This window comes from Triticum aestivum, chromosome 7A (genome assembly GCF_018294505.1).
Source record: "Triticum aestivum cultivar Chinese Spring chromosome 7A, IWGSC CS RefSeq v2.1, whole genome shotgun sequence".
Taxonomy (NCBI): domain Eukaryota; kingdom Viridiplantae; phylum Streptophyta; class Magnoliopsida; order Poales; family Poaceae; genus Triticum; species Triticum aestivum.
In genome coordinates, this window is record NC_057812.1 from 416,390,163 (window position 1) to 416,462,251 (window position 72,089).

A 72,089-nucleotide genomic window follows, 5' to 3' on the forward strand; every position below is an offset into this window, starting at 1 on the left:
AGCTTGCTGAAAAGTTGAGTTTTTACATTAGTAGTACCAGAACTGGAGATATTAAGGAGGCAGCAAAACCAAACAAAATAGCTTTGGTCTATATACATAACTTATTCTGGTGAACCCATGTAAAATATTAGTTGTATTGTACTGCAAAGTACATAATAAAACCAGGTTCCAAACATATGACCATGTACCATGGCTAATGTATTGTCTATTTCTTCACATTGTATTGACAGCTAAGGATAAAGAGACAACATTTATAGTACGGTAAGCATAGTATGACATCATTCATATCACAAAACAGCTGAGAACAGACAAACATGCAATTGTAACATAGTGTGAGCAAGTCCAGCACAGAACTAGACTACAGGTCAAGATCAAAGGAGCACCACTCCTCTCTTTTAAACCTTGTAAGGTGCAATGATACGCTAAGAGAATTGTGTACAAAATTGAAAAGAGTAATGGACATTGGATGCAAATCATCAGTTCAAGGCACGAGTCAGGGTAAGTAGTTGTTAAAAGGCATGAGGATTAAGGACTTACAGTAGCGGCTTTGACTGGTGTAATCATGCCCTTCGTCTTGCTGGTGTGACAGTCCTTGAAGATTTCCACAACATTTTTTTCAGGTACTTTTTGGTCCATGCGGGCTTTCCTCTACATTTGGAACAAGTCAATATAGATTTGATAATATGGTACAACGAAAAGAGTGAAACACCAGCTAATTACAAGAGCCTCGCAGTGTGCAATATAGCTACAAGATCCTGTCGTTTGATGGAATTTCACTTTAGTACAGTTGGCCTTGTTCTTTGAATAGTTCACCTAAAAGAAGATAGATTTGTGTGTGTGTGTGTGTGTGTGTATAATGTACCCGATACTTCGGATCAGACCACTGTTTAACAATGCCTCTCCAGTCTTCATCCAATATATTTTCCATTGGAGATGTTTGGGCAAGTTCACTGTTAGCCTTGCCTTCAAAGTGAGTTTTCCTCAAGTTATACCGATACTGTCGCAGAGCAGACTTGAAAACATGGGTGCAAGCTTGTCTAGTTGGATCATCTTGGCTATGCAACTTGAACCTCATTTGTTGAAAATTATGGGATTCTCATTATCAACAACCTAAAAAGTATGGGACAGAGTAAGACGATATTACTAGTTTCCATACATAACCATACTTACAAATAAATGGTCGAGGAAGGTGTTGAACTGGGTTTCGTCTTTGTCATTCCTGTACTGAATCCATGTTGGGAGGATACATACATGACACCTAATGGCAACCACTGTCTCTGATACTAACTTGGCTAACTCTGTAGCATCACGTGGCCTTTTTAAACCTGCCTCAAAACGGATCCCCATTCTTCCTCCTCTAGATTTAGTTAACCTATCGAGCATTATCCCGGATGTTTGTTTCCTCTTGCGCCTAGGTGCTAGTCCAACAACGAACATAGGAAGTGTTAGTGTACATCAAACTGTGAGACTACATATAAAGAAGCATGCAACTGTAACTTGACTCAAGAAACAACCTTCTTCCTGTTGAAGCTCACAAAGTTCATCTGATCTTGCCAACTCATCTTGTGTCAAGAGTGCTTCGGAAGTAGTGTCGGGTGGCAAGGGAGCTTGGGAACATGCTGCTAGCTGAGTTGACCAACGAGTAAATTGTGCAACTGGTGGTACGATGGAAGGTGTTGCGACAACTAGGGCTATCTCCGCTTGTTTAGTGCCAGCTATTTGTTTCTGTTTGGCTTGTTCCGCACCTCGTGTAGCACGGGATACCCTGTTTGTACAATTTTCCGCTAGACTTTGACTTTCTATTGCACCATCAGTACTAGCAGAATCTGCAGAATTCTTCCGCTTCCCTTACCCTGTCAATCTGCGTTGCTTCCTCTTTCTCTATGCCATGTTAAGTCAAGCCGACAAGAAAAATGAATAACAATTTAGTTCTTCAGAACAAATTGATGCGTGATACAGACGAACTGAACTTTGATGTTAGACAACCACATGATAGGAGGATGTAAGATGTACGAAAATTAGGACAGCATGAGATAACCAGAACTATGATGTGTAAACTAAGCAGAAGACATTTCACTAAATTAGAAGCAATGCAATGGAAGGTAGACACCATATGAAAGATGCTAAAAATATTGCGCTGCCAAGTTAACAGTGTCTCATCATAAATGGCATTTAAACAAATGTGAAGCAGTACAAGAAATAAATCATATGCAAGATGCAAACAATAGCACACTACCAAGTTAAAGGCCTCTTGTCATTAGTACCATTGCATATTCACAGATTATGATGTGTAAACTAAGGAGAAGGCATTTCAACAAATTAGAAGCAATGAAAGCTAGACACCATATGAAAGATGCAATGAATATCACTCTACCAAGTTAAAACTGTCTCTTCATAAGTGCCATTTCAACAAATTAGAAGTAGTACAAGCTAGAAAAGAATGTGAGATGTAACCTATATCACACTCCCAAGTCAAACATGTCTTATGATAAGTGATTGTTGCAGGTTACACAACAGTAGTACTTTGATGTAAGAACATGGTGTGATAGACAGATATTGTATGTTCTAGAAACAGGAACACGTGTCTTGTTCAAAAGTGTAATGTGTAAAGTAAGAAGATGGAATTCAACATAATTAGAAGCAATACAAGCTAGACATCATACATAACATGCAACCACATATAGTAGTGCCAAGTTAGAGGGAGCACCTGTGATGGTGCACTAGCTAGGGGAGACGTGCTCATCATCGACACATCTACGTTGAGTGTATATGCATGTGTTGTCTTGGAAATCATCTTGGGGGATGGAGGAGTAGATCTGTAGAGGCTCTCAGTTTCGAAGGAGCACCTTTATCTGCTGCCTTGCTAACTTCCTTCCGCTTTATTGATTTTGAATTGTCAAGTAAAACCGACAAGAAAAAGTAATAAAATTCACTCTTTAGAACTCATTCATGCATGATACTGACAATCACTACTTTGATGTAAGGCAAACACATGATACTAGGACGGAATAATACGAAAAACAGGACAGCATGGCATATTCACAACTGTTTGTGTAAACTAAGAAGAAACCATTTCAACAAATAAGAAGCAATGAAAGCTGGACACCACATGAAAGATGCAACCAATATGACTCTGCCAAGGTAAAAGCGTCCCATCATAAATGGCATTTCAACAAATTAGAAGCAGCACATGCTATATATCATATGAAAGATGTAACTAATATCACACTGCATATACTAAAGGTGTCTCGTCATATTGATTGATGCGGGATACAAAAAAACTATAGTTTTATGTAAGGACATGCTTAATAGACAGATGTACTATGTACTAAAAAATGGAAGCCATGTCACATTAACAAGTATAATTTATAAACTAAGCAGAATAGGACATGCAATTTAACCAGATTGGAAGAAGTACAATCTGGACACCATATGCAACATGCAACCACATATCACGCTACCAAGTTAGAGCAAGCACCTGCAATGCTAGTGTGGGGGAAATGCGGTAATCAACTATAGAGCTACGTTCACTATCTTCATCTAGCGTTGCTGTTTCTTGAGAATCATGTGGGGAGGCTGACGCTACAATCTTTAAATGAGGATCTTTTCTCATAGTAGTCCACTGGCCTGACTGCCTCATCATAAGTGATTGATGAGGGATACACAAAAACATTAATTTGATGTAAGAGCATGGTTAATAGACAGATGTACTAGTATGTACCAAAAACAGGAAGGCATGTCATATTCAAAGGTATAGTGTGTAAGCTAAGAAGATGCATTCTATCCAAATTGGAAGCAATACAAGCTAGACATCCGGTTGGAGTGACCAGCATGATCATCTAGGACCTGAGAGCCTGGTGGGAGGCGGGCTGCTTCGCCACCATCGTGGCTTTTTAGTTGGCTTCCAGGTGATGCGTATCTGTGCTGGGCTTGTCACTGGGTCGGCCAGTGCCCTGACTACATATTTGACTTCTGGTGCTCCCGGGATGGTGGTTCATGTAAAAAATATCTTTCCTTATCTTAATAAAGACCAACTTTGGCCTTTCGAATACAAGCTAGACACCATATGCAACATGCAACCACATATGACACCGCGAAGTTAAAGCAAGCACCTGGGATGGTTGTGTGTGACAATTGAGATCATCAACTGCAGAGCTATGTTTACTGTCTGCATCTGCTGACACTACACCCTTTATAACTCTGAAACGTGTCTGGCCTAGCCGCGTACCATGCTGGAGTGACTTCTCTCTTTTCTTTTCTTCTTATGTGAACACAGAGTCTGAAATACCCTTGCATAAAAACACAATAGTGAGAGTATGGGTGAAGTGTGTGTAGAACTAGTGCACTGTAAAAGTAGCAGATAGCAGGTGGCTGGAAAATAAATGATAGGAGGCATATGAAAGCTCTACAATAGTGCATGGAAAAGAAAATTTGATTCTACTCCGTCTCATTTTGTAATATATGAGCACAGGAAATGCAGGTACTCCTACAACACACTACCACATGTGGTCCTATCAAGATAAAAGTTGACTGAAAATAAATAGGTCAGTCAATTTTTTTATGAACCGTCCGATCTATAAGGAACGGGTAGATGGCCTTCGTCTACCTCCTGCCAGTCACTGTTGATGATCTTTCTCGAACCGCCAGCGACCACCGGCCCAGACCCCTGCCTCCACTGCCTCACCCTCCCCTCGACATCACACCACCACCGTGCTTGGCAGCGCCCCTAGGCCACCCCTTTAATCCCGGCCGACCTCCAGATCGGGCGGCAGCAGCTCTAGGCCCCACACGCCCCTAAGATAAACACTGAGGCGCTGCTTCCCCGACGTAATAGGCGGACTAGCGCCTGTTACACCGGGGAATGCTTCCGTTAATTCGGAATCAACCGACCAGGAATTGAAATCCAGGATATGACGGACCTCTAGCTAAGGTGAAATAGTATATGAGGAGAAACCTTGTCCAACGCGAGTTACTAGGAACATCTAGTATCAAGAATAAGCTGTCAACTAGTGTCTTCTGTGGGATGAATACCGGTTGCCAGTATGGTCGCCTCCATATGTCGCGCCAATCTTCTTCTTTTTGCTGGGGAAACCGATGTTTTGGAGGAGGGTGCAGGCTTGGACGAACCCAAGGCCAAATTGTTAACTGTGTTGTCGTGGCCGTATGTCGGCGGAGGGGAAGCAGATCTAAGGTGGCGAAGCACGGCATAGCAGGAACAGCTCTAGTGCGGTGGATAGTGGCGAAGTTGGAGCGGCAACGTGAGGCGCAGGACGGCGTGGTTGAACTGGCTCAGGTATAGACGACTCGGCCTCGGCTTCAACTACTAGCCTTGGAGGGTGTTTCGGTGGATGACGACGTCAGGGTATCGGCTCCAGCGTGATGGGGGAGGGCGGCGGTTGATGGGTGGGATGGGGTGGCGGACGGAGGACGCTGGGGTTTTGTGACTGGTGGAGAGGTAGTTTTGGCGCCCACGGAGTACGAATGGGGAATCAGACGGGGGGGAGCTAAGGGAGAACCATGTTTCGGTCTAGGACGCGCTTGTTTTTGGATTTTTTGAATAGATGGGACACGCTTGTTTGAAAGTTGGGGAAATTACAAACTTTACCCCCCTCTTAAATTTCGGACCTATTGCGGGTCGGGGGTAGGATGGTAATCCCACACTACTGGAATCCAGATCTTTGCCGTCAGCCAGCTCTTTGCCGTCGGCTACCAAACAACAAAGAAGTTCTTTGCCATCGGCTTAAATATAGCTGACGGCAAAGAATGAGAGGACGGCAAAGAAGGCGTTTGCCGTCAGCCTTCTCTTTGCCGTCTGCTAGCTGACGGCATAGAGTCTTTGCCGTCTACTAGCAGACGGCAAAGATGGTGGGTGGTGGACTGTAAGAACGACCGAATGGTCAGTTTCTTTGCCATCTGCTAGCGGATGGCAAAGTTTCTTTGCCGTCAGCTAGCGAACGACAAAGAAACTGGCTGTTTTAACGTCTGTTTCCCCTGGCCCCACCTCACCTCACCCTCCCCTCGCTCTCTCCCAGCCCACACCTCACCCACGCCGCCGCCCCCACCCCGACCCCCCGAACCCGCCGCCGCCCCGACCCCCAACCTCCTGCCCCCGCGCCGCCATCCCCACCCCGACCTCCCGCCCCCGTTGTAGCCCCGACCCCGCCGACCCCCCGACCCTGCCGCCCGAGCTCCACCCTGCCCCGTCACCGCCTCCTCCTCGCCTCGCCCGTTGCCAACTCGCCCCTCCTTCGCCCCCGCACCTCGCCCCTCCTTCACGCCCTCTGGCTCGCCTCTCCGACACCGTCGCCTATTCCTTGTCGCCCGAGTCCCGTCGTCGACAACCGCCCCCTGAGCTCCGGCCTCTCCAACGCCGCACCAGACCCTGACGCCGCCACCGTCGACCCCCCGGCCCGGCCCCTCCCCCGACCCCGGCCGTCCCCAACACCGAGGTGCTCCACCCCTCCCTCTTCCCCCCCTCTTCTCTCTCTCTCTGTGTGTGTGTGTGTTTAGGTTTAGGTTTAGGTTTAGGTTCAATGATGTTGTGCAATGATGCTGAAACCCATGAGTGAAGAAACTGTGCAAGTAAATTGTTGTGCAATGATGTTGTATTTTCAAGAACTGATGCAGATTTTGTGGGAAGTATTTGAAAATGATTCTGAGCACCTTCAAATGTTTGGAGTCCAATAGAATGTTCACCACAGATGGTTTTTCTAGCTCCATTTGGGCAGCAATTTTAACAGTCCTCACTAAATGTACTATCCTCGATTTTATTTCTAGTAACTGTTTCAGATTTCTATAGTCATGTGGTGTGTACAAGTGCGACAACTAGCTCTGTTGTCCTTGAGAAATTGTAATCAGTTCACTCATGGCACTAGTCTTTATAACTGGAATTCCTTCAGAAGAAGTCGAGCAATCCGGATTGTTGCAGTTTGGGAAACCTGAACTAAGCACTGCCCATTAGCCTGATGCATTGACACCCTGGGATAATAAAACTACAAGAGCGCTGAGCACAAACTCACTCACTGTCCAAGAGGTCCTAGTCAGGAGGAACTCACACCGTATCACTTCACTGTCTGGTCTGCAAGTAGGAACATCGATAGGCTTTGGCATTTCCATTTGTATCCATGGCACCCAAGTTGACGCTAACCTAACTCGGCATTTTTAGGTTTGACCAATCGGACTCCCAGAGTGGAAGCCAAAGGCGCTTTTAGGATCCTATCATTTTTAGGATTTTAGATGGTAGGGTTATTTCTTGTAAGTTGTTGTTTTATGTTAAGTTGTGTCCTGGTGGTCCATGTAAGTGCATCTAGTGCCCCTTAGTGATTTTGGTGTATTGAAGACTTATAGGTTAAGGGACTGATGCATTTGTGAATGTACACAGGTCTATAAGTCTATGAGGAGTTTGATATTTATAGAGAAAGTCGACCCCTAAAAATGAAGTTCTTCGATTGAAGACTTTGGATTTCTGAAGACTTACTGAAGGCTTTGAAAGTGAAGAAATTGGTATGATCTTGAAGACTTGGTATTCATTCGAGGAACATGAAGCATGAAGACTTTTGTTTTCGTAGTTTCATTTTCTCTTTCTTGAGTCACAGGAAACGCCGTACTGTTAAAGGGAGTTGAGGAAATACTAAGGAAAAATTTCCAAGTGATGCTCAACTCAAATGCTACAACTACCAATCCCTTCGAGTGAAGCCATTGGAAATCTCATACAACTCAGTCAATTTCTTCAATGACAAAGACGAAGTTCTTCTGGTCTCTGAGGAATTTGTTCTGAGTGAGGAGTTAGGAATTCGCCAATGCAGATTGCCTACACAGTGAGGAACATGATAGCCCTGAGGAATTTGATACTCAAAATTCCGACCGTTGTTGTGCTATGTGCCAGCTGTACCAAAATATCTACCCACCTAACGGTCATATCATTAAAGGGCATTTATGTCTTATCATGTTGGGCTGCTCCCTAGGCAATAAATAGCCGCCCCCTACAACCACTAGCTGGTTAGCTGCTCCGAGAGAAACTGACACTTGTCATTTGAGAGCATCCCATCCTCCAAGGACTTTGAGTGAAAATCATCAAGTGAGGAAAACACAAACCCAAATACCTACAAACCCAAAGTGATTGAGCATCATTGAAGAGATTGATCCTTCGTGGATCCGATGCTTGTTAACTTTGAAGACTATGCATCTTCCAGACGGTTAGGCGTCATGGTCTAGAGCATCCAGGAGGAAATTGTGGATCGCCGAGTGACCGAGTCTATGAAGGTTTGGAAGTCACCTGAAGACTTACCACGAGTGATTGGGCGAGGTCTGTGTGACCTTAGCTCAAGGGGAATACGGTGAGGACTAACTGTCCTGAGATGCGTGTTCAGGACTGGGTGTCCTCAGGTTTAAATACCTAGCCGCCCGAACCAGACGTACAACTGTCACAGCAGTTGGAACTAGTCTACCAAATCATTGTCTTCACTGAGCTAACTGGTTCCATTTTGTCAACCCTTCCATTTCCTCATTTCTGTGTTGTGTGCTTGTTCATATCTGTTTGAAGACTTTGACTAAAGACTTTATCTATTTCCTCAGCTCAATTTCTTCAGTCTGTTTGTCTTCATTTTGTTTATCCTATGTTTACACTTTCTCTACTCTATGCTTGTTTTCATTTCATCATGAAGACCATGCTCATGCTCTGTTATGTTTACTTCTGAGTACTTATTCCGCTGCAAGTAGTTCTTCTCTTAGAAATTTCCTCACCCTAAAATTCCTCAGTGAAGAATTCATAAAAATCGCCTATTCACCCCCTCTAGTCGATATAACACACTTTCAATTGGTATCAGAGCAAGGTACTCCCTTGTTCTGTGGGATTTTGGTTTAACCGCCTGGAGTTTTAGTTATGTCGACCACAGGAATGAAGACTGTGACATGCCCCATCTTTGACGGTCATGATTATCCCAAGTGGAAGGCCATGATGATGAAGCGCCTCACGGCGATGAACATCGAACTCTGGACCGTCACCGAAATTGGTCTTCTTGACCTATGCAAGATGGCGGAGGCTGATGGTATTCGCAAGTACATGCTACTCCACCTCATGGCGAAGGACATCATCTGCTCCAGCTTGTCACAAAACCAGTTCAGGAATGTTATGCATCTCAGCCATGCGAAACTCATCTGGGACCGACTCTCTAAGGTCTATGAAAGTCATCGATCTCACCATGAACCCTGGTTCAAGGACTTCATGGAATCGCGCAAGCCTATGACTTTCAATCCAGAATCATCATCCTCTGCACCATGACTTATGGCAAAAGGTGCCAAGGTAACTAAATGCTGCTTATCTGAGTCCAGTGATGATGAATCTGGTGATGAATTTGGACCCAGTTATGTCAAACTTGCTTCTCTTGCCACTAAACAACAAAGAGCTTTGGAAAAGTTCAAAACATGCTAAATGAGAGCGATGATATGTTGGGTGAAGAAATGGATCATTCCAAAGCTTTGGCTGAAAGTCTTCAGGGACTCCAGTCCAAGTTTGATAATCTTCAAGGTCATCATAACACTCTCCTATCTGATCATGCGAAGCTTTCTTATGAATTTCTTCAAAGAAAGCAAGATCTTGAGCAGTTAAGAGTGAGTTATGAAGATCTTCAGAAGGAGCGTGATTCATTACTTGCTCAACAAATCAGTGCTACTTAGGAAGAGTTTGTTCCTCCATGTTTGAAGGGCATTGAACATGAAACTACTAATTCTTCACATGAATGCTCAAATACTTCCATTGCTGCAAATTCTTCAATTGCCTCCGCTATCACTAATTCCTCATCCGAGGACATTGCTAGTATCACTGATAATGTAGGGCTGAAGGAATTGTATATGATAGGCATGTCCAAAAGCCTCAAAGGGAATAAGACTCTTTGTGATGTGCTTAAAAAGCAGATCCTCAACAGGAACCCTAGGAAAGAGGGTATTGACTTTGAGAGGAAACATAATGCTGATGGGACCTACTGGAAACCTGAGTAGTATCCCAGAACCTCATGGGTTGCTACAAAGGGACCTTTAGTGGATCCATCTACTTTATCTGGCTTTACATGTGAATCTTCATATTCTTCTGATGAGTCATTTGACTCCAATTTTAAACTGTTCAAAAATCAGAATGGTGAAGAATTTGCTAGATATGTTGGCACTAACTGCAGGAATGGTCCTCCTATGAAGAAAATCTGGGTTCCCAAAAGGTGCCTTGAAAATCTTCAGGTGAATGTCATCATGACCCCACCTGTGAAGAATAGGAACCCCAGATCAAATTCTTCATATGGATCCAAGTCCTCATATAGACCAAATTCCTCAAAAGGATCAAAGTCCTCATATGAACATCATCATGCTAACCCATTTGTTTCGCAGGGAAGATCTAGGGATTACGGATATGTGCATTATTCTTCAAATCATTATGTTCATAAGTCCTCGAAGAATTTCTCTCCTTACTCTTATGCTTATCCTAATCCCTCATATGTGAAACAAAGTGGATTGGCATCTATGCCACCTTTCTCTTATGGAGCTCGCAGAATGATGAATTCTTTGCCACCCCTTCAGATGTGGGTGGTGAAGAAAAAGAACTAATCTCTTATGTAGGGTCAGGTCTCTAGACGAACTTAATCATCTGAAGAATTTGCCGGAGACCTGAATATGCTTGAAAGGACACAAGCTCATCATGAAGAAATGAATTCTCATTTCTCACGTCCTCATAGTGTTCTATCTGTTCTATTGCTTGATGAATTTGATCTGATGAAATTGATATCATATTCTTTAATGATGAAGTATATGAGTTCGTAAGTTCCACTAATTCATCTACAGGATGATCAACCCAAAGCCATTGAGTGGGTCCTCGATAGTGGATGTACAAATCACATGACTGGTGATAGGAGCTTATTGATGGATTCTGCTTTATCTCCATCACATTGAAGCATATCACCTACGCTGACAAAGGCAAAAGCAAGGTATTGGGTCTAGGTAAGGTTGCAATCTCAAAGGATCGACACATGGACAAAGTCATGCTTGTCGAAGTCCTTAGGGTTCAACCTCATGCCCGTCTCAATGCTTTGTGATCTTGATATGGTTGTTGTCTTTGGCAAGTATCATTGTGTTGTGATCATGGAAGCTGACAATTCCAAAGTCTTCGAAGGCTTTGGGAGAGGAGATTTGTATATTGTTGATTTCTCTACATGACCACAACCTGCTACATGTCTACTTGCAAAAGCTTTAGAAGGCTGGCTATGGCATCGACGACTTGGTCATGCTGGCATGAGGAAACTACACACGCTCGCGAAGAAGCATGTCATTGGCATTGAGAATGTCAAATTCCTCAAGGATCACTTATGCGGAGCCTGTGAAGCTGGAAAGATAACCAAGGCCAAGCATCCAGCGAAGACTATCTTGACTACTACTCGACCATTTGAATTTCTTCACATGGATCTCTTTGGCCCTACTCACTATGCCACATTTACTAATGCTACATCCTTATATGGCTTTGTCATTGTTGATGATTATTCTTGATATACATGGGTGCATATCATCACTTACAAAACTGAAGTGCAGGAAGTTTTCAAACGATTTTCCTCGAGGGCTTCAACCAACTTTGGTGTAAAGATCAAGCACATCAGAAGTGATAATGGAACTGAGTTCAAGAACACTGGTCTTGATGACTATCTTGATGAACTTGGTATTACTCATGAGTTATCTACTCCTTATACTCCTTAGCAAAATGGCATCGTGGAGCGCAAGAACAAGACTCTTGTTGAGATGGCCTGCACTATGCTTGATGAGTACAAGACGCCTCCTTGCTTCTGGCCTGAGGAAATTGATACTGCGTGCCACATCATCAACAGGGTATATCTTCACAAATTCTTCAAGAAAACTGCATATGAACTTCTCACTGACAAGAAACCCAATGTGAGTTATTTCAAAGTCTTCGGTGCTAAATGCTGGATTAGAGATCCTCATCACAGTTCTAAATTTGCACCGAAAGCACATGAAGGTTTTATGCTTGGTTATGGTAAGGACTCGCACACCTACAGAGTCTTCAACACCTATCACCACAAAGTTGTTGAAACAGTAGATGTGCGGTTCGATGAGACTAATGGCTCGCAAAGAGAGCACCTACCTCCCGTGACAGATGAAATACCTCCTGAGGAATCTACTAAGTTCAAGGGTACTGAGGATGCCATTCAAACCGAAGAATCTACTGAAGAAGTCATTCCAGAACATGAAGAACGTCATGCTGATGCACCTGAGGAAAATGGTGCCAAAGAAAATGCTGATCAAATTCCTCAATGACAACCCGCTCATCCTCGCGTTGCAAATGAAGTGCAAATTGAGAAAATCATCAGCGCCATCAACATTCTAGGTCCTCTAACACGCTCAAGAGCTTCACATTTATCTAACTTTTGTGGGCACTTTGCTTTCGTCTCTATCACAGAGCCCACTAAGGTAGATGAAGCATTTCTGGAGCCTGAGTGGATTCACGCTATGCAAGAGGAATTACATCAATTCGAGCTCAACAACATCTGGGAACTGGTCAAACGTCCAGATCCTCACAAGCACAATATCATTGTCACAAAGTGGATCTATGCAACAAGCAAGATAAAAATGGCCTTGTGGTGGGGAATAAGGCATGACTGTAGCGCAAGGCTACACATAGGTTGCAGGAATTGACTTTGATGAAACTTTTACACCCGTTGCTAGATTTGAAGCTATTCACATAGTACTTGCTTATGCTAACCATCATGATATCATCCTATATAAAATGGATGTCAAAAGTGCATTCCTCAATGGTAAGCTTGAGGAAGAAGTACATGTTGCTCAACCCCAGGTTTTGAAGATACAAAGCATCCTGACAAAGTCTTCAGACTCAATGGCCTCAAGAATGCCCCTCAGGCATGGTATGATACTTTGAAGGAATTCCTCATGAAGAAAGGCTTCAAATCCGGTTCACTTGACCCAACTCTTTTCACTAAATCTTATGATGGTGAATTGTTTGTGTGCCAATTTTATGTTGATGATAACATTTTCGGTTGTACTAACCAACGTTACAGTGATGAATTTTCCTATATGATGAGTGAAGAATATCAAATGTCTATGATGGGAGAATTGAAATTCTACTTAGGTCTTCAGATTCGTCAACAACACAATGGCATATTCATATCTCAGGAGAAATACTTCAAAGATGTACTGAGGAAATCCGGCATGCAAGATTGCAAAGGAGTTAAAATCCCTATGCCCACAAATGGCCATCTATGTATATATGAAAATGGTATTGACCTCGATCAAATGGAATACCGCTCCATGATTGGTTCTTTATTGTACTTATGTGCATCTAGGCCAGATATTATGCTTAGTATTTGCATGTGTGCCCGATTTCAAGCTACACCGAAGGAATCACACCATAAGGCTGTGAAGCATATTCTTTGATATCTAGCTCACACACCAACACTTGGATTATGGTACCCCAAGGGCTCGGCTTTTCATCTCATTGGATTTTCAGACTCTGACTATGCTGGTGATTGTGTGGACCGCAAGTCAACATCTGACACATGCCATTTCCTCAGACGATCCTTGGTTTGTTGGTCCTTGAAGAAACAGAACTCGTATCACTGTCTACTGCTGAAGTTGAGTACATTGCTGCTGGTTCTTGTTGTGCTCAACTGCTATGGATGAAGCAAACTCTCAAGGACTACGGCATCAACGTGAAGAATGTGCCACTCTACAGTGACAATGAGAGTGCCATCAAGATTGCTCATAACCCAGTTCAACACTCGAAGACAAAGCACATTCAGATTCGTCATCATTTTCTTCGTGATCATGTGCTGAAGGGCGACATCTCTATTGAGCATGAGAAGACTGAAGAACAGCTAGCCGATATCTTCACTGAGCCCTTGGATGAGAAGAGATTTAGCAAGTTGCAGTGTGAGCTAAATATCTTAGAATCTTCAAATGTTCTTTGAAAAGGACACTCATCCTAATACTTACGCAAAATTGATGACTTAGGTGTGCAACACATGAAGAAACGTTTTTGTTCAATCAATGAAGACTAACACTCTAAGTGTGATGAAATTAACGAAGAATTTGATTCTCAGAACCCTACGACAATTGTACGCGGTGTTTGAAATCATCATTCTTATATGGTGGGTCACGCCACCACCAAAAGTTGAAAATCTTCAATTTGAGTTTTTTTCTCAGTTTTGAAATTCCTAAGTTGTTCTTCAACTTTGCAATGTCTTCACCATTTCCGTCGTTTTTCTTCATTGGCTATATATATAAGTTTATGTCCTCTACAGCATTCACTTATTGCTATTACTTCATGTTGCTTGTTCTACTAAGTGAATGTGATCGGACCCTTCCCCCTCTATGCTAAACTCAACATAGTCTATTCACAAATTCTTCATGTGCGTTCTATTTTAAACTCGTTCAAAATCTTCACTGTGTCCTTGTGAGCTGAAGAATTTGCGAACGAAACTTCAAAACGTATTTGGTCTAAATTTTCGTCTTTGCCGCTCAGACTGTTCTGCATTCTGTGAAATGTTTATATTTTCACCCATGATCTCACATGATTGCCACCTCTCAGTACATGGGTGACACATGTCACGCGAATGAGAAGGGTCAGGGGCACGTTCGTCCAATTTCCTCGGGCGAGCAGTTTTTCACTTCGGCTATAAATACCCCTCTCCCTTCCTCATTTCGTTTTTACTCCATCGACCTCACTCCCTCACTCGACCTCTCAAACCCTAGCGCCGCCGCTACTTCCATCGTCGCCGGTGAGGAAGAGCTTCACTGCATCGACCTCGTCGCCGCCGTACTCACGCCGGCCGCGGATTTCTTCACTCCGCCGCCGCCGTAGCTGTCTTCCTCTACCAAGTTAGGGCATGGAAGATCTGAACTGACGAGCTTCACATCTACACTTCCCAGTTCGTCATGTTCTTCGTCCAGGGTAATTAAAAGTTACTTTTACTGCCCTCTTTGATTCAAATGTTGTCTACAAAATCTTCAAAAGGTGTTTATTCTTCAAATCTTCACACATTGGACACCTCCCATAACATCTGTTCTTGATCTGTTTCCCTAAGCAACATTTTTCTTCAGGATTCCTCAATTGTGTGGACTTTTTTCAATCTATACAACTCTGGAACCTAAGTCAAAGAACGCTTAGTGAAATTCTTCAAGACTCAACTGGTCAAATTCCTCAAGCTTGTTCTTATTGCAAAACCTTCTGAGAACGCATATGACCTCTCCAAATTCCTCGCAACTATACTCTATTCACAGGTACACATGTCCACTGCTGAATCACTAGGATCTCATCAACTTAACTCATTTGCGGCGTTCCATGAAGAAAAGTTGCACACCTCTTTAGAGAATTACATTGCTCAAATTCCTCAGCTGAAGAAAATGGCTGACGGTAAGAAGCCACAGAAGGGAGGAAAGAGGCCCGAGGTCAATACTGCTTTCGAGATTCCTGATGACATATGCAAGGATTATTGCACTCCTGATGACGCCAAATTTGGCAAGGAGGACAAAAATCAACGCAAGGTGCGCATACAAAGGATAGAGAGGAGATGGGCACGGGAATGGAGGGAATATCGCTATGTCACTCCAAAATATATGAAGAAATTCGCTCTTCACCCACCATGCCCAAGACCTCCATTGGCACCTGGCCAAGAAGCTAATCCCACTAGCCTCAAGTGCGGTGAGGACTATCCTGATGAATGGGCCAAGCGTCAAGCTAAGTTGGCTAGAGTAGCAAAACAAGCAGTGAGGAAATTCAATGAAGACTCTGCTGCTGCTGCTGCCACTGCTGAGGCCTGTGCTCGCAAGCTGAAGAATTCCATGCCTAAGAAGCCCGCACATAAGCCCAGTGCTGCTTCTTCTTCAATGTCCTCACGGCCAAGCTCCTCTGCAATGCCCTCACGACCAACTTCTACTAAGCCCTCACAGCAAATTCCTCAAGCCGCACCAGCTCCTTCAAAATCCTCAGCTCCTCCTTCCAAGTCCTCAGCACTTGCGCATCTCACCTCGTGCCAAAGGACAACATGCATCTATATTGCTTCAGGAGCCTCTGCAAGTTCATCAGCTCCTCTGCACTCTTCAACTGGCCCCACTCTGCTGAAGACCAAGGCCACTGCAGGACGAGGCACTAGACCAAGTCCTCAAAAGAAGCAGGTCACCTTCCAATTACCGTCCGATGACAATGAAGCTGATGATGAAGAACTCGCTGAAATCATCAAAGATAGGCAGCACAGGGCCCCTAGACCCAAAGGTAGCAATGTGCCATTGATACTGGATCCAAAGTTGATCCTAGATTTCATCGACCTATGGCACAAGGACCCCAACACACCTCTACCTGAGCTGAACCTCACTCCTGGTCAAAGTCATGTGCTGACTCACTTCATTGACGAAGAAAAATGGAAATTTGAACAGGGAAGGAAGGTGAAGAAAGCACAGTACAAGAAAGAGCGCTTTCTGAATCAAAACGTTCTGAAGCTTTCGCCTGAAGAACTTGTTGCTCTTCAATCTGAGATCAAGCAACTAAGTGATGAATTTGATCGCTACTCTGCTGATTGGCTTGGTGCCAAAGTTAGATTTGTCAAGATAACTGAGAATTTCACTTCCAATATTGCAGCCCCAACGCAACAAGAAAATCCTTAGGTAGCCCCAACCGCTGATGAAAATCAGGTTGCTGAAGATACTCACAGTACCAGGGCTGATGACTGCATTCCGGCCACTGAAGAAATTGCCAGGGCACCCACTAGTGTTGCGCCTGAAGAAAATGAAGAAGTTAGGGCAACTGCATCAGTTGTGCCTGAAGTTATTGAACCAAATTCCATTGCTCCTCCTGCACCTACCCCAACTCCAATCCTTCCATCTGCATCAGATGTGAAGAAGAGCAAGGCTGCAGAGCGTGCAACTGTGAAGAAAAGGAAGGCATCAACTGCATCAGATTCTTCAGCTCCGAAGAAGATGAAGCCACTGACTAGCTCTTTTGACAATCCAATTGATGTTGTTCCTGTCTCATCCATGCCATCAAAGGACCTTGTTCCTTTTGATTAAGAATATGAGATCCCAAGTGGATCTGATGATGGCATTCCTTCTGCTACTTCCTCAGAGCAGTTGGATGAAGAAATTGAAGCGGATGCAATCCCTTCAACCCCAATACTCTCATCGCCCATGCCTCAGTTCACTGTTGAAAAGGCCAGCGTTGAGGAAATGAATGAAGAAGAAGATGTGGACATTGGGTGCATAACTGCAGTGTTGAACGATGACTTTTGGGAAAGTCAGCACCCCAATTCTCCTTTATTCACACCCCTTCAACAAATTCCTCTGTCCCCTGTAACCATTGAAGTTCAAATGGGATCTGAAGAACCTCATGCCACACTGTCTGTCCATGAAGAGATTGCGGCCACTAGTGCTGAAGAAAATGTTAATGAAGAATTGAAGACTCAGGCTGTCATTGAAAAAGAAGCTGAAATTCCTCAGCCAGTGGGTCCTGAGATTGCGATTCCTGAGGTGGTGATGCAATTGACCGATACCCCTCAGCCCAAGCCAAATGATCCCTTCTCGAAGAAGCAGAAATTCAAGGCTGATGACTTCTTCGGTGAGTATAAGTGCATCTAGTGCCACACCTAGTTGGTTTTGGAGTATTGACGACAAACCTGGTTGAGGGACTAATGTGTTTGTGAGAATTGCAGGATAACACAGGTAGTAGTCCCTCATTGATTCGGTTTACCTACCGGAGATGACCCCTAAAAATGTATGAAGACATTAAAGACAAAGGTGGTATGTGAAGATATTCACATTGAAGACTATGACAAGAGAAGACATCGCGTGAAGACTATGGAGCGTGAAGACTTAGTTGTTTCCTTGTTTCCTTTTCTTCTTTGTTGAGTCATAGGAACCATCGTACTGTTAGGTGGGGTCCCAGTGAACAAAGTCAGAGTGATTGAAGTGGTGCTTAACCAAAATCCTATGTCTTCGAGCGAAGACAATGAGAGAAAATCTTATGCAGAGCTGGATGAGTCAGCTTTAGTTGTAGCCCAAGTAAAGTTGCCGCGTGTGTTTGAAATCTGACCGTTGGAACACGTGTCAGTTCCTTAGTGACACAGGGTCATTTTCGACAAATCAGGTCGGGTTGCCTAGTGGCTACAAATAGCCCACCCCCTACACCATATATTGGTGGCTGCTCAGAGTTAGTGCATGGCTTTTGTCATTTGAGAGCAACCCACCTCAAAGCCTTTGAGAGAGAAATCCTTGCGAGGACAAATCCCTAAACACCAAGATCCAAAGAGTGTTAGGCATCACTGAAGTCTTCCTGTCTATGTAATCTGAAGACTTCTTACACTTGAGTACTGTGAATCCTCCAGCCGGTTAGGTGTCGCGTTTTGAGCATCCAAGAGTCATTGTGGATCACCGGTGAACGAAGTATGTGAAGGTTTGGAAGTCTACCTTGAAGACTTACATTAGTGATTGGGTGAGGACTGGTTGTCCTTAGCTCAAGGGGAATAAGGTGAAGACGCGGTCTTCTGAGTTAAATCCCAGCCTCCCTAACGAGACGTACAGTTGTCACAGCAACTAGAACTGGTCCAACAAATATTGTCCTCTTCACTAAGCAACTGGTTCTATCCTTCCCATATCTTTATTTACAGTTGGTCCTTGTGAAGTCATTGCATGTTTGCATTATCTGTTTGTCTTCACTATGTGACTGTTTGTTCTGATTGGCTTCATACTAACTTCCATCCTGATCTGTACTGCCTAGCTGCTATTAGTCTTCGTGCTTTCACTTCATTGAATACTTGACTATGGCTTACCTAGTGTAGTCCACCTTCCGTTGCATGTTTATAGGTTCATTTCTATCGTCTGTCTTCGAAACTTCCATGTTTTGAAGACTTCCATAAAAATTGCCTACTCACCCACCTCTAGTCGATAACTAGCACTTTCAATTGGTATCAGAGCAAGGTACTCCCTTGTTCTATGTGATTCGGTTTAACCACGTGGAGTTTTAGCTATGTCGACTGCAAGGATAATCAAAGTCTCCGTTGCATGCCCCGTCTTCGATGGAACTAAATATCCCTACCGGAAGAATAAGATGCGTATGCATCTTGAAGCCATTGATGTCGACCTCTGGTATGTCGTCAAGAATGGCGTTCCCAAGACTGGTGAAGGTGTCACCCCTGTTGATGTCAAGAAGTTCATTTAACTGGATTCTACTGCCAAGAACATCATCTGTGGTCATCTGACCAAAGGACAGTATGGCCGTGTGAGTGCTCTGGAAACATCGAAGCTATTCTGGGACTGGCTCTCCAAGATCAACGAAGCCGTATCAACCCAGAGAGATCAAAGGATCAGTGTCCTTCACAACCTCTTCAACCTCTTCAAGAGAAACGACAATGAGAATGTTCATCTCACGTTTGATCGCCTCACTGACATCACAAATGAGCTTCAAGCTCTCGACGCTACTGAGATTACCAAGCATGAAATCATCAAGACGCTCCTGAGATCACTTGACAGCTTGTTTGACACCCTAGCCCTGATGATTCAAGAATGCCCTGACTTCAAGACACTCGATCCGTCTAACATACTTGAAAGGCTCAACACACATGAGTTTCAGCTTTCTGAGAAAAGAGATATCTACGGTCCCAACTATGGCCGAACTCGCGCCTTGAAGGCAAAAACTGTTTCCTCATCTGCAGTTCTGATGATCCTGAAGATATTGGAAAGGAGCTTGCTATGCTAGTGAAGAAGTTCCAGAAGTTCACTAGGAAGAAAGGCTTCAAAAAGTCTTCACGATCCAGCTCAAGGAATGAGGAAGCTTCTACTCATGACTACAACAAGAGAACATGCCACAAGTGCAAGAAACCTGGTCACTACATATCCGAGTGTCCGCAGTGGGACAATGAGAACAACAAGAAGAAGAAGAGAAAGGAATATGATTCTGACGACAAGAAGAAGAAATACACACAAGTCTTCTTCCAAGTATTCCTCAAAGTCTTCATCACACAAGAAGAGCTCATCTGGCAAGGCTCGTGCGTTTGTTGGCAAGGAAATGGATTCAGAGGAGGAGTCTGCGTTTGAGGAGGCAGAGGTGGAATCTGAGGAGGAGTCCAACTCTAGCATTGCAAGTCTGGCTACAGCCTACGTTGCCAAGTCCATCTCAACACTGAAGACAATGACTTCGTCACCAACACTGATGCTAATGACAAGGACAACTCCGCTCCCACCTATTGCTTCATGGCACGCGGTGCCAAGGTAAACTCATGCAATGCTCACTATCAAACATCTAGTGAAGATGACTCTGATTGTGATACCAAACCCAGCTACAAAACACTTGCTAAAATTGCAACTGAACAACACATGGATAAAGTGATGCTTGTTGAATCCCTTGGTTTCAACTTAATGTCTGTCTCAATGCTTTACGATTTGAACATGATTGTGATATTTGGAAACTATCGTTGCCTTGTTCTAATGGAATCTGACAAGTCTCTAGTCTTTGAAGGGTATCGGAAAGATGATTTGTACATGGTAGATTTCTCAGCAGGACCATAGCTTGCCGTATGTCTTCTTGCAAAAGCTTCAGAGTGCTGGCTCTGGCATCGGAGGCTAGGGCATTCTGGCATGAGGACCTTGCATACTCTCGCAAAGAAGAAGCACATCATAGGCATCGAGGGCGTCGAGTTCAAGAAGGATCACTTATGCGATGCCTGTGAAGCTGGAAAGATGACAAGGGCCAAGCATCCCTCGAAGACAATCATGACAACAACTCAACCCTTCAAACTGCTACACATGGACCTCGTTGGTGCTACTCACTACTCTACTCTAACTACTACTGATTGTCTCTATGGCTTCATCATTGTTGATGATTATTCAAGATATACGTGGGTACACATGATCCTCTACAAGACTGAAGTGCATGATGTCTTCAGACGCATCGCCAATCGAGCCATGAACAACTATGGCGTCAAGATCAAGCACATCAGAAGTGACAATGGCACTGAATTCAAGAACACCGGCCTCGACACTTATCTTGATACATTGGGCATCACTCATGAGTTCTCAGCTCCGTACACGCCCCAGCAGAATGGCATCATAGAACGAAGAACAGAGCACTCATTGAGATGGCTCGGATGATGCTCGATGAATACAAGACACCAAGAAAGTTCTGCCCTGAAGCTATTGATACTGCATGCCATGTCATCAACCATGTTTATGTTCACAAGCTTCTGAAGAAGACATCCTATGAACTCCTCACTCGTAAGAAGCCAAATATCAGTTACTTCAGAGTATTTGGTGGTAGGTGTTGGATCAAGGATCCGCATCACACTTCAAAATTTGCACCGAAAGCACATGAAGGTTTTATGCTTGGTTACAGAAAGGATTCGCACTCCTACAGAGTCTTCAACCTCTTTCACTATAAAGTGGTTGAAACTGTGGATGTGCGGTTCGATGACACTAACGGCTCGCAAAGAGAGCACCTGCCAAATGTGCTAGATGAAATTCCACCTAGTGAATCCATCAAGCTTATGGGAACTAGAGAAATCATACCGTCTAAAGTACAGCCTAAAGAGGAACTTATCATTTCTGCACCTAATCAGCCTGAAGACAACGCTCAGCCTGAAGACAATCATTCAAATGATGACAATGATCAGCAAGAGCAAAATCTTCATCCTGTTCATCCTCGTGTTGCAAATGAAGTACAAATTGAGAAGATAATTGATAGCATCAATGCACCTGATCCACTCACTTGTTCAAGGGCAACACAACTACCAAACTTCTGTGGGAACTTTGCATTTGTCTCAATATCTGAACCCAAAAAAGTTTATGAAGCCTTCATGGAACCTGCATGGATTCAAGATATGCAAGAAGAGCTTCAATAGTTCGAGGTGAATAATGTATGGGAACTGGTCAAGCGTCCTGATCCTCGTAAACACAATATCATAGGAACTAAATGGATATATCGCAACAAGCAAGATGAGCATGGTCAAGTTTTCAGAAACAAGGCTCGCCTCGTTGCTCAAGGATACACTCAAGTTGAAGGAATTGACTTCGATGAAACATTTGCTCCTGTGGCTAGGCTTGAAGCTATTCGCATACTGCTAGCCTATGCAAATCACATAACATCTTTCTGTATCAAATGGATGTGAAGAGTGCCTTTCTCAATGGCAAGATTGAAGAAGAAGTGTATGTTGCACAACCGCCTGGTTTTGAAGATCCAAAACATCCTGATATGGTTTACAAGCTCAACAAGGCACTGTATGGCCTCAAACAAGCCCCTCGTGCTTGGTATGACACACTCAAAGACTTCCTGAAGAGCAAAGGCTTCAAACCTGGTTCCCTGGATCCCACACTCTTCACGAAGACATATGATGGTGAACTGTTTGTGTGCCAAATATATGTGGATGACATTATCTTTGGCTGCACTAATCAAAAATACAGTGATGAGTTTGGACACATGATGCAAGAGCAATATCAGATGTCCATGATGGGTGAGCTGAAGTTCTTCCTTGGTCTTCAAATACGGCAGCAACGCAACGACATCTTCATATCTCAAGAGAAATACCTCAAAGATTGCCTGAAGAAGTTTGGAATGCAAGACTGCAAAGGTTACACGACGCCAATGCCAACCAAGAGTCATCTGGGTCCTGACGCCAATGGTAAAGACTAAAGAGTTCAATCAAAAGGTATACCGCTCCCTGATTGGTTCTTCGCTTTATTTATGTGCATCTAGGCCAGATATCATGCTTAGTGTTTGCATGTGTGCCCGATTCCAAGCGGCACCAAAGGAATCGCATCACTTAGCTGTGAAGCGAATTCTTCGATATTTGGCTTACACCCCAACACTAGGATTATGGTATCCAAAGGGCTCAGAGTTTGATCTAGTTGGATTCTTGGATGCTGATTATGCTGGTGACAAGGTGGATCGCAAGTCTACATCAGGCACATGCCACTTTCTGGGACGATCACTTGTCTGTTGGTCTTCAAAGAAGTAGAACTATGTATCTCTCTCCACTTCTGAATCTGAATACATTGCTGCTGGATCTTGCTGCACTCAGCTTTTATGGATGAAGCAAGCACTCAAAGACTATGGCATCCATCTGAAGCAAGTACCACTCTACTTCGATAATGAAAGCGCCATCAAGATTGCCAACAACCCAGTTCAGCACTCGAAGACAAAGCACATTCAGATCCATCATCACTTTCTCAGAGATCATGTCAAGAAGGAAGATATTGATATCATTCACGTCAACACTAAAGAGCAACTGGCAGATATCTTCACAAAGCCCTTGGATGAGAAAAGGTTTTGCAAGTTTCGGTGTGAGCTAAATATCTTAGAATCCTCACATGTCCTGTGATCAGGCATACATCCTAACACTTATGCATGTTGATGACTTAGATCTGCAACACACTAAGTAACATATATCTTCAATTAATGAAGACTTACACTCTAAGTGTGAATACATTAACGTGGAATTTGACTTCGGAGCACCACGATAATTGTGCGCCATGGCTGGGTCTAATACTTCCTATACGGTGGGTAACGCCACCACCAAACTTTTGCTTGAAGTATTTTCTGTTGGTGTTACATTTGCAAAATTTTCGCGTTTGGTTTGTCTTCAATATTAACATGACTTCATGTTTATCTTCACTATATTGATTTGGTCTTATTCGGATATATTCATATATTAGCGTTCTATCCTCTACATCATTCACTTATTGCTATGTCTTCTTGTTTGAATCTTTTGACCTAAGTGAATGTGATCGGACCCTAACCTTTCTATGCTCTCGTCTCAAATCTATCAGTCCAAATCATATGCATTCTATTGAAACCGTCGAATGTCTTCTCTGCGTCCTTGTCAGCAGAAGACACATAGACACACATTTAATCTGATTTAAATGCTCTATCCTTTTTGCCTGAAACCCGGAGAAGCGGGAACGACCACCCGACAATCCAGCGTGCACGGGAACATGGAACAACTTCCAATGTGTTGCATGTTTGCCATGTGTCCTTCAGATGTGAATCGCCAGGGGCACCTGCGTAATAATGTTATGCCGTCCCTGTCCTTATAAATACACGCCTCACCCCAGTCATTATCTCCTCTTCCACTTCTCCTTCTCGCACAAACCCTAGCGCCACCGCTAGCCCTTGATGACGTCGGCGACGAAGTGCTTAGCTGCCGTGACCTCACCAACGCCATCCTCACGCCGACCGCGGACATCGTCTTCTCCGCCGTCGCCGTAGGTGTCCTCCATCGCCAAGTTAGGGCACGGAAGATCGAACTTCTCGGCCTCATCTTCTACTACGTCTAGCAGTTCCTCAAGTGGTAAATAAAAGCTCTTTTTATAGTCCTTTTGATCCGTTAGATTCATCCTTCTCAACCACTAGTGGTTTCTGTCCCAACAAATTGAATCTATCCTGTTCTGCATCTCATAACATGCCTAGTATGTTCACTTATGCTTCACAAAGTAGTTAGATTCCTCACTTGTACTTATTCTTGGATTCATACAAATCTGGAACCAACTCTCAACATATGAGTGAATGTCTTCGCAATATGAGGTCAATGTCTTCTAAATTGGTCTATCCTCAAAATCTTCTGAGAATGCATATGACCTCTTCCCCTTCCCTCACATCTCTAATGCTGTCACAGGTACATATCCTTGGGAGAATCCCTTGGTTCTCATAGTTTGCATTCATTTGCAGAGTTCTTACAACATCACATCAATTCTCCCGAAGCTAATTCCTGTCTGACCAGCAGAAGGAAGCCTTTGCAAGTTCAGAAGCCATTCAGTCTGAACTTCATGGCGACAGAAAAATCAGTCAGGAAGGGCAGCAGACAGCGCCGTGAAAACACTGCTAAGGACCTGCCATCGGATCTCTATGAGCTATACAAGTCAGATCCAGAAGAGACCTATGGAGAACGCAAGAAACGAATCCAATGGATTCGAAGACATTGGGCAGAGGAATGGTTCAAGTAGAAATTTGTCACTAACGAATATACTAAAAAGAATGCCATCAAGGGCCCCTAGGGAGATATTATATACAAAGGTCTTCAGCCTAGGTCAAAGTCCGAAGGTATTGCTCAAGGCTTCTACCCTTGCATGATCCGTGGACCTCAGCCTGCTAATGCTGACCAATCCTCTCTGTTATGGTGTCGTGAAGACAATCTCTTTAAGTGCAACTTCCAGTTTGCCAAAACTTCTGCCAAAGAGAACAAGAAGTCACTTGGGTTAGAGTTCAACCCCGGTCCCTCTGCTCCCCTTGCCGACGGCACACGCGATGCTGAACCCAATATTCTTGGGCCCTTGTACAACCTTGAAGGTCTCATCACTCACAATCAGGTTCAAGGGGCAGTCGTGGATCACTCTGCAGATGATGCTGATTCTGACGAAGCGCCTGCACCACTGAAGCCTGTGAAGCAAAAGAAACCAAAGGCTTCAAAGACCTCCTCTGCACCAAAAGTTTCGCAGGCGAAGCCTCTGGCCACTGCACCTCCTGAAGCAAGTGTGCAGTCTGAAGATCTCTCTTGCATCTCTGAGTCTGACAAGATGAAGAAGCCCATGCAACCAACTGGTCAAGCATTGACCCCTGCTGCCGTTCTTAGGAATGAGAACGAAGCCATTGATCTGTCTAGTGACGACGATCTTGGCGATGATGCTCTTGAGCTGCTTATAAAGACCATGCAGGAGGCGGAAATCTTCAATGATCTTCTCCTCTTTAATGTGGAGATCCTGTACAAGTTCATTGATGAGTGGTTCGACAGCCCATACCTCAGTTTTGATGATCTTCAACTCCCAATTGGCCTCAGCGTCTCCTTCCATGGAGCCATTGCTCCTGAGCTGGCTCTTGCACAGAGAATTGTTGAGCTGAAGCACAAGATTGACTATGAAAAGGCTCAGTTCAAGAAGCACATGGCCAAGCTCAACATGGCAGACGTCCAAAACTTCAAGGTCATGCTGCATGAGCTCAAGGAGGCGTTCCACAAGAAACGTGAAGAAGCTAAAGGTTCTCGAGAGCACTTGAAACACCTGGCTGCCAAATGTGTTCGAGGCTACAATGAAGCTAAAAAGCGCAAGGCTCTGGGGCGACCTGGCACCGACCCCAGAATGGCTTCCAAGAAGAAGAAGCCTGCTGTGGCCCAACCTGAAGCATCAAGGTAGGAAGAACCTCACATTGTCTTCCCTGCCAGTATGACAGGCTCGAAGCCTAAGGTCCCCACAGTGGCTTCGAAGCTCAAGAAAACAAGGGCAGCTGAAGCCGAAGCCCGCAAGTGCAAGACCAAGCACACCACTAACGACGCTCCACCAACGAAAAAGAGAAAGACAAAGAAGAAAGATCGGGCTGGTCCCACAGAGCCCCTTGTTGTCGAGCCGATCTCAGTGGCTCGTCCTGCGTCTGAACATAGTGAGCGCCAGTTGATAGTTCATGAGCCTGCTTCCACAGAGGCTCCTGAAGCTGAAGACATTCTAGCTATTGACCCCATCGCAGCTGAAGACATTGGTCATCAAGACAATGTTGAAAATGATGAAGTCCTTCCTCAGATCGAACACAATGTGGTATCATCGCATGTTCTCACGAACAGTGAACTCATCAGCATTGGTCGTCCATTGACACCAATTGCTCAGGATGACTCATGGGCTGATCACCCATAAGACTCCCTCCGTCAAGAAGAATCACCAAGTACTCCCCCACCTTAAGTAACCATTCCGGTGCTTGAAGACAATGACTTTGTGGCCCAACCAACTCCATCTTCACAAGCATCGCCAGCATTCTGCAGGCTTCACAAAGGACGAAGGCCACATGTCACTCTGTCAACTGTTCCAGAAGGAGAAGAGCGCCAATCTGTTTCACGCCAAGTCTTTCCTGAAGCCTCTCCTACTGCGAACATCCTTGAGTCTGAAGCCAAAGCGGCTGAAGATATTCCGGCTGCATCAGCCGATGAACAAGAAGAGCCAAGACATGAAGAAGAACGTGTTGCTACACACCCAACCAACCCTGAAGTTGTTCTCGAGGAGAACATGTCCGACCCTCCAGCTACTCGAGTGGAGGTTCATAACATTGAGGCGACCACCAACACCCATACTGAAGCCAATGACGTTGTCATGGCTAAAGCTACTGTGGCGCCTAAAGTTAATGTGGTGCCAGAAGTGATGGCACCTGAAGCCAATGCTACTCCTGTACCGCCTCCATGGCCACACACCCTTGAGCAAGCATTCTATCAAGGCCAACTTACCACCGCCCGCTAGCCCATTCTGGTTCCTCTACCTCCTGCCAGTCTGCAATTTGACTATCATGTGGAGCATAGGCCTCAGGTCCAGAAGCCAAAGCCAAGGCTGCCAAGGTTTCCAGGTACTGCAACTTCACCAGGATCGTTTAATCTGAATGTCTTCAAGACACAGAACACATTCTTTGACAGTGCCAAGAACCCCTACACAAGGCCAAGAATCTCATCAGATCGATTCTGGAGTAATCAGCAGCGCAGTTACTATTCATGCATCCTATACAATCACGGGCGCATTTTCCCTCATATGCGTCTAGATTGCGAAGCCATGGCTGGTCTGCCCTGCCTAGAAGATGCCCTTGACTGCTTCAGAGATGCTAGCCTCCTACAGTTTGTGACTACCAAAGAACATTGGAATGAAGAGCTTCTGCTACAATTTTATGCTACCTTTGACATTCACGGTTACAACGGGGATCCGAAGACTTGGATCCTTGAGTGGATGACAGGCGATGTACACCATGAAGCTAAAGCCCAAGACATCATTGAGCTTACTGCCCTGCCCACTCCTGGCGAACATTATGAATCGGGTTGTCAGCTGCACCAAAATGCTTTGGAGAGCATCTTCTAGAAGCCAGAGCCAAACATGAGCCAAATGATGAGCATGATGAAGCCACTGCCACAAGACGCTAACTATCCTAAGGAGTTCTTTGTTGAAGACCTAGAGTATCTACCCCGCACTATTTATCATGTTATCAGGCGAACTCTCTGGCCGGTCAAAGGACATTCTCCTGCAGCGAAGCTTGAAGGAGCAATGAAGACATTGGTTTTCTATATCTTCAATGGCATCAGCTTCAATGCTCAAGACTTCTTCATCAGACAATTGGCTGCATCTGGCTCCGATATCTTTGGTCTAAAGTTCTGTGCTCCATGGGTAATGCGCCTGATCAAGCTTCACTCTGCTATCAACTATCAACCGTCTGCATGCAATCATCTTATATTCTTGCCAGAGGTTGACCTGTCTATCGAAGCCATTTACCCAGAGCCTGCAAAGGAGCCAATTTATCTTCACAATGTCGATCATCAAAGCTTCACCCAGCCCATTGAAGGAGTTCAGGTCATTTCTCGTGTTTATCCCTTGGCTGGCAATACACGTGCCCCTCGCACCCAAATTGAAGCCACTGAAAGCACCATTGCTCAAAGGCCTCGGAAGCGATCTCGTGTTCTCAATGACCGAGAGCTTCTCGTCTCTCTACATCAGAAATAGGACAAGCATCATGACTGGCTTAAGCATTAGATGCAAAGCCTCTTGGTGGATGTCAATCGCATTCGCAATCTTGCCACCAAGAATGCCTTTGTTACACATGAAACCTGTCGGAGGTCATGGAAGAGCTTGACATTGCTCAGTGCTGAAGCTGATCTTGAAGACGATGGCTTCATAGTGAGATTCAAGTTTGACTCAACTCCTCCAAGGAATGCTCACTTGCGTCGGACTCCCTCACTCGAATACTCTGACTATTCCTCCTCAGCTGCAACGGTGAATGCCAGAGTCATAGATGATCAAGATGATGCTACTTCACCACCTCCAACTTCAGCGCGTGTCGACACTGCACCAAGTTCTTATACACCACCGAACCTCAATGACGACCCTGCTGCTTTGCCTACTCCTCATGGGAATGAGTAGAAGCTCTATGTCTTCAAACCTTTTTGGTCATTACTGACAAAAGGGGGAGAAGCATATGAGTTGATAGTCTTTAAGCAGGTCCATATGGGTGGTTGCTATACTTTTTGCTACATTTGCCAAGTTCTTACAACTCTCGCTTTTGATACATTTGGTTCTTTGAGTTGTAACACTTTAACTTGATGGCCGTCTGCTACTTGTTTTCTATTTTGTGATGCGATGATAAATTCCGCATGTGCAATGATAAATCCCGCACGAAGTCATTTCGCAGACGTCCATTTTTCATTATGCATGTCATTATCTTCGTTATATCCTTTCATGCATGATGAATTGTCTTCATAAGTAGAAGAGGAGTTCCGCAAGTACAACCTGCCATGTGCACTTGCATTCAAAAGCAAAATACTTATATACACATCTTCAGGGGAGCCTTTCTGCTACTTAGGAATACAATACCTAAATCCTTTACTATTTCACATACTTCTATCCCCGTTGAAAACTTCAACCAGTTTGTCATCAATCACCAAAAAGGGGGAGATTGTAAGTCCATCTAGTGCCACCCCTAGTTGGTTTTGGAGTATTGACGACAATCCTGGTTGAGGGACTAATGTGTTTGTGAGAATTGCAGGATAACACATGTAGTAGTCCCTCATTGATTCGGTTTACCTACCGGAGATGACCCTTAAAATGTATGAAGACATTGAAGACAAAGGTGGTATGTGAAGATATTCACATTGAAGACAATGACAAGAGAAGATATCGCGTGAAGACTATGGAGCGCGAAGACTTAGTTGTTTCGTTGTTTCCTTTTCTTCTTTGTAGAGTCATAGGAACCATCGTACTGTTAAGTGGGGTCCTAGTGAACAAAGTCAGAGTGACTGAAGTGATGATTAACCTAAATCATATGTCTTCGAGCAAAGACAATGAGAGCAAATATTATCCAGAGCTGGATGAGTGAGCTTTACTTGTAGCCCAAGTAAAGTTGTCGCGTGTGTTTGAAATTTGACCGTTGGAACACGTGTCAGTTCCTTAGTGACCCAGGGTCATTTTGGACAAATCAGGTCGGGTTGCCTAGTTTCTATAAATATCCCACCCCCTACACCATAAATTGGTCGCTGCTCAGAGTTAGTGCACGACTTTTGTCATTTGAGAGCAACCCACCTCGAAGCCTTTGAGAGAGAAATCCTTGCGGGGACAAAGCCCTAAACACCCAGAGCCAAAGAGTGTTAGGCATCACTAAAGTCTTCCTATATGTGTTATCTGAAGACTTGTTACACTTGAGGACGGTGAATCCTCTAGCCGGTTAGGCATTGTGTTCTGAGCATCCAAGAGTCATTGTGGATCGCCGGTGAACGAAGTCGGTGAAGGTTTGGAAGTCTACCTTGAAGACTTACCTGAGTGATTGGGCGAGGACTGGGTGTCCTTAGCTCAAGGGGAATAAGGTGAAGACGCGGTCTTCTGAGTTAAATCTCAGCCTCCCTAACCAGACGTACAATTGTCACAACAACTGGAACTGGTCCAACAAATCATTGTCCTCTTCACTAAGCAACTGGTTCTATCCTTCCCATCTCTTTATTTACAGTTGGTCCTTGTGAAGTAATTGCCTATTTGCATTATCTGTTTGTCTTCACTGTGTGACTGTTTGTTCTGATTGTCTTCATACTATCTTCCATCCTGATCCATATTGCCTAGCTGCTATTAGTCTTCGTGCTTTCACTTCATTGAATACTTGACTATGGCTTACCTAGTGTAGTCCACCTTCCGCTGCATGTTTATAGGTTCATTTCTATCGTTTGTCTTCGAAACTTCCATGTTTTGAAGACTTTCATAAAAATTGCCTATTCACACCCCCTCTAGTCGATAACTAGCACTTTTAGCGAGCATGTGATCTTCATAGACTATAACCCTTATGACTTTGCTCGTCTTAGAAGGAAGCGCTTCTGGACTACCAGCCAAGCAAACTTTTATTCTTCACTGCTTTTCAACAAGGACAAAGTCTATGACCATGAGCATATTCCTCACGTGGACATGGAATCACTGCCTTGCTTCATCCCAGTCCTTAGTGTGCTTCATGATGCAGGAGTGCTCAACTTTTGCATGGATATTTGCGATTGGAATAAAGAGCTCGTTCTTCAATTCTATGCATCTCTGCATATCACAGGCGATGCTGACGATGTGAACTCTTGGGTTTTGGACTGGATGACAGAAAACACACATTTCAAAGCACCGGCCTCTAAATTACTTCATGCCCTGCCTGTCAGTCCTCCCCTTGAAGGTGCTCGTTGCATCTATCATGGACCTGAACTCACTACCCATTACATGCAAGTGCTAATGAAGCCTCTGAAACCAGGTCAAGCTTCAAGGACCAAATTCCTCGTGAAGGAATTGCTATTTGTGCCTAGAACTATCTATCGCATTCTGACAAAGACAATGAGTCCAATCCAAGGCCATGATTCAAATGATGAAGAAGTTGTTGGCATCATGAAGAATCTGCTATTCAATATCATACATGGAATTCCTATCAACTATCATGATTTCTTCATGAGGACTCTGGCAAATGTTGCCCTCTCTCCGTTTGAGTTGAAGCCTTACGCTCCCTGGATTATGAGATTCCTCAGAACAAGGTCTTCACTCAACTACAAGGCTGATTTTTAGAATCATGTTAGTTACCTGCCCCCTATAGAAGTCCTCAAGCGGACATTTTCCTCATCTGATGAAAAGGGCAAAGCTACTGCAATTATTGATGAAGGCATTCATCCATTGGATGGTCAGTTTCGCAAAGCTGCATCTTACTCCACCAATGATGATTCTGCTACTCATGATACTGCCGCTAATGCATCAAAGCAAAATCCTCAAGCAACAGCTCCCCGGGTGATGACTGGCCGTGAGCTCCTTCTTAGTCTTCACCAGAAGGTGGATCGAAACCACAAATGGGTTAAGCGTTAGTTTGGTTCTATTCTTCACAACATGACTACTACCCACAATGCAGCGAAGAAAAACCATTACTACCTCCATGAAGTCTTCGGTCGCACCTGGGCTGTTTTGTCACATCTATATGGTGAAGATGATCTGAAGAAAATGGGTTTCAAGCAGGACTTTGAATGGTCTCAGGCGCCACCGTTATAGAAATTCAAGAAGACTAAAGTTCCTTCCTTGGTGGCCAGCTCATATTCTTCTTCTCGCGAAACCGGTGAGCATGAAAACTTGGACGACACTGCAGCAGGCCCTAAACAACAAACGACCCCAACAACGCTGGCGCTCCTCCATCAACTTGATATTCTTCAGGGGCGTTAGTCCTCATTTTTCGTCCCTTTTGGTCATTTGATGACAAAGGGGGAGAAATTTGAGCGAGTCTTCAAGCGGGTCTACTTATATGGGCGTTTTTTTCTAAGTTACAACTCTCGTTCTTCTGAGACTTTATTCGATCGAGTTGTAAACTTAAACTCTATTGTGGTCTGATACTTTTGCTGAGTTTTTCTGCATGCTTATTCCTCATTAATGTTATTGCATGCATGCTGAATTACATCAGTCACCATATTTCATCATGCATTTCAAATTCTTCATATTATATGTTAAATGCGTGCATGGATTACAAGATATAGGGGGAGATCTCCGTGATTCTACTCTTCAAAGTGTGCATTGCTTCAAAAGCAAATTCCTCACTATGCACATCTTCAGGGGGAGTTCTTCTATATCTTGCAGTCAAATTCCTCAATTTAGTATTTACACTTCATATGTTTATCCCCGTTGAAAACTTAACCTATATTGTCATCAATCACCAAAATGGGGGAGATTGTAAGTGCATCTAGTGCCCCTTAGTGATTTTGGTGTATTGAAGACTTATAGGTTAAGGGACTGATGCGTTTGTGAGTGTACACATGTCTGTAAGTCTATGAGGAGTTTGATATTTACAGAGAAAGTCGACCCCTAAAAATGAAGTTCTTCGACTGAAGACTTTGGATTTATGAAGACTTTCTGAAGGCTTTGAAAGTGAAGAAATTGGTGTGATCCTAAAGACTTGGTATTTATTCGAGGAACATGAAGCGTGAAGACTTTTGTTTTTGTAGTTTCATTTTATCTTTCTTGAGTCATAGGAAACACCGTACTGTTAAAGGGGTCAAGGAAATACAAGGAAAAATTTCCAAGTGATGCCCAACTCAAATCCTAAACCTACCAATCCCTTTGAGTGAAGCGATTGGAAATCTCATACAGCTCAGTCAATTTCTTCAGTGACAGGGACAAAGTTCTTATGGTCTCTAGGAATTTGTTCTAACTAAGGAGTTAGGAATTCGCCAGTGCAGATTGCCTACACAGTGAGGAACATGATAGCCCTGAGGAATCTGATACTCAAAATTCCGACCGTTGTTGTGCTATGCGCCAACTGTCCTAAAATATCTACCCACCTAACGGTCATATCATTGAAGGGCATTTATGTCTTATCGTGTCGGGCTGCTCCCTAGGCTATAAATACCCCCCCCCCCTATAACCACTAGCTGGTTGGCTGCTCCGAGAGAAACTGACACTTGTCATTGGAGAGCATCCCGTCCTCCGAGAACTTTGAGTGAAAATCATCAAGTTAGGAAAACCCAAACCCAAACACCTACAAACCCAAAGTGATTGAGCATCACTGAAGAGATTGATCCTGCGTGGATCCAACACTTGTTACCTATGAAGACTGTGCATCTTCCAGACGGTTAGGCGTCATGGTCTAGAGCATCCAAGAGGAAATTGTGGATCACCGAGTGACCGAGTCTATGAAGGTTTGGAAGTCACCCGAAGACTTACCACGAGTGATTGGGCGAGGTCTGTGTGACCTTAGCTCAAGGGGAATACGGTGAGGACTAAGTGTCCTAAGCTGCGTGTTTAGGACTGGGTGTCCGGGAATGTGTGTCCTTAGGTTTAAATACCTAGCAGCCCTAACCAGACGTACAACTGTCACAAAAGTTGGAACTGGTCTACCAAATCATTGTCTTCACCGAGCTAACTGGTTCCATTTCCTCAACCCTTCCATTTCCTCATTTCTGTGTTGTGTGCTTGTTCATATCTGTTTGAAGACTTTGAATGAATACATCCTCTATTTCCTCAGCTCAATTTCTTCCGTCTGTTTGTCTTCATTCTGTGTTTACGCTTTTCTATACTCTGTGCTTGTTTTCATTTCGTCATGAAGACCATGCTAATGCTCTGTTGCATTTACTTCTGAGTACTTATTCCGCTGCAAGTAGTTCTTCTCTTAGGAATTTCCTCACCCTGAAATTCCTCAGTGAAGAATTCATAAAAACCGCCTATTCACCCCCTCTAGTTGATATAACGCACTTTCAGTCCAAAAACCCACTGATTTGGAAACATTGTTGAGGCCTTTCTTTGATTGGATATAAATGGTGCTGCTTCGTGTTATCTGAAGTGGTTGCTAATGAGTGCAAAATTTGAGAACAACTTGTGCATTCTGTACGTATTAGGAGTTTTGGGTTGTTGTTTTGGTTGTGCTTTTATTGATTTTTTTACACAACTGCTTTAATGGATTCGTTGCCATATGCCATTGTTATTTTGGTTGTGCTTATTGATTTTAGAACACTAATTAATTTTGGTTGTGTTTTTTAGATTACTATGCTCTGTTTTTCAACATTTTCAGTTTTCTTTCATGTCTAAAAAATCCCTAATTTTGAAGGGTGCCAATTGCCATTGCCAACTAACCTACGGAATTAATTAAGTGTTGTTGATTATCAGAGATGGGAGGAGGCCGCCACCTCAAGCTATGCTCTGCCACACTGGAGTATGAGTTGGAAGGTTTTGAGTTCTTCACGATCATACTTGAGAATTCCTCCAAGAGGCAGGTATATAAAAGGAGAGATCTCCCCTTCACCCATCTCTTTATTGTAACTCTGCTGTTTGCTACATCTCTGCTTGAACCACATTGCAGAGGCTGCCTAACACTGTTATGGAGATGCTGGACGGCCATCGGCCAAAGAATGTGAAGCTGCAACAGGCCGGCAGCGGGCTTCGCAGGCTTTGGGACGTGGAGGTGGTGATCAGGAACCACCACATGTACTTGTGTCATGGCTAGGAGAAGTTCGTCTGTGCCTATGACTATCGGCATTCTAGGAACGGGGGTCCCCAGACTTGCCTGCCTGCGGCCCGCAGCGTGGCTCCACCAGCGGCCCTATACAACCCATCTTCACCAACAAACACTCAAGACCCTCGTGAGGGGCCAAGCCTCACGAGGCAGACGACGCACGACCTCCTCAGGGGCGGCCTCACTAGGCTGGCTCGTGAGGGGCGGAAAGATCAAGGCAAGGGACACCTCGCGAGGTTTCTGTCATGCAAGCCATGACGACTGGAGCCAGGCAGGCGCCAGGGCGCGCAGTGTCCTCCTTTCCTCTTTGGTGCTAAAGGGGCAAGCGTAGGCGAGGACTCCCGAGGCATCAGGCAAAGGTTTCCATATCGGTGCAACAAGACCAAGACCACCATGACAACAAGATGGAGTTCACCTTGGATCCCAAGACGGCGTCACCACCAGAGCCTTTGGCAGGCGAAGACTACATTTGTCAGGATAGCTTGTACTAGTTGTCTCCCTTTGAATTTGGCCATTGTGGGATCACTTCCCGCTCAATATTCGGGAAGAGGACCAGGGCCTCTATAAATAGGACTAGCCACCACCATAGCAAGGGGGGCGAATCAGCGAGAGAGAGAGAGAGCATCAACTCACCAAGCACAAGAACACCCCACCTCGCGAGGTTGTTCTTCCCTTGTAACTGTCATCCTCAGCCCAAGAGGCAATCCACCACACCACACTGGAGTAGGGTATTACACCACAATGGTGCCCCGAACCAGTATAAATCTTGTGTCTCGTGTTCTTTGGGTTCATCGAGCTAGGCCGTGAAATCATATGGAGTGCGAGCTAGAGAGGGGGAGAGATCTTAGTGTGCACCCAAGTGTTCGAACCTCAAGGGTTTTGCCAGAACCCGAAATCTGACAATGACCCGAGGCACGGGTACTTCCTTGTCTTCGGGTACGACGGCGAGGCCATGCTCATCGTTAGGGTGTTCAACACGACTATGTGCTGCATGCGCTACCAGGATGACGATGATGCCAGTACGCTCTGCCTCTTCTTCCTCTCCATTTGGCTTTGTCTCACACTGATTGTTAAAAAAAACTTTGTTGCATTTGGTCAGGCAATTGGAGCAGCAGCAGCGACTCTGGCTACAGCAAAAGCAGTAGTGAGTTTGGCTACAACGAAAGCAGCAGCGAGGATGATCCGGAATGGAGTGGGGAAGAAGAGGAGCAGAGTGGGGATGAGGAGGTGTAGCCTATTCTGTCTGACGATGACCTCGCGATGGTGGTGGCTGACGATGACCTAGCGATGGTGGTAGCTGACGATGGGCAAGAGATGGAGGTGGATGAGGATGACCTAGCGATGGTGCTGCCTGAAGATGGCCTCACGATGCTGGTGGTGCCTGATAATGACCTCGCGATGGTGGTGGCGCCTGCGATCCCACAGCCAGACGACATGACCATGCCAATTGTGGTAGAAGACTACATCCCACTGCCTCCACCGCCTCGCCACTCTTGGTGCATCAGGATGAGAAAGGAGAAGGAGAAGAAGAAGGAGGAGTGAACTATGTCAGGTATATTAGATCTCCAAAATGATTTATACTTAGCTTTGTTTCCTCCGAGATGTCATAAGTTAGCTCTAATATGCTAAGTTATCTCTAATGTGCTTATTCTCCTAGGTTTGCTCAATAATGACAAAAACTTGGCTTACCTGTGTAAAAAATGGCATAATTATGCTTAGTTAACTCAAAAATGGCATAATTAGTTAAGTTAGCTCCAAAATGACCCATTTAACCTAGGTTAGCTCCAATATGATCCATTTTACCTAGGTTAGCTCCAAAATGACCAAGTTTACCTAGGTTAGCTCCAATATGATCCATTTTAGCTAGGTTAGCTCCAAAATTACTTATGTTAGCATAAGAATGACCTATACTTACCTTATTTTCCTCCAAATTGACATAATTAGCTTAGTTAGCTAAAAATGGCATAATTACCTATGTAAGCTCTAAAATGACACAAATAAGGAATAAGAAGAATAAAAACAAGGAAGAGGAGAAAAAGAAAAATAGAAGAAGAAAGAGAAGAAAAAGAAAGAATAATTCTTCTTCTTCTTCTCCTTCTTCTCCTTCTTCTTCTTCTTCTTCTTCTCCAAAATGACCAAAGTTAGCTCTAAGTTAGCTCTAATATGCTTAGTTACCTAGGTTATCTCAATAATGACCTATACTTAGCTGCTTTATATCAAAAATGGCATAATAAGGTTAGTTCACTCAAAGATGGCATAATTAGCTAGGTTAGCTCCGTTTTACCTAAGTATGCTTACTTCTTATTCTAGTCTTCTTCTTCTTCTTCATTTTCTTCTTCTTATTCTTGTAGTCTTCTTCTTCTAACTTTCTTGTTTCCCATTTTGCAGATTTCATCTAATTCACGGAAGCTTGCACGGATGGAGTGCTGATTTTCCCTTTCCGCTTTTATTCTGTATCAATGAACTTGCATGGATGGATGGATAACGGTGTTGGATGAACAATGTGAAACTTTTGTAATATGTATGGATGGAACTATGTGTTGGTTATGTGTGTATATATGATGAAACTTGTGTGTTGGATATGTCTTCTGTGAAATTTGTGTGTTCAAATTGAATGAATTTAAGAAAAATAGAAAAACAGGGGCTATACAGGATCTTTGCCGTCCACTGGCAAACAACAAATAGATTTTCCATAAGCCAGCAGATGGCAAAGATGCCACATGGCAGCTACCTGTGCAACATGGGGGCTGGCCTATTTGGTTACTTTGTCGTCTGTTGGCTGACGGCAAAGGTGCAATGGTCTTTGTCGTCTGCCAGCCGATGGCAAAGCGCACCGTTAGCCCCCTAACGGCCGTAAGATGCCACGTGTGCCGTCCAGGACCTTTGATGTCAGCCGACTGACGGCAAAGACCATTTCATCTTTGTCGTCCACCAACCGACAGCAAAGAAGGCTTTGCCGTAGCCTATTCAGCCGGACCTATTGTCGTCTGCTGACGGACGGCAAAGGCCTTTGCCATCAGCCAGGTATGCCTTTGCCGGCCGCCATGGCGGACGGCAAAGTGCCTGATTCCTGTTGTGCCAGGTGTCCCAAATATTGGGCGGGAGCGATTTGGGTCACGCGCATGTGTGCTTAGGCGGCCATTGTGTATGAATGTTTTTCGGAGGCGGATGCGTGGCATCTATATGAAGCTACAAACCTACCCCGGTTTAGACCTTTGGACGTTGGGCCGATAGGTTTCATGGGTCGGAGTTAGAAAAGTAATTTCCTTCTACTACCAAACATTGGTCTCATGTGGTTTCGAGCGAGTAGAGGCTCTTTTGGCGCTTCGTTCAAAATTTTGAAACAGAAGCATTCACGTTTAGAGTACTCTTGAACTTTGTGGATTGACCTAAATAGACAATGTTAAATTTGACCTTGTCTGTTTGAAAACCTCATTATATTATCCGCTTCTTTTTGAAATTTTGACACTTGAAGATCCTATAACTATGATTATTTTGGAATGGAGGAGCTAAATTTGAATCTACTTTGTACACGACTATATATGCTATTATGCACAAAATTAGAGCAAAGATTGGTGCCGCCATAATTTAGGTATGATTTACAAATGCCATGATATCGAATTCAAATAATTGAATGGACTTCATGTTGAATTTGAATTTTTAAACCACCTTAAGTTGAATTCAAATGTATGCTAGTTTATAGCTAGCTATATATAATGTTCATTGTGTAACTTTCGTATGTATAATGTGCTTTACACACACAACATGAACTATACTCACGTTTATATTCGATTGCTAAAGCGATGCATTGTCTGGAGTTCAAAATACTAACTACGTGGATCAATTATATCGAATAATAACATAGACATGCTCAAATTTGATAGAATCTAGATGTCTGATGGATCAATGACCGTTCCTTACGCGAATTGCAAATATCATGATCCCATCCTAATATTTGGATACAATTTATATCTTTAATCAATGTGTACATCAGTCTTTTACCTATAGTTTCACTCTCCATCTGTGGTCTCTCACACATGCTCTCACACTCTCTCCCGAGTTGTCTTTCTCACAGACATGATCTCGATATAACCCTCCCTCCCTCTCGCAACCATTTACGACTGTTTTCACTAACCTTTATCATAAGCACTCTTCCTCTCACAAGCATACACACGCACAAACCCGGTCGACCCTTTCTATATACATAGACCTGCCTACGTGTCTCCTGTACGCACATTATCTTTAGGCTTGTATCTCACACATTGTCTCACACCTCTCTTCCTAATCGACGAGTATGATTCTAGCAGAGCATTCTGTAGGATGCCCCTTAAAGTTAGGTTGGATGAATAGTAATATTAGAGATAAGGGGTTACCTTAGTCCAAGAACCTAGGGTTACAAATCCTAGCCGGCTTTGTCAGTGGACACAAAGTCCTTCACAATTCTTCTATCTTTGTCTTGCACGACTAGTCATCCATGGGTCTCCCTAAATGCGTCACGGGCCGACTAATGTGGCGCAGGACGGAACCGAACCAAGGGCCTCACCTCCACCCACCGGACCTCACGCGGTGACACACCCTCTACCCCCAGGTCTCGTTATCTTATCACACCCACACATACCAACACACACACCACACAAAAAAATTCTCCTCGTGCCTCTATCCCCCCTTGCACATACACACTCAAGGGAATCTCTTGCCATGACATCATATTCGTCTCTCTCTCTAGACCTCTCTCATTTGTCATGCTATCTCTCCCACACCCCCTCCCCCAGCCGTCACCTCTATCCATGCCTCTCTCGAATATGTAATACACACACATACCTCTCTAGGCCCTGCCAAATACATCAACTACACATTCACACATGTTACATCACGTACCCCATTGATCTAAAAAGCCCTCTCTTCACGTTTATTTCGCATACAACATTCCTTTTGAATAAAGTGTGGCCAATTTTTTTAGAATTTCTAAATATATACAACATTACAAAGTTATATGGAGGAGTATGAATGTTAATTTGCATTGCATGGTGCCCACAATGATATTTATTTCGCACTATGAATTTTTATATTTTTATACTATATATAAAGTTAGTCATAATAAAGAGAAACGAAGAGCATCTCTCTCTCCATCGCATACACCCCCTCTACGCCCCTTTCACGTACGCACACGAACTATCTCCAGGTCCTCTAAAAGTAAGCCCCAGCACATTCACGCATGTTTCAACTTTCTCTTGCAATATATACAGTGTAGATCATTGTATTTGAAGCGAAAGCATGATACGTACATTGGACTTCAGAATCCACTCATTACGGTCACCATTTACATTTTGTCGTTATTATATAGTCATGGGCTCACCGTACAACTCTGTGTTTGCTCAAGACACGACTAGTTGACCAGTTAAACGCTCCACGTGGCACCTCTAGTGTTGCATCACATTAGCTCACTACCATTGGGCCCACCTGTCGGCTTGTATCTACTCTACATCTACATCTACACTCTTATAACTACACTCTTATAAAAAACATAGTTGGTGATGATGGTGTGCCTGCCATCCTGCAATATAGGCCGTCTGATTTATATCTGACGGATAGGAAGGAAACTATGGCAATTTTGCAAAAAGGTACCCATACACCTCTCCACATTTGCAAATAAGGCCTTCCCTCGTTCATCCTTTTCTCTCCCAAGATAAACTAGTCATATAAATGCATCTTGATGTTACGTGCAACGCACGGGCATCTTGCTACTAAGAATGAAAACAAACGACAAAAATATTGGACAGTGGTTCGAAGTCATGACCGCGGGCACTGCGGACAAGGTGGCCTTGTATTGGTATGCTAAGCCATCTGTTTTAACACACATGAGCTGGTGTGGTGATTATACACACATGCACACAACACTCACACGAACACATGCAGCCACACATGCAACACTCACACATACACACGCAGCCATGCATGCACGCAACACTCACACACACACACACGCATGCATGCACACACCACACGACTAACACACACTCTCACGCTCAAGTGCTCAACCTACACGTGCATGCGCACACATCAGGCCCTGACAGACGCATACACAACTAGGTGATTCCCGTGCACGGGTTGGAGTCTTGTCGCGCCCGCATAAATTTGTGTTTATCTGACCTTTTTCCTATGCAAACTGACAGGTGGGACCCATAAGGAACATGGTCAATTTAACTATTCAACATGGTGCCACGCAGACTATTTGGCTGGTCAACAAAGTGCAATCCGATGCTGAACGGTGAGCAAGTGACCGTATAATCACCGCAAAATGTATATAGACCGTAATAAACGTATTTTGTAGTTTAGTGACCGTATTATGCTTTCTCTCTGTAGGCCCTCCAAAACTACATCTCTACACGTTCTCGCATGTTACATCTAACAACTATGCAATACAACACTACTACTACACTCTAACACAATAAATCATATGTGTTTTTAGTTTTACTAGATATCATATTGTTACTTAATTATTCAGTTTGCATACATTAAAATTGCCTTTGAAATGTATGGCCAGTATCATCTACCACGCGGGAAAAATCCCGCCCTTTCCTATTTAATCGGGTTTGTATTGATGGATCATGCGAAACAGCAAAACTATAGTACTATACAGTACAAGTGAAAGTTCACTGGGCCGCAGTTCGTGTACTCCTCCATCGTAAGAGTGGAGCGCTCGCTTTCATAAATGTTCTAGTCCCTTTCGCCGACATGTGGGACATCAAGCTACCGGGTCCACGTGTCATACCAAAATACAGTGCAGAGCAGCAGGGGTGAAGCACCCCAGTCATGGCGCCAGCATAGTAATGAGCAATGAAGCGTCAAATCACAAAGCTGCACCTTTCCCGTAGTTAAGTTGGAGGGACGAAGTAATAATAATGCTAGTAAAAGAAGAAGTTGGAGGGACGAAGCAACCATCATTTCACTCATTGCTGAATCCGCTTCTCACTCATCTTCTTCAAGTTAACCACGCGTTGCTTCTGCCGTTGTTCTGCCTCATGTGGGACACGGATCGTCTTGGTAATGCACTGACACGTGGGGCCGCATGTTAGCAAACCACCAGGCCAACGTCCTCTAAAAATAAGAAACCTCCCCCGCCATCCGCATGGCAAAATCACCTCCTTTTTACTAATCTTGATTCTATAATTTTTTAGATCAATATAATTGAGATTTGTATAGATAGCACATAGGAGCAAAACCAAGTGGTACGGTTAAGGGCATCCACATGTGTAGGCAAATTTGATAATAGCTTTTGTCATCGATGGGAACCATTGTGGATGGTGCTGCCAAAGCCAAAAAAATGGAACCGAAGCTCCCTGATTGATTGATTGAAGGAATAGAAAAATGCAACGTCTCTCCTCTTTCTACCGTGCTTGGATGCATGTAAAATATAGAGCACATAGTTTACTCCCCTGTCCCTTCTATCGCAAATCACAAAGCAGTGAGGCGTCAATTCACAAAGCATGGACGAAGCAACCATCATTTCACTCTTCGCTGACTCCACTTCTCCATCGTCTTCTTCGAGAAACCAGCTCACCGCACAGCTGGACGGATGACGCTATTGTGTACTAGTAGTACTAGTACATTAACGTGTCCTTTAGTTCAATGGACTTCCTAGATGCAAATAAGGTGGTTGTCTCGGCTTGCAGGCAGCACTTGCGAACAACTTACCGTGGTCTCCCTCAATGGTGTTATCCGTCGAATGCACTTCGCCAAACCACAACGTTCGAGATATCATCGACGTCACCGCAATGGGGAAGGAAGTCAAATAGTTAGTACCTCCATTTTTTTGTACACAAGGCCAGTATATCAAAATTACAATTTGCAAAAGGCCACTAACACTAATCGAGGCAAAATTGATGGGGTTTGCCTCGTACTAGCAACCAAGGACATTAATATACCCTTGCATGCATGCGGAAGTGAGAAGGTTTGTTTGCATGGCGCTGCATTAATCAAGCGATGAGGTGCGAGATGGTTAGCTCTTTGGGCTTTGGAGAAAAAAATACACATTGATTGGCACGTCAAACGAGAATTTGTATCGATTAATCCCGTGAAGGAAAACCCCGCCTTTCTGTTTTAACACTAGTACTCCTAGTATGTACGTACTTATCCTGTTTGGGTCTAGGCCTTGCATTGCCATACTTCGCCACACATTTTTGCCAAGCTTGCCTAAAGTTTTCAAAATGAAAAGGAGGTACACTTGCGCATGGCTGTCGCGGTCGCACCGCACCCTCATGCGGTCGCTCCTGCACAGCGCGGTCGCACCGCACCCTCACCCAGTCGCTCCTACATGCCGCAAACCCAACCAAGGGAACGCACCCTCACTGACATGTGCTACCGCTGACACATAATTTTCGTTCATACATTATGTTTATCCAACCGCATGTTGGGTGGATCTGTACGGCCCGTGTGGTGGTCTATTGGGGAACAAGAAGAGGTGAGGAATAAGGGTTAGGAGACGTAGGATATTCATCCAACCGCCTGAAATGGTAGACTAACCCAAATGATGAAAGTCAGGAGACTTGCATAACCATATATGTTTTTAAACGACAAAAGATCCCTAAATACAACAACATAAAGAAAAACTATCGCTGCTCGCGGAACGAGACGGCCTCGTCGTCTTTGGGTACCGGCGTGAACCAGCCGTACCTGCCGACGTGTGTCTCCGTACCATGGTTGTCCTCGGCCTCCAGCTACTCGTTCATGTGGAGCGTGCGGGTGCTCTGCAAGGACAAGAGCACCGCCTGGTTCAAGTCAAGGATGTCCGGTTCTGCCTGCAGGAGGGCCTCGATGGCAGCGGCAACCGCACGCTCCGCGTCGAGTTAAGCCTCCGCCGCCCAGTTCAAGTCGAGGACGCCCGGCTCCGCCTGCAGGAGGGCCTCGATGTCAGCGGCATTTGCGTGCTCCGCGTCAAGTTGAGCCTCCGCCGCCTGGTTCCGCCTGTAGGAGGGCCTCAATGGCAGCGGCATCCACGTGCTCCGCGTCGAGTTGAGCCTCCGCTGCCCGGTTCACATCCACGACATCCGGTTCCACCTACAGGAGAGCCTCGATGGCAGCGGCATGCGTGCACTCCGCGTCGAGTTGAGCCTCTACCTCCCAGTCCTCCTTCAGTATCGCCAGGTTGAACCGCTGGTCCACCTGCACAAGGGGGACCCGGACGCCGGCACGAAGTCGATGTCCATCGTCTCATACCCATCGGGTCTCTTCTGCACTGCGACCTCCACCATGAACATTGGATCAGCTTCCTCCTCCTCGTAGCTTGGCTCCAGAGAACTCGGGGATTGGCCCGCCGCAAAGCGAGCTTAGGAACGGAGGTCTGTGCCACCGACCACCGCCGCGATCTCTGCGAGCCGTTCCAGCGTCAGCATCTTGTAGTACGTGATTTTGCGACGCACCATGGTTTCTGGTGAACTAGGGGATGCTTGATGTGGGCTAGGAGATCGAAAGGTGGGGGAATGGGCTGGAGAGGAGGTGTGGTTTTGGGGCAGTGGCTAGCGTAGGCCGAGCAGCAAAGGTTTTGGTGTGAATAGTGGTTTCGGTGAGGACCGGTCAATCGGTTTTGATTGTACATCGCTCTTGTCGTGTTCGCGTTGCACCCCGGCACGCTGGACCCTCCATGTTGTTCACTGAATGGAACGCGCTTCTTCTTGCATTTTCGCTCATTTGTGGGACCACAGTTGAGAGCAAACAGACGTCCCTCCCCCTTCCCCGCTCGCGTCATTTATACTAGCACTCCCTCCGTTTTATGCAGAGTAAATAAAAAGAGAGGGAGTATACTACGGATGAGGATCCCCTGACGTGACCGAACCATTGAGTAACTGACATGCGGGGCCTAGCAAGCATGTGGTCCACCAGTAAGTGACTGAAAGGCAGGGTAAGACAGGGATACCTACGTTAGAGGATCCACTTCCACTACTACTCCCTCCTTCCATCTACAGGGCCTAATGCGTTTTCGAGGCTAACTTTGACCAAATGTTATAGTTATAATATATGACATGCAACTTACACAAAGCATACAGTCAAATTCGTATATGAAAGGAGTTTCCAAGGATATAATTTTCACATTATACATCTCATGTACTATTAATCTTGTCAATTGTCAAAGGCGGTTTTGAAAAACGCATTAGAGCATGGTTAATAATATAGCCAACCGATGGGTATAAGGAACTGCCATGTCATCTATAGCCATCATCTATATGTACTCATACAATAGTGTGGGCTATAAGGTTGGCTATTTCCCGCAATATATATATAAGGTTGGCTATTGTATTAGTACTTTTTCCCATCTCCTCTCTATCGCTTTCTTCATATTTATTGTATTTACCTAGGAATGCGTATATAGCTAGGCTCTTGCATGAGAGCTCACTCCCCTTACTTTTTCACATCTCTCTCCTTCACATAGGCAAAAGTGCCATGTAATTTGGCTCTTAGAATGGCTATTAGGTTGGCTCTAAGCATTTAATATTTTCATGAGCAATGTATATGATTGGAAGAGAGTTGCATGCACACTATTTTTTCTTGATCTATGTGTTATAGTCGGGTTGTAGAATATAAGAGTCCGCTTCACTCTCTCTCCTCTCTTCTCACTCCTCCAAGTAGGATTTTAATGACATGACAAGTCTTATAGCCCGCTGACTTGGCCTTATTAGACTTGCTCTTAGGCCCCACATAAATGGAAGGAGGAATTACTATGAGCACTACATACTCTACTACAGATGTTGTCAGTACTCCACTAGTACTATTGGAAAGGGAGCTTAAAAAAGTTACTATTGTACTGGCTGTACGTGGCAAAATCCTAGTAGGAAGAGCATGCGCGAGAACAAGCACATTCACATGGTTGAAAACAAATTGGAAATCATCTCTGTTTGAATACAAATCTAGGAGTACGTACGAATATAACAATATTGATTGGGCGTTATTGAATGTTGATACTTTTTTCTGTAAGTTTGATCAAAGTAGAGATACTTTGATTACTCATAAAACTTATATGTAAACTAGAAAGAGTCGGAGGGAATATATTGTACGTTCAAAAGCAAAACAAACATTGAATACCCTTTATATATGATTTGCGGATGATATGATCACCGGTTCAAAATTTTGAATCCGCCTTAGGTATCACACATGCACCCACTTGTTTTCTCTCGAATTCATCTTGGGGTCTGGAGATCAATTGAAAGAGGCTAGGGTGGGTACAATACGTTCGTTTCGCTCATGAACATACAATATACTCCCTCTGATCCCCACAAACCCCCCACGGGACATTTCTATCATAGAAACAGACCAAACCTTTATCTCCTTGCATGACACGCAATTGATCTCTCAACATCAATCGATCTCATCAAGATGTGTCGGGGCATGAAACGAATGGGATGTCAAAACTAAGACAGGAAGCGACACGTAGTGGAGGAAAAGTGAAACTTCAAACGAACCGTTTGTTTGTATGCATGTCGGACAAATTACAATAGTGGAAATACAAGCATGGTCTAGGCCCACATGCGAATGATACTCGGCGGGTTGTTCAAATGACACATGCGGGAGGATGGACTTGACCGGAGGGCGGCATGATCGATGGAGAAGAGGGATGGATAGGAATGAGAAATAAGCAACACCGCATGATTATACTTGAATGGCTGAAATAAACAATAAGTTGTCTTGTTTTCCCTTCTATCTTGGTCACGGAGTAAGATACTCCATCTGTTTTTATTTACTGTGCATATTAGGTTTGACTGAAGTCAAACTTCATAAAATTTGACCTAGTTTATAGAAAACTAGCAAGATGCCAGTGCGTTGCATGGAACATCAAGATGTTATGGGAAAAAAGGATGAACGAGGGAAGGCCTTATCTGCAAATGTGGAAAGGAGTGTGGGTAAATTGTCATAGTTTCCTTCCTATTCGTTAGATATAGATCGGACGACCTATATTACAGGATGGCATGCACACAATCATCACCAACTCTGCTTTTTATGTACACTAGCAAGATGCCCGTGCGTTGCACGGAACATCAAGATGCATTTGTATGAGTAGTTTATCTTGTGGGAGAAAAGGATGAATGAGGGAAGGCCTTATTTGCGAATGTCGAGTGGGGTGTGGGTATCTTTTTGCAAAATTTCCATAGTTTCCTTCCTATCTGTTAGATATAAATCGGACGAACTCTTATAAAAGACAGAGTTGGTGATGATGGTGTGCCTGCCATCCTGCAATATAGGCTGTCCGATTTATATCTGATGGATAGGAAGGAAACTATGGTAATTTTGCAAAAAGGTACCCACACACCTCTCCACAATTGCAAATAAGGCCTTCCCTTTTTCATCCTTTTCTCTCACAAGATAAACTAGTCATACAAATGCATCTTGATGTTACGTGCAATGCACGGGCATCTTGCTAGCAAGAGTAGAAATATGAACATTTACAATAGCAAATATATATGATGTGAAATTATATTCAATAATGAATCTAATGGTATTGATTTGTTATTGTATATGTTATTATTTTTGTCTATGAACTTTGTCAAAGTTTACAAAGTTTGACTTTGAAAAAAGCTGAAATGCGGAGTAAATAAAAACAGAGGGAGTACGCAGGGACTAGTATACTCTAGTTACTACTGCCGAAACATGGCAAGTTGGACCCCTAAATGCGGGCACGGACTGGGCACACCTCAATTATTCTTTCAAACAGTCGGACACCTACATTTAGCACACCATCCAGCTACTTAATCAAGTGTTATGTTTCACTACTTGAAAAAGAAAAGGGTTGTACCGTACCCAAAACCACCAAACTTTGGGCTAGCATAACAACTTGGTACTGTACCACATTTGAACCAGGGCAAAAAAACACCTGTTCTGCGCCTAATGTGCAACCGACATGTGGGGCAGACCTGTCGGGACGACGTGGCGCAGACTAGTCCAATGGAGGAGCTGGCCCATGACCTCCTCGCCACCGGCAACCGTTCATGTGGGTCGTGGGGGCCAGCAACGTGGCGCTGCTCCAGCACCGCCTCTGGACAGGGCGACCGCGGTGAGCGACACGCTCATCATTGCTGGACATGGTCGGTTTCAGTGTGCCGAGGGTGGCATTAGCGCTGTGGCAGGACCAACAGAACAACACCCGACTCATCGAGGATGCACGGGGCACTGAAGTGCGCGCGTGCCACGACGCGTCTGCGGAGTGGTGTAGCGCGGCCAACTGCATCTCCAAGACATGAGACCATGCTGGGTCGTCTTGCTTTTTCAATGACATGTGGGGTCGCATGTGAGCAAAGGGCATCTCCAACGTTGCCATGACCGCAGCTGACTACCCTAGCACACCAAAAACCCTCGTCCCTTGCGTCGTCGCGCGGTGCATTCCTAGCCGACGCTAGCTGCACGCATTCACGCCGTCCGTTCGTATGCTATTGTTAAGAGGCTCGGTGCCTGAGGAACAAACTTCGGTGACTTAATGATGCGCCCGGACGCTTTGGCCTCACCGGAATGTGCTACTTAAAGCGGCAATGCCCAGCTAACCTCCACACCATAGTGCATCGTCCTGCTACCTGGCACCACATCCGCCATGACCGCGAGCGCAAACACTGTGCAAGAGAGCTTTGTCTTTGGGGATGAAGCTCGAGTTCGCCACCCTCGCTCAAGTCACCGCTCGCGACGCAATAGCGGCGTAGCTGGACGCGGACGCAACCGCACAAGAGGTGGCCACAATGGTGGCCGACGACGGGAGCACCATCAGCCACGCATCCTACTTGCTTTTGTCCAATGTCCGGCACCACCGAGGTCGGGGACTCGTCCGAGGATGAGTAGGGCATGGAAGGCGGCAGGGCCTGCTGTGCCAACTGGCTGGCCTGTCTCCCGTGTTTTACTTTTCCTCGCTGGAGACCACACCTTCGTCTTGAACCCCGTCCCCGTACATGGAGATCACAGATGGAGGACGTCGGTCGCCGCCGTAGAATAGATTTAGGGTCGGGTTTCTTTTATTTTTGTCTTATAAAAGTTCGAAATGTAATGAAAATCTGCCGTATTTGCATTAATCTCGGACAGTGTATATGAACTTTCACAATAATATAATATATTGTAGGAGTACTAGCAAGATGCCCGTGCGTTGCACAGAACATCAAGATCTTGTGGGAGAAAAGGATGAATGAGGGAAGGCCTTATCTGCAAATGTGGAGAGGAGTGCGGGTAAATTGTCATAGTTTCCTTCTCAAGTCACCGCTCGCGACGCAATAGGGGCGTAGCTGAACGACCTATATTGCAGGATGGCAGGCACAATATCATCACCAACTCTTCTTTTTATTGAACCGAGACAAAGCTAACACGCGAAGTAAATAAACACATAGGGTCTACACACACATTCGGTCATGCACATGGCTCACGCAAACGGAATGCGCTTCGGCTTGCCTCTTCACTGACACGTGGGACTGCACTTGGAGAAACCGACCATGCGCCAAACTCCCCCCGCCCACCGGGCGAAAATCCCCACCCCCCTCCCAAAATTCCCCCCAAATCACAAATTCAACCGCCTTTCGGCCAACTAGCCAATAATATTGCCCAAACCCCCCTCCACCCGCCACCCTCCACTCTATTCGCTCCGGCAAAGCCGCCATCCCCACCGCGCCGATACATCAGCACCGCGGTTCGTCGAGGGGACGCACATCGATCCTATCGCTCCAACAGTACGCTCTCGTAGACTGTCGTCCTTGAGCCGCGCCACACCACTGGTGACGTTCTCATGGAGGCGCACGGCGGTCAGCACCGCCACCGCTGGCGATGTTCGTGTGGAGACACGCAGCGGTCAGCTTCTCCCACGGTACGTGCATTCTAGACTGAGGCCCCGTGCACGTCGGTGTAGCGCGGAATGTTAGCTGATAGACACTGTTAATTGCACCGTTTGCCGAAGTAGTTTACAATCAATATGCTCTGCTAAGAAGCTTCCTTGCCCTTTTCTGCACTCAATCTGCTTAGTTGAGATGGCATGCCAAGCCTGATTAGTTGCTAAAATATCCTACCATATATTTATTGGGACGTAGATTGCATGGTCTAGTAGCCAATTTGTTAGGTGAAATAGCTCTACACCATTTTATATTCGATCTTTGTTGCTGCGATGGCCTTCGATAGTTTGATGGCTGTGTGCTCGGCCTAATTGACTGCTGAAACAGCCTGCCATAATTTAGCACTCAAATCTATTTGCTGAATTAGCTTTAAATATATGTCGTTACTTAGATCTGCTCATCCAAATATCTTGCCATTGCTTTAGGCATCGACCTAGGTATTTTTTTCTGGACTTCATAAAAAACATATATGTTTTTCCTGTAATATCTAGTAGAAGAACTAATTTGTATGTCTAACAGATGGACATGACTTGGATAACTTCTGCTCGAAGATTCTCCGTTGCATATGTCGAGGGGGTTGAAAACTTCATGAACTTTATCAGAGCTGAGTATGGTGGTCCGAAATCAGATGTGCTCTACCCGTGTAGTAGTTGTATGAATTCAGTTACAAGACCCCAGTCAACTGTGCAAAATCATCTACACTTGTATGGGATGTCGGTCACATACACTAGGTGAGTTCAATGTGGTGAAGCTGTGAACCTCAATGTTACTGACTATGTGGAAGCAGCAGATCACCATCTTGATCTGCCTAATGCTCAGGAGGAAGAGGAGGAGGAGGTGGTGGTGGCAGAGCTAGTGAGTTTTACCAACATTTAAACAATGCTACGAAATGCTCGTGCATTTCATGAACTTTCACCTGCAGAAGAAAAATGATGGGCCCGCATGTTGGAACAATGCAACATGGCTGTCACCCCAGGAAATAAGCTGTCCATATTCTCAGCTATGGTCACCTTTCTTCAGGTGAAGACATCTGAGAAGATGACCAACAAATCATTCGATGCGATTATGGCTGCTTTCTGCAAAGCTTTCCTAGATGTGTCTGAGCTGCCACATAGTAAAATGAAGAATTTCCTTTGTACAGTTGGAATTGGATATGATATGATCCATGTTTGTAATGATAATTGTGTTCTATTCCAGAAGGATTATGCCAACTTAAGTGAAGGCCTGAAATGCAAATCATCAAGATGGAAAGATGGTGATGTTGTGAAGAGGACTCCTCATAATGTTCTGAGACATTTTCCAATTACACCAAGATTGCAGAGGTTGTTTCATGATGCTAAAACAAGAAAGGATGTACGGTGGCATTCTAGGAACTAGGAGTACAAAGATTAGAATGTAAATAGCCATCCATGACATGGTAGTGAGTGGAAAAGCTTCAATCAGAAACACAAAAAGTTTGCTGCTGACCCGAGAAACATTAGACTTGGATTAGATTCAGATGGATTTAACCCATTTGGCCACCAGAGCGCCACATATAGCATGTGGCCAGTGCTTGCTATCCCTTACAACATGCCTCCAAATGTCTGCACCAATGAACCAAAGTACATGATGGCCTTGCTCATCCCAGGTCCAAAAAGTCCTGGAAAGGATTTTGATTTATTCATGGAGCTTCTTGTGGAGGAACTTCAACAGATATGGAGGGGTGTTCTCACTTGAGACCTATATAGTATCCCACCAGCTGATTTCTTTTTGTGTATTGTTATAATTTGGTGCATCCATAATTATCCAGCTTTGGGCACTATGTCAGGGCGAATGACACATGGTTACAATGCATGTGTTCACGGTGACAGGAATCCGCTGTCATACGCAATTCTTAGCAAGATCTGTTACATTGGACATCGCCAATTGTTCCATTGAAATTCATCAGTACTGTACTAGACCTCTAAGTAGAACCATCAGCAATGTACTAGACCTCTGGTTCCATTGCAGAGGCCTACATTGGTACAGAAGCATTGATATTGTGCTCAAAATACATTGAAACAGCTGATCAGCGTAGCAAAGAGGTGGGTGAAGACAATCCCAGGCTCAATGTTTTCGATTATTCTGTTCGGTTTACAGGGAAGAGTCGACAAGAGGACAAACCTAAAGATTTGGAAAAAATGGTTTGGTATGTGTTGAACTGTCCTAAGATACTACCTTATATCAAGTAAGTGCTAAGTACTGCAGCTTATACATCGTAATCTACTGAACTTGCAACACATTCTTATATATTTAGATGTTTGACGCATGCACTATGTTGTGCAACATCTACAAAAAGGAGTTACTGCCGCAAAATCCAAGAAACATTGACAAATTGGTTATGGAAGGATTTGCAAAATGGTTCAAGAGCCATGTAAGCTTTTGAATTGCATTATCAGTTTTTTTAATATATTGAGTACATAAGATGATCAGGTTGTCTATTTTCTAACCATAGGTTAAGAAGATGTGGCAGGATGGGCAGGCAGTTGATGATGCCCTTTACACACTAGCATTGGGTCCTGATACTCGGGTAAGACATTATGAATCTTGCGTTGTTGGATATGTGCGCTACAACACCCTTGCACGCGACGAAGGCAGGAAGACACAAAATAGTGACATCATGAGCACAAATATGTATGATAGAGAGACAACTAAAATGTATGCTAACATAACAGGCATTGTTCAATTACAGTATATCTCCAGTTTCGAGGATCATCGGTGTGTGGTTCTGTTGTGCTGTCATTGGTATAACATGTTTTCCAGGATCGGAAAACCCAGAGTTGATGATTATTTCAAATCCATCAATGTCAAGATGGCGTACCAGACCAACGAGCCTTTTATTTTGGCAAATCAAGCAACACAGATATTTTTCTTGGAAGACACATTTGCACGTAGCGATGACTGGAGAGTATTGCAAATCTTTGAGTAGAGGAATTCATTTAATGAAGTTGCACAACAAGATGATGCTTACACTACTCCTGATGTACCAGATTCCACAGATGTTCCTAATATCTTTGAGAATCATCACGTCAATGACGCTGGCGAAAAGATTGTCTGTCGTGTTGTGGACATACAAGAGTTGATCAAGAAGAAGCCAACGTTCGAGGACATTAAGGATGAAGAAGAAGATGACACTCTGGGGAATTACGATTCAGACTGATATACATGGCGAAGATGTTGACGCTGCTGCTGCGGATGATGATTAGATTGCTTTTGTCGTATTTGCCTATCATAAGACGTTTTTTTATCTACTATGTGAAATTGTGTTTGCTATGACAACTGAAACCTAATGAACATGTTGTTTAGTATTTTGCTCTGAGAACATCACTTGTTATGTATGTTCATTTGTGTTTGGTGATTGTATGACGACTAAAACATGATGACATTGTTGTTTAGTTGTACTCATATGTGGCTGTGAAACTTGAATTTGATGACATAATTTGTTGTTGGACTGCAATTTGCTCAACGTCTTCGAATGGGAACAAAACTGACCCGACATGGCCTCTGCTAATTTATTTATTTATTACCAAAAGGGCCTATGCTATTTATTTATTTATGAGGAAAAGGGGATACCCTCGATTTCTATTAATAGAAATCATTAGATGTTCACAACACTACGCCCAACCTGCTACATAGGTTTCATTGATTACTAGTTTCAGCAAAGTGCTCATGTCATAGCCACTGAATACATCATGAGTGCTACATACACTCCAAATAAAGAGACAATCTTCATATTGAGCACATCGATTTTGCCCATTATCTTCACAAGCTCTTTCATCTCCTCATCGATGTCAAGGCCGTTCAGCAGTTGTTGCTTGGCCATGATCAGAGGAACTGCATCTTTAACCTTCTGCTCTGCATCTTCCTCTTCTGTCGTTCTTTCAGTTACTTGTCCAACACCCCAACCTGCTGGTATTGGGATTCCTCGGCTAACCAAATAATCAGCGTAGTTGCATTCCCCCACATCAGCAACTTCCCAAAAATACAAATCACATGAATCTTCCCTTCTCTGCACGAATCAAATTGGAAGATCATCAACCAAACTTTAAAAAAATCAGCAACTGAAAGCAGCAGAACATAACTTAAACATATTATTACCCCATGATTTGGGCATTTGTAGAAGACTCGGCCAAGGTTGAGGATTGTGGTTGAGACGCGATGGATGACTCTGCGTGATTTGTAGCAGTGGCACCACACCAACGGCAGCGGGTTGCGATGAGCAACTGGCTGTGGTGCGTGTGCCGGTGGGGGTGTGAGACCCACATGCGATGGTACGGGTGGCGACTTGGGAGACTTGGCACATATCTGGTTGTTGCATGCTAAACAGCAGGTGGACGAGCAGCCATCGGACATGGTTATTGTGGCCAGAACTTCTGATGCTAGGCAGAGTAAGTAGAGAAGAGGAGAAGCGAACGTTGGATATGTCAGTTTCATTACTTGCAGAGTAGCATAGCACCATATATAGTCATAGTCTAGGTTTGGATTCGAAGCAGCTATAGGAGCACATCTCTCTTTTTTCTAAAACTCAGCAACGTCTCTTTACTGGTACACTAGGTTGTTCTATACGCCTTCTCAAGTCTTTGATTTTCTTTTTTGCGAGGAAGGAAGGAGGACAAAATTGAGAGTTCCTGGGACTCGAACCCAAGAGCTCTCGGTTGAAAACCAAGGGTTCTAGTCACTTATGTGGAGAACATTCCCTGGGAGGAGGACGGCAGAGGAACGCATTTTCCTCACAGTTTTAGTTGCGAGGCAAGATCGAACGGTCGCAGTTTCGGGAATTTTATCAGGCGAACGAGCCCAATTTTTCTTTTCTTCCTATATATAAAATTATGCTACTTGGTGTCTGCTTACTCAACAAACGGTTGTGCCAACCTTGACCGTTGGATTGACATTCAATGTTTATCGTGTTTCTTCATTCTCTTCTTCCTCCAGCCGCGAAAGCCAAACTAGCGCCGGCGGGACCGCCTGCTCCTGCCTCCCACGGCTGGCTGTGCTGCCGTGCACACATCGCGGCCACATCGCACCTTAAAACTCTGCGCATTTTCCCCGGCTCTTGTTTGTTCCTGTCCGAGGCCTGACCATCGTCATCCGCTTTGGTTCGCTCGCTGCGGCTCCGCCCTCAGGTGTTGTCAACATGGTCAACAACCGAGAGGAATAAGGAGATGACTGTACATGGTGAGGATGACAGTACGGACTCAGCACACGCAGTAATTTTGTTTTTTTGGGACGGAGAAGGGTATCAACTGGGTTGTTCGGGAGCTGTGGCCCGTCTAGCACATGACCAGCCTAGTTTGTTTTTTTCCTTTCTGAAAATGGCTAGCCCAACTATTTTGCTTTTTGCAGAATAAGCAATGTAGGCCTACTTGTTTTTCTATGCCCTACTGGGCCGGAAATCTTTCAAGACGAGGAGGGATGCATTTTGCCCAGAAAATGGGCTATAAGTAATAAGAAATGGGCTATAAGTAATATTAAATGGGCTATAAAATGGAAAAATACAGCAAACAGGCAATTAGTTCCAAAATACTTTTTCTTTCGGATTTTGATATTTTAAATTTCATTGTTTTTGTGAGGGTAAAATTTCATTGGATTTAAATTAAGGTATGTTTAGTTTTTAAATTAAATTGAATCTGACTAGAAATTTCGGGCTATATGCTGTTTGGGACAGATTTGGGGGCTGACTTGTGGGTCGACTAGGTTGACGTGTACGAAAGGCTTTGTCCACTAAGTCCACAAACGATTCTAGTAGTAGTGACCATTGGATGTTAATCCAAAAACCGTGCTGCTTCCTCAATATCTGATCTTCTTGCTCCAGCCGCCCAAACCAGCGCCGGTGGGACTGCCTGCTCCCGCCTCCCGTGGCTGCCTGTGCTGCCGCACAGGCCGCACCACCCCACCATACTCCATTGCTGGCCAGTACATTCCACTAATCACCCACACCTCTTGTTATTTTCTGACGACGCAGATGGACTAGTAAACCCTCGTACTCCCCACCGCGCGGGCAACCACTGTCGAGTCTTCCCCGGCTCCGTGTCGTTCCCTTCCTAGGCCTCGCCATTGTCGACTGCCCTGGTGCTCTCGGTGCGCCGTGGTCAATGAACAACATCCATCGGATGTGGACTGTACGTGGAGAGGCTGACAACTGGGTCCATGGCCGCACATAAGGAAATGCCTCCTTATTATGTGCAAAATAATGATTCCTCCACCCGACATCTGGGACCCACCGGAAGGGCCTCTGTATTTCGTGAAAAAAACGTTCCCCACACTGACAGGTCGGACCCACCAGCTATATCTTCGCACACCAGGAAGTGCCTCCTTATTACGCACAAAAAATGAATACTCCCCCTGCTAGCTGGGACCCAGCATAGTGGGAGGCTGACATGTGGGCCTACTAAGTTGACGGGACCGGAGGGCTTTCTCAACTTAGTCAATATGGACGATTCTAGCTCAAGTGACTGTACAATGTCCAACCAACGGCCGTAGTGCTTCTTCAACCTCAGGTCTTCTTGCTCCAGCCGCCCAAAGCAGCGCTGGTCGTGCCGCCTGCTACTGCCTCCCGTGGCCGGTTGTGCTGCCGTAAAGGCCTCACCACCCCTACTACTCCCACCGCTGGCCAGGCCCTGCGGCGACTACAGCCTCACACTGCAGTCGAACCAGTGAACCCTCGTACTCCTCTCCACGTGGGCATCCACTGCGTCGTCTTTCCAGGCTCCGCATCATCCCCTTCCTAGGCCTCACCATCATCCACCGCCTTGGTGCTCTTGGTGCGGCGTGATCAATGTGGTCAACAACCACTTCCATCGGAAGAGTACTGTACATGGAGAGGCTGACAGCTGGGTCCATGGCCGTAGCAAGGAAGTGCCTCCTTCTTACGCGGAAAATAATGATTCCTCCACCTGACAACAGGGACCCATCGGCTAGGCCACCGTATTTAACGAAAAAAACGTTTCCCCCTGACTGCTGGGACCCACCAGCTACATCTTCGCACGCAAGGAAGTGCGTGATAGTCAGGACCCACCTGGTCGAAGCGTACGTAGCGTTGCCATTCAGGTCGGCAACGTGTACGTACATACTGGTCGATGTAGAGGCGCACATGTGTCCTAGTAGAGGCGTGCACGTGTCATAGTAGAGGCGCGCACATGTCGTAGTAGAGGCGCGCACATAGCATGTACACGTACGTACATCGGCCAGGGTGCAAGAAAGAAAATACAGCCACGTTCGTACATACGGGCGGGGTCTTGAACGCCTACTCGTGCATACGTACGACCAGGGCTCGTGTACATGGCTGGGTCGGAACGGAGAAGCTGCGCCGCCGTCGTGATCATGGGGAGGCAACCAGTTGGATCAGAACGGAATGTGTTGTCGTGTTCATCGGGAGCCAACCGGCTTGGACGGAACAACCGATGGAAACGAGGCCTAGCGTACCGTATAACAAAGGAAACGATGTTGTGTTCGACCAGCCACGGTCGAAACGGGATCCTGTTCATCGGGAGGGGTCTGGTGTACCGCAAAACAGAGGAAACGGACCTCCTACAATGGAAATGTTGTCCTGTTGATCAAGAGGGGTGTGGCATACCGCAAAACGGAGGAACGGACTTGTGTTCGAGCGCTACGGTCAAAATGGCGGTCCTGTTTATCGGGATGGGTGTGGCATACCGCAAAAAGGGACTCCACGGGATACTGTTCATCTCCACTATCGACCTCCTCCAGCCTCCATGGGCTACTGTTCATCCACTGTCGACCTCCTCCAGCCTGCACCTGCGACTGTTCATCCATGGGCTCCTGTTCATCCAGCCTCCACCGCGCGCTCCTCCACCAGCTACTGTTCAACCAGCCCTCTCCATGGGGTCCTGTTCAACAACCCCTCCATGGGCTACTGTTCATCCAGCCCTTCACCGGCTACTATTCAACCAGCCCTCCACGGGGTCCTGTTCATCCAGCCCCTCCACGGGGTCCTGTTCATCCACCGACTCGATCGATCGGGGGTACTGTTCATCCAGCGGCAACGGCCTCTACTACCACGGGGTCCTGTTCATCCAACCCCCCATCGAGAACTATTCATCCAAATCCCCCAACAATGCTCACTGTTCATCCAAAGGCAACATCGATCGGCTTCATTTAGCAGCAGTAGCACAGGAATCACTCTGGTTCAGTTAACAACAAGGGATCGATCGATCGCTCGGGTTCAGTAACGCATAGCCTGCAGTGCAATCGCTCGGGCTCAGTTAGGCGAACACCTCGCTCGGATTCAGTTAGAGCCCAATGCCTCGCACCCACATGCGTATGTGTACGAGAGAAACGTGCATCGCTCGGCCCCCGACCACCCACCATAACCGGGAACTCCCCGATATTTTCCTCGCCCTCGCTTCTACCATGATTTTTTCCATCATGGACGGCCCAAAGAATGTCATGCAGCTGCGTCTCGGGCTCGCCCAGGACAAAAAGCCCATTTCTGTCATGATTTTTTGTCATAGAATTAGGATCCCACCACATGTATGATGATACCGGGTTTTGTCACAATTATCGTCATAGAAGTGTCATAAGCATGACAGAAAAAAATTGTTCGGCCCAAAATGTCACGGATGTGTCTTTTTTTGTAGTGGTGGCTTGTACTCCTCCGTCTTACAAAGAGTGGAGATGCTCGTTTTCATGAATGATGTACTTCCTCTCACTGACATGTGGGATATGTAGCAACTGGGTCCACGTGTCATGCACCAAATAATAGTGCAGAACAGCAGGGGGACACCCCAGTCATAGCTTCATGGTAGTAGTAATGAGCAATGAGACGTCAAATCACAAACCCGCACCTTTCCCGCAGAACGACGGAGCAACCATTATTTTACACTTCGCTGAATCTGCTTCTCCAGGATCTCCTTCAAGAAAACCATGCATTGCTTCCGCCATTGTTCTGCCTCAAGAGGGGCGCGCATCGGCTTTGTACATCATGACACGTGTGACCGCATGATAGGCCATGCGCCCCCGCCCACCACTCAGTAAAATCACCTCATTTTTACTAATCTGGATACTATCTTTTAGATCAGTATAGTCAGGATTCACAAAGGAGCAAAACCAAGTGGTAGGCTGCTCCTGTCGTGTTGGCATAGCAACTCAGTAGGGTCAGTGCTCACACGAAAGGGAGACACTCTTAGAGGACCCCATTGGCTGACATATGGACCATCCACCATCTTGTTCCACGTGCGATGCACCAAATTACGGTTCGGAGCAGCGGTTGGACTTGGAGGCACCCTGGTCATAGCGCCACAGTAGTAGTAAATGAGCGATGATGGATCAAATCACAAAGCCCCACCTTTCCCGCATTTAGCTGGACGGACGAAGCAACCATCATTTCACTCTAGGGTGCAAGAGCAAAAGAAAAAATAAATCCAATGATGTGTGCGGCAGCTAGCTAGGGCGCCCTAGGGTAGGAGTCTCCACTACAAATCCACTTCACCCTAGTCCTCTTGAAGAAAACCGATGTTGCGTGCTGCGGGTAGGGTTTCTAGGAGTACTATGGCATGCGGGCCCATGCCGTATAAACGGGACAGGGATTGAGTTCAGTCGACGCCTTAATACATGTGGGCAGCTCGGTTTTACGGGAACTAGGCAGAATTTTGGGTTTGGGGAGCAGTGGAGATATACGTACAAAAAATTGTGGATGTAGGTTCGATCGAAAGACCATGACGCACGGGCCCCGCATTTTGATATCCCCGTGGTTGCATGAAATTTTCTACTCAAAATAATGCATAAAAGTTCCTCCAAAAACATCTATAACTAATGGGAAGTGAATGCATGCTTAAAATGGAAATAAAATAAAAAGGTAATAAAAGAGAAAAAAATGAATTGCAATTAAAAGAATGACATTTCTAATAAAAATGTGAATGTGAACTATGTATGTGTGCACATTACCAACACATATATTGTCAATATAAAATCTAATGCAAAGAATAACTTATGAGTAACATGCACGAATTGATAATGTGGTGCTTGCATGCATAGAGTACAAAAAAAGTGATTTATGACTTGCATGCATGACGTGTTCATGTGCCATAGTTGCATGTCCAGGAAAAAAGCTAGTGGGTTGTACTAGCTATTTAGGAATAGAAGATGTATATATGGAAGTTGTAGAGAAAGAGATGACATGTATCTCAATTCCTACGAGTAGAGATTGGAAAAGAGATATCATTTTTTTTCACATCATAGGAACTTTTCTATTGAATCTAGAGATGACATGTATGTCAATTCCTATGAGTAGGGATTGGAAAAGAGATGTCATTTGGTTCACATCATAGGAACTTTTCTATTGAATCAAGGCTAATGTTTATTTTCCATTAAAATTGTGGGAGTACAGGAATCCATTCATATGAACCAAGTGGCTCTAAAGCAATAAAAATCATATCATGTTTATTTTATTTTGAAATGTGGAGTATATGAATATATTCCTATGAACCAATTGGCTCTAAAGTAAAAATTCCTATAAAAACCATCTCATATACAGTTCCTATGATATTCCTCCACACCAAAGGATGATTGAAATTGATGTAGGTGATACGATGGTCTTTATTTGTACACTCCTCCCCCATCTATATATGAATGAAATGATATATACCGGGTATTCTATATGTGCATTTTGTTCTACGAAAACACGGTAAAAGTTTGTGAGGTTCAAATTTTCAATAAAGCTATATGCACTATATTTTGGAACAAAGGGAGGAGCATACAGAAGTTTCTAACACTCACGTGGAAGATTAGTGTGTCCGAGGAATTGCTGTTCTGTCAAATGCCATGGCAAAGCTGACACCATCGGATGCTGATCTAACGGTTCTTTCGGCGTTCATCAGGAAACGGCTTGTGGCGAACGTTTATCAGATATGATTTACGGACACATTCATTGCATTGATACGTGCCCCCTCTCTCTCACGCACACACGTACCCTCATAAGTTACGACTCTCCCGAGTCCTCTCGCACCCACCGTCTATCTGTAGGTAGATGTCACACAAATATGTGCTCTTCACTCCCTACCCTCAGAACTTCTAAAAAAGAAGACGTCTCACACCTTTTTTAACTCACATGTCACACACTTATACTACTACTCTTGTGGCGAATGTTCTTTGGGCATAGTATATTGTACTCTCATGAAGAGAAGTGGTGCACGCACACACTAGTTCTCTGACACCCACGCGCGCGTACACGTAGGAGCGCAATTTTTTTGAAGCTAGGATTGCATTTGTTTAGAAAGAGGCATCCCAATTGACATTTTGAATAGTCTAGTTTTCAACTTCATGGAGGGTCGGGGACCACACGTGAATGATACTGTACATAGTGCATCATGGAGGCGATGATTTGATAGTGCGACCTAGAAGCTATGGCACGTTATTGATCGAGTTTTATTTTTCTTGAACTTCAAATGAAAATAGTGGTTTGCGCGTATTTAATTTAATAACGATTGCTGCAACAAAATCACTCCAGTATATATATAAGCATGAGCCTCGATGCTTCCTTTACTAGGGTTCCGCTCTTTCACTCTCTCATGCTCTCCAGATCTAAACAAAACATTGGTGGCCATACTCTCTCTCTGCTCACCGCTGGTTAGAGATATGACTGGACCACCTCAGCCGGGGCAGGGGTGTATGTGACTCGTTCAGGCAGTCGATAGCGGCAACAAAGGAGACCAACAACTGCCCGTGTGTCCCGATTGGCAGTCGTGCCGTTATCTCCGAGACAACGTGGCTTAGGAGGGCCTTTGACCCCTTCTTCCTCCCTGCGGTATTGTGGCCAAGACGCGGCCTCCTGACACCGTCTTTGCCACATCCCAACAACCCTCAGGTATATCTTCCTTCAAAACTAACATTGCTCTACTGCCCCAGCTCCCCACGTGGCTAAATGTGCATCTTTTTCTACTTCTGTCCGCTATTCCCAAGCCACCTATACTTCTACTATTATTAGAGGTAAAGCTAGTTCACACAGTTGAATCTAAGACTTGGTTCCAACTGGGAAGAGAAAAGTTGTAGCATGAATCTAGGACTTGGTTCTAAGAGGAAACGGGGGAAAGTAGTAGATACTAGCTACCCAACTGGTCTCTTGGTTGAAAAGTGGAAGAAAGCGGGGTGGATGGCGAAGGGTGGGGGAAGCGGAGCTATCTCTTGGTCGAAAAAGGAAAGGAAGTGAGGGGAGTTGGGGGACAACGCAAATGAGAGTTAGCAGGTCTACATTTCTTGTGCTCACATACGAAAATGTCGCCGAGGATATAAAAAATGGAACAAATGCAGACATGCTGCCTGAATGTTTGCCGCTCTCGGCAACCACATTTGCCTCACCACCTTATGCCCCTGTTGTCCCTACACCCTTATCGCTATTGTTAATGTAAAATCACATGAAGCATGAAGCAATGCCACCTAAGGTCACTATTAAGTAATGCTGCTGGCGGTCTAGTGCCGTCGATAAATTGAAGCAATGACACCACCATTTTATGAATTGCTTCCATCTTGCTTTATTTCCCATGAAATGTGTTTTTGCAGTTACACTTAAATCTCACGGCGCTAATATTGCTTCATCCTAGTGGAAATGCACACATTTGATTGCACATTTACTGACCATGTGCTACTCTCATGGCAGTAATACTATTGTTCTGCATGTTAATCTAGTGGCAATGTTGATGTGATGTGATGTGATGTGTTGCTACTTCTTCCTTAATGGCACTTCTTCGTACCGTCAATGCATTGCGAATTATAACACAATAGATGATATTGTTAATCATATCCCACTGCAAATAACTATCACTTCTTAAATAACCATATTTCATATTTGCGCAAACATGGATGTCTGTCTCCGTATCGTTTCTAGTTGTGCAATCAGAAGTAGACACCTCATTTTTAGTAGGACTGTACAAAATGAGATGGATATTCTCAACTGTCGTCGTCTAACCACCCATGTTCCAGGTATTCTTACATTGGTAGTAACTAGGTAGAATGACCAACACAATCTAAAAGAAGTTGATTCATACGTTTACTTCCTGATTGTAGTGCAGCGACGGTCGAAATCAACTGCATCCCAGTCAGGAATGCACTTTTTCCCAGATCAAGGATGGATAGAGGACTAGCTGGCCCGGCTGCGCGGAGGTTTTTGGGACAGGTGCATGGACAAGAGGCATTGTGGTCTTCTTATTTCTGCAAATAGTGGTGCTTAAATTTAGTGGAACTGCACAAGAAGTTCAGATGGTTAGTCCACTACATGGTTTAGTTTAGTATTCCAACTGAGAACACAATTACAATTAGTTATTCTGGAATGAGAGAACCTAACCCTGGATGGTGGCAACAAATAAAACCAACGGGAACTCTAGTAAATTAAAGCCTGCCTAGGGAGGCCCTTTGCTCAGAGAAGCCTTGCTTGATTTTTCCTAATTTGTAAACCTTCTCACAACTTTGTCTTTTGCTGTGAACTAGTAAATGTTGGTTATGTTCTATGAATAATTGAGATGGATAAAATTACTGAACTTCTATTTTTCAAGTATTTTATAAAGCCGAGTTTAATGTGAATGTTCCACATGAATGCTGGACTAGTGTGTGAACATTTGGATTTTACATTGTGGCCTCGGCTAACTGCATGAACCACCGTAACAAGATAAGTAGTTGCTTATATGTCAGAGAGCAGAGTATTGATTGTGAGCTGGTTGATAGTCGACTTTTCTAGTGTTGAAGCAAGCTGAGCCAATGTGCCGTGTTTTGCACAACTACTTAGAGGTTGGGTAGCACCAACAGTGTTTACAAATACTTAACCAGCCTTATGTACCCTATGTATACGTCGGCACATAGTTATCGAACAAGTACTCTATTTCATGAAACACACACTGCTCGTATGATAAACCGTGGCAACTTATGTCTTACCATGCCATATTCCATGAAAAAACTAGTGAGGATGCATCCGTGGCAACAATTACGATGGTTCTCACATGATTCACGGGCACACAAAAGTAGTGGTAGTTCCCATAGATGAATTCAAACAGAGTTTTACCCCGACCTAGAGGGCTCGATAATAGGCAAGGTTCGGATAATTAAACACAAACCAAACTACTTTTAAACACTAGCTGAGCCAACTATTTCATTCCTCGATCTTATTTAGGATGGACACAAGACAGACCTTGCCATGTACATCATTGAGGACATCCGGCAGCAGATAAATCCTGTGAACCTTCTTGAAGATAACCTTATGGCCTTGCCACTCATAAACTTGTTTGTCGAGGCATGCCACGCCATCTTCCTGTGTAAGCTTGACAAGAACAGTATGCCTCACAAACAAAGGTGTAGCTTTGAACTTCTTGTGGTTCAGTACACCCTGGACAACAAGCCTGACAATAGTGTGGCTGGAGTACATCTTGACTTTGGCATAAGTGCAACTGGCTTCCAGGATCCAACAACCTAAGAACTTTGTTTTCCCAGTGTGTATATTCAGGTCATCTGCCTCATAGCGAGTGGCTTGTACAACCACACTATCCTTGTCTGGATCAGGGCTCTAATTGAAACAGAAACGAATTCTAAATTACTTTCCAATATAAAAAACACAAGTTATTTAAACCACTATGTAGAGTCAAAAGTATGCATGACAAGTTATTTAAACACAAGTTATTTAAACCACATGATTTTATTATGCTAAACAAGTACTCTATTTCATCGGAGCTAATAAAATCTTGCATTATTTATCACCACACACTTAGATGAAAAACCGCAATCAAGATCAACAAAGAAGAAAGTAACCTTGGGAAGCTCAACACGGGGGGGGGGGGCACATCCTCGAAGGGGGCAAAACCGCTCATGCAGGGCCATGGGGGCTGTAACCTCAAACAGGGCATTGACAATCTCAGTAGTGGCCATGAGCATATCCGGGGTCGGCTCGGTGGTGGCCTCCATCTTCTTGGAACTCTCTATCTCATGGGGATCAGCCTCCTGCGTCTGCTTCAACATCATGAAACCGATGAATAGGGGACAACTGAAAGTAGAACACAATCGCAATGACAATGAAAGAAAAAAGAGAGTGAGGATCGACTAGTATTTTTCAAAAGTTTTTTTGAAAGAAAATATACCAATATCACGGATCCGCTTACCTTCCTTTCGTTGGGAGAGAAGAACAATGGGAGAATCGAGTGTTGGCTTTCTTGAAGTCGGTGAGGGAGAAGGGGATTCAGCGAAGAGTGAAATGATGGTGCTTTGTCAGTCCAACTTAGACTGCGGGGAGGTGGGTTTTTGTGATATGACGGCTCGTTACTACCGTGCTACGACTGGGGTGACTCTTCGCCTACACACCACCTTCTAATTTTGTGAATGCCATTTTGGCCCATGTGCTAGATGGCCCGCATGTTGGTGAACCAAAGTAAAATAGTAGTTAGTAGCATGAGATGTTTTGACGACTAAGGAGGAGCCAGAACAGCAGTAGTGTATCCCCTGTACTAGTAGTAATTGTTTTTCTCGGTAGCTGTAGAGTGTATCCACTGTACTAGTAGTAATTGTTTTTCTGGGTAGCTGTAGAGTGTCTCCACTGTACTAGTAGTAATTGTTTCTCTAGGCCCAAGACAAAAGAGCCCAACCACCCTAAGTAATAAAATCATTTCAAAAGCCCATATATTTACGTAATGAGAGGCGCTCCCCGGAACTCCGCCCGCAAAAAGAACCTAGGTGCTCTTCTTCCTCCTCACTCCCACCCACCTCACGTCAACTCGCTCCACTCATATCCCCAAATTCCTAACTTCACTCCTACAGAAAACCCCAACTCCCCTTCTTCCTCACTACTACAGAAAACCCCAGCTCCCCTTCTTCTTCACTTGCACTACAACTAGGCTTGTCATTCGTTACTCTTCTCAAATCCATGAGCTCGACGCGATGCCCACAAGGAAAATGGAGTTGGCTGACCCCCAGCGCCAAGAAGATGAGGCTCCCACCAGTGGCGATGCCTGTTGTAGATCTTGCACCCGGCAGCGCAGGGAGAAGCGGCGAGGGCCACCCCCTGGATCTGAGGAACCTGAAAAATCTCGGGCGGACCACATCAGCGATCTCCAAGACACCGTCCTTGGGGATATCATCTCCCTTCTCCCCACAAGGATGGCTGCCGCACCAAAGTACTCGCACATTCGTGGCACCCTCTATGGGCGCCACGCCCCTTAACTTTGATTGTCATGGCCTAGCTCTCTTTAATGATTTTGAACTCTCCGGAGCCATCATTTCCTCCCGCCATGGCTCCGTTCAAGGCCTCTACATCCCGGCAAGCTACCTGTGCATGTCGTGCATGGTGGACACCTGGCTGAAATCCCCTGATTTCACAAAACTACATCTACTTCAGTTCTAGTACTTTTTACTATACACAGTAGGGCAAAACCTCACTACAATTTTTTCCATTTGATAAAGGAGCAAACAGAAAACATTCCAAAGTTACAAAGGGCTTGAGATAAGCCAAAAAAAGGAAGACATGAAACAGAAAAAAGAGCTAACTACCCAAGAATTACAAGACAAGGTTATCAAGCCAGGAGCAAAATGCCCTAGCATAGCTCTTCTTAATCCTAAATCTGAGCAAGTTGAGCTCCTCCAAGAAAATGGCTCTGCACCTCTATATGCTGGGATGGATGGCTTGGAGGATGAGGTTGTTTCTTGAAATCCAGATGGCCCAAGATGCTAATATAATAATTTCCATGAAGAATGGCACATGCTATTTCTGTCTGAGGTCAACCAACGCTTCCAGAACTGAAACATTGGCTTGTCTTGAGGGGAAGACTAGATCCCAACATTGAGATGCAAAGGGGCTGGTCCAAAAGAGATGTTGTAATGTTTCCTCCTGCTGGCAATTGTTCACAACACAATTGTAACTATCCAGATGAAAAGTTTTCCTCCTTAATTAATTCCTTATGTTTAGCCTATCATGAAGGAGCCTCCAAAGAACACCTTATGCTTGGGCTGGCAAGACTATTCCAATATCCAATTGAACCACAGAGGCACAATTTTGTCAGATCACGGGTTTCAGCAAAACCCTCAAGGTTCGAACACTAGGGTGTGCATGAAGGTTTTCTCCCTATCGATCCACGCCCTAGCTCTCTAAGATCTCATGGACGAACTCGACGAACTCGCAACACAAAGACACAAGATTTATACTGGTTCAGGCCACCGTTGTGGTGTAATACCCTACTCCGGTGTGGTGGTGGTGGATTGCCTCTTGGGCTGATGATAAATAGTACAAGGGGAAGAACAACCTCCTGAGGTGGAGGTGTTCTTGTACTTGGTGAACTTGTGTGGGTGGGATTCCTCTCGATCTGATATTGATCCGTTCCCCTTACTATGGTGGCTAGTTCTACTTATATTGGCCCTGGTCCACTCCCCAAATATTGAGTGGGAAGGGAGCCAACAATGGCCGATTCGAAAGGGGACAGCTAGTACAGCTTATCCCGACAAAAGCAGTCTTCGTCTTGCAAAAGGCTCTGGTGATGACGCCGTCTTGGGCTCCACGGTGACCTCCATCTTGTCGTCCTTCTGGTCTTGGTCTCGTTGCACCAATATGAAAACCTTTGCTTAATGCCTTGGTACTCCACGCCCGCGCTTGCTCCCTTAGCACCAAAGAGGAAACAAGGACGCTGCGTGCGGTGGCGCTCGCCTGGCCCCCGCTTGGTCTCGATCAACATGGCTCACGTCACAAGGACCTCACAAGGCCTCGCCTTGATCTCTTTGCCCCTTGCGAGCCTGCTTGGCGAGGCCGCTCCTGTGGAGGTCTTGCACCGTCCGCCTCGCGAGGCTTGGCCCCTCGCAAGGGTCTTGAATGCCTTGTCGATGAAGATGGGTCATACAGACCTGCCAGCCCAGCCACGCCGTGGTTCGCAGGCAGGCAAGTCTGGGGACCCCCGTTCCCAGAACACCGACAGTAGCCCCTGGGCCCAAGGCACGCTCGGGCTTGGCTTCAAGGCGAAGCCAAAGGGTCAAGCGCGGAGCGCCGCGGGCCCCAAAAGCCTATGGCCTCGGTTTAACGCGTGGTGGTTGATTGGACGTGGGTGTCTTCGCTTCCCCACGCTGCCTCGGCAACTGCCCGACTTGAAAAAAAGGCTGGCTCAGACAGTGCTTGCCTTCATTGCTTCTTCCTCGCCTTGCTCCAGATCCCCTTTTTTGCTCCTTGCTGCCCAAACCTCCAGATCCACTCCAACCTCGCTTCGCATCTGCGACCAATGGCGCAGTGCAAGGTCAAGTCCTCCTCGGCGCCGGCTTGGTTCGAGCCAGCCCTAGATGCGCCCAATGTTATGGAGAAGAACCTAGCCGCCATGCGCTTGCTGACAGCGGGGGCAAGCAATGAGAGGGGGAAGACGGAGCTCCGGCTTGCCTCCAATGAGCTGGAGCCTAAGGGAAGCACCTTCTTCCCTTTCTTCACGAGCAGCATTGCCGCCGGGTTGGTCCCCCCTTTTCTGATTTCTTTTTCAAGGTCCTCGAGCACTTCGGGCTGCACGCGCTGCATCTCCATCCCAACTCCGTTCTTCTCCTGTCTATCTTCACCTACTACTGCGAGGTGTACCAGGGCATGATGCCGTCCATGGCACTGCTACACCACTTCTTCTTCCTCTGCGTTACCGGTGGCCATATCTCCGGGTGCGCCAACATCATCGCCGCCTACCAAGCCAACTCGATCTTGAACACCGTGAAGAGGCTTGACAACATCAGGGCCAAATGGCTCATGATGAGTGCCAAGTACGCCCATACACGCTTGGAACTACCGATGGAGGCGCCCAGTCGGACAAGGGGTGGTCTTGGGTAGAGCTCACCGATGAGCGGGCATCGTCGGTGTTGGAGCAGATGAGGGTCGATTTGAAGCCGGGCAATGCGAAGGCGGCAAAGGTGACGGGGGTCATGCTCCTGAAGGAATTCTTAAGGTTGCGCGTTGCTCCACACCAGGAGCGCACGCACCCTTTGTGGAAGCTTGGAGATGAAGAAGACAAGTTTCGTCTGAGCCCGGTGGCCCTGCCTGATGACGAGCTGACTACAGTTCTGCGCCTCTTGGTTGGAGATAACCAAGAGTACCCGCCGAGCGCCTTTGTTCCTTTGTTCCATCGCAAGGACTGGGAGAAATTCGTTGCCTCCAGGCCGACCTTTGACGCGCACGGGCTGGTACCGCCGGCGCTTGCTGGGGCCTCTGCGACGCCGAAGCCGGTGGAGGTGTCTTCCGACGAGTCCCTCGGGGAGGAAGAGAGGGAGGAGGACTCGGTGGAGACTCCCGAGGGGATAGGGGAGAACTCCTCCTTGAGCAAGGAAGACATCCTCCGTGCTCTACCAGATGACGCCGAGATTGACGCCCGCCAGGAGGTGAGGGAGCTGCCCCTCATCCCGACAAGGGGTAGATCGTCACTGGTCTCTCGAGATGCTGCCTCTGATTTGTTACCGCCTGGGGCCGGCTCCGGTCCTTCTGCTGCGCTGTCTTCTGCCCCAGGAGCCCGTGTGCCCATTCCTCAGGCCCTGACGCTTTCGGGTTTCAGGCTCACCAAGCGGAAGGTGGACTATGTCACAGTGGATCAGTAAGTGGTTTGAGCTTCGTCTTGTTCCTACTTGTACCTGCTATTTTCTGACATTCGCCTTTGGTTGATTAAGCCGTTGTCTTCAGCGAAGAAGAGAAAGGGGGATGCCGCGGCTGTGTCCCCCTCTGCGAAGAAGAGAGGCGACAGCACACGCACCTCCCCAGCCTGGTCGCCCTTGCGAGGCCAAGAGGAGCATTGGCACGATGAACCAGCCCCCGTGGCCCCGTTGGCTCTAGAAGTGCCAGCACCCGGCTCTGCTGGTGAGGTTCCAAGGGCTCCGGAGCCCTCGATCTTCCAGGCTCTGGTAACGACGTCGCCTCATTCTCCTGCTGCGCCTCTGGCCCCAAATTCTTCTGCTCCCTCCGTATCCTTGGAGCGTGTCTTCTCGGGGATGGCCAAGCTGCGGGAAGACCTCCTGGGCGCGGACCCGCACCTAGTGGCCGGGCGCCTAAAGCTGGCCTCAAGCTGGCTTCACTCCGACTCGGCCATTCGAGCGTTGCTGAGATAGGCCGCGGCGGCCTTCGAGCTGCGGCCGATTGCGAGGCGGCGCTGAAGGACGCCGAGGCTGCCCGCGACCGCTGCCGAGAGCTAGAGGGCGAGCTGAAGAGGCTGCGCGACAAGCGCGCAAAGGAAGCACACGACCGCAATGCCAAGGAGGAGCAGATGAAGGCTCAGGAGGACACCATCAAGGGCCGCGACACCGAGCCGGGGGAGCTGATGAAGGCACAGGCCACGGAGCATAGCCGACTGAAGGAACTGGAGCAGAAGGCGAAGACGAGGGAGGCCGAGCTCGATGCCAAGGCGAAGGTCCTGGCCAAAGACCGCCAGGCCTTCTTGCTTCTTGAGAAGAGGTCCAGCGTGGCGCTGAAGTCACTATACGAGAAGGGCCTGGAGAAGCCGCTGACCACTGACGAGGATGGCCCTGCTCAGCTACTTCCCCACTTGGTGAAAGCGCTTGAGGAAGTCATGGAGGGCATCGGACCTATGGCTGAGGCAGAGGCTCGTGTCCTTTCTTCAGCTGCGCTGACGCGTGTCTTCAGGCATCTGTACCTTCGTGACCCCAATGCTCGTCTTGATGAGCTGCTGGAGCCTGTAGCTGATGAACATTATCCGGCCGCCGCCGCAGCCGTGAAAGGTCAGGTGGAGCTCCTGCTGAAGAAGTTCTGCGGCTTCGTCCTTGCTCCCTCGACCTGTGATGCCACCGATCCTGCAGATGGAGGTGTCCAGGGGTGACCTACGGCTGCTTTCCTGTTTCATTCCTGCAATACGCATCAGACCTCGTGGAGGCATTAAAACTTTCATTTGATATTGTGAGGACAATATGTCTTGTAATATTTGCTTCGAGATTTTCTGATTTTCTTCCTATTTGCCGATTATTGGATCTAATACCAAGGCAGTCCAGCCTACGTTCCGGATACTTCTAGAGTAATCCTGATGGTCAAAGGTGATCGGTTTTAACAACCATGGGTGAGACTCCTTTGGGATAGGCCGTATGGCGCGTATCTCTGTTGGCGCCATTCTGTTCGTCATGTGAAGTAAGTTTACTGTTTTGACTTCTTGTGGGAAATCCTTTTGTTTCCTGGTGCTCTGCTTGTGGGGTTCGTCGTCGTCCTCACGTGGTGTGTCGAGCCCCTTGTGTTCGGCATTGAGTTTGCCGGATTGCTTGAAAACCCAACAATCTCTGTGGGTATGGTTCGCTGGCTTCCCGAGAGTACTGTGTATTTGACATATCTTGTCCAAGATTTTGTTTAAGTTGGATAGCTTGTCCCTGTTATCCTTGAGGGGCGGCTTTCTCTGATTCTGCCGCGAGCTTTTGAATCCGGTGTTGACCGCCGTGCTCTTTGGGATGTTTCTCTTATTTCGGCGCTGGTCCTTGTTGCGTCGGGGTTTTCCGTTTCCATCCTTAACCTCGGATGTACTTGGGTCGCTGGTGCTACATCTTGCCAACCAGCTGTCCTCTCCTGCGCAAAAGCGGGTCATGAGGCTTGTTAATGCGGCCATTGTTCTTGGCTTTTCTTGACCGAGGTGTCTGGCGAGCCATTCGTCTTGAACGTTATGCTTAAAAGCTGCTAGGGCTTCGGCATCCAGATAGTCGACTATCTGATTCTTTTTAGTAAGAAATATGTTCCAGAATTTCCGGGCTGACTCTCCGGGCTGTTGAGTTATGTGACTGAGATCGTCTGCATCCGGAGGGCGGACATAGGTCCCTTGAAAATTTGCTCGGAAAGCATCCTCGAGCTCTTCCCAACTTCCAATGGTGTTTTCGGGAAGGCTTTTGAGCCAATGCCGGGCTGGCCCTTTAAGCTTGAGGGGTAAGTATTTTATGGCATGGAGGTCATCTCCTCTGGCCATGTGTATGTGGAGGATATAATCCTCGATCCAGACCCCAGGGTCTGTTGTTCCATCGTACGCCTCTATGTTTACGGGCTTGAATCCCGCTGGAAATTCATGGTCCAGCACCTCATTGGTGAAACATAGGGGGTGTGCGGCACCCCTGTATTTGGGTGTGCCGTGATGTTAGGATATTTTTTGTGTTGCATTGCTTACTAGAGCTTGCTTTCTTGGCCCGTAGATAGATCTGGCTGGGCCATCTTTTTGATGCGGATCCTTTGGTGGATCGCGTGCCGGCTTGTGTGCGTCGCCGCTTGCCGCTCCATGCTGGCCATGCGGTCGTCTACCGACCAGGTGGCTTTCCTATTTTTTGACTGCGGGGGCTCTAAGGCCTCCTCGTCAAATTTAGGCAGTAGC